General features: G+C 42.2%; 1 long non-coding RNA gene across 3 annotated transcripts; it reads right to left on the bottom strand.

Moving 5' to 3' along the window:
- Nucleotides 1–34317: 34317 nt before the first annotated feature.
- LOC140478564 (uncharacterized) lies at nucleotides 34318–66888 on the bottom strand. 3 transcript variants are annotated; one of them, XR_011960823.1, is made up of 7 exons: nucleotides 66836–66888; nucleotides 64919–65025; nucleotides 58326–58414; nucleotides 55790–55889; nucleotides 55345–55524; nucleotides 39080–39197; nucleotides 34318–35095 (listed from the first exon to the last, which is right to left on the bottom strand). It is a non-coding gene; the product is annotated as an uncharacterized lncRNA (long non-coding RNA). The 3 variants fall into 3 exon arrangements; XR_011960824.1 differs by lacking the exon at nucleotides 55345–55524; XR_011960825.1 differs by lacking the exon at nucleotides 64919–65025 and having other exon boundaries at nucleotides 66836–66881.
- Between the last annotated feature and the right edge of the window lie 5201 nt (nucleotides 66889–72089).

Raw genomic sequence — 72089 nt, 5'->3', positions numbered from 1 at the left:
GAGAGGGCATATGTTTAAGATGAAAAGAGATTTTTTTTAAAAAAAAGACGTGCGGCATTTTTATAGGGAAGGTGTTTTACGTGTGTAATTAACTTGCTGAGGAAGTGATGGATGAGCGTACGTTTGCAACATTTAATGGGCAATTGATTCCAAACATGAATGGGAAAGTGGGATTTTTAAAATAAATGTATTCATGCCTAGTACGTCAGTTATTTCCCAGAGGACACTTAAGAGTCAACCACGGTATTATCCATCTGGAGTCTCCTGTGAGACAGAGCAGATGAATATGACAGTTTGCTTCCCGAACTGGCATGAGTGGATCAGATGGGATTTTCCACACAACTGATTCAGGTCATCACGAGACTCTTCAATTCCAGGTGCGTATTGAATTCAAACTCCACCATCTGTCATGCCAGGACTTGAATTCTTTGTGCCCAAAATATTACCTGTTTTTTTGGATTAACAACACAGTAATAAAACTACAAGGGCATTATAACCACTTAACGGGTACAGGAGGAGGCAGATGTGACAAGTTTAGTTTGGCAGTATGTACAGCATGGATTGTTTGGACTGACGGGCCTGTTTTCATGCTGTATGACTCTATGATTGACGCTATGGAGCAAATAGCTGGTTGGGATTAACAGCAGCATTGATAGCATAATCGAACACCTGATAGGATATGTAGTCCTGCTGGCGTCTCGGATTTTGTTTTGCTCAGTGATCCCTTCCCACACACGGGACTGGTGAACGGTCTCTCCCCAGTGTTACTGATTAAATGAGTTTCCATTTCTGTGGTTAATTGAATCCCTTCCAGAAGTTCCCACATTGCCCTGCTTTCTCTGTGGTATCATCGTCTTTTTTTTTCTACCCAGGGTGAACTATCCTTTCAAATTGTGTCCACACAGATACAAATCCCCTTTTCCATGTTGTTAAGGTGTTTTCATTGTTTCTCATTAACCCACAGGGTGTGAGTATCACTGGTCAGGACAACATTTATTCTTCGCCCCTCGTTCGTTGCTGTCTGGCTGCACCACAAACCCGGGTGCGATACCAGCCTCGGGTGTCTGTCTGTGAGCAGTCTGCACATTCTCTGTGTGTTTGTGTTTTTATTTCTCCCTCTGACTTAAGATGTGCCAGTTACAGGGATCAACAATGGAAAATGCAGGCTTATGGGATAGGGAATACCGTGGGGTCTGGTGTGATGTGCTTCGGATGGATGTGTGGACTGGAAGGGCCGACAAGTCTGCTTCCCTCACAGTGGGGATTCTGGGATTAAGGGTCAGCTAATGTTTTTTTTTCTGGTCCTGGAGTCTCTCGTAGGCAGGACTGGGTGAAGATGGTAGAATCCCCTGCATAAGGGACATGGATGAATGAGATTGCAGCAAATTAAAGTCATGATCTCTGTTCCTGAGGTCAGGCTTGCATTTCAGGTTTTATTCGTCGAACTTAAACATCACCCTTTCCGTGTTCCAACCCCCAAGGATGACGAGTTTAAAATATTACCCCAACACCACCTTCTCCAGGTTGAAATCTTGACTGTGTGGAAGAAACTGATACTGAGCTAATGCAAGCAAATGTAGCTGCCCCACCAGTGTTGGAAACACAGATCCAAATAGCAAAATCATCTTTTAAACCCACCACTGCAAAGTTCAGGGCTGAACACGCTCCACTTCTGCCAAACAGCTCTCTTAGCAAGATGCACTGGAAATCGCTATGAGACTATAAACGGGAACAACCGTTCCCTTGAGCAGGACCACACTCAACCAAGGAATTTCTTGCGCCTCTATACCATCGTAGAAGGACAGCACGCTCACCTATTGCATCACTGGAGCCAGAGAGTAACTCTGCTCACTCTTTCCCATCCCCATTTCTGGTTGGATATGAGCGGCTGTGCCGATGTTAAGCTAAAATGCTATTGAACCATACATTTCAACAATACCCTGTACGGCCCCTCGAGTCTTGGATGTTTTGTCGAAATCGATCAATCTCAGTTTTCAACATTCTCATTCAAGGGATCTCCACAGCCTCTGAGGACATCCAACTGAAAGATTCAGCTCATTCTCAGTTCCCACATGTCTGTCACTGTTCGCTGAGTACTGATATTGTACATTTGCTGTTCTTCCGAACATTTCCTCTGCTAGTGTACTTATTTCTGCTTGCAAGCATCCTGTTCTGTGGTTACTGTGATCGTGGTTGTCGGTATTTTGCATTGTGACCACAGCAACCTCGATTTGAAACCAAATCACGGCACTAAGTGTTCTCTCCGTTGTCCTTTTTGTGATACACGTTAATAAATTAATTGTTTTACCTTCAAGTTCCGCTCTCTCGCATCTCTGCGTTTCATGTATCAGGATTCAATGACACCCGTTGTCAGAGATTCCGGTCCTACCCACGATCATTAAACCTCCTGACCGTCCCTCCCCCCATTTCTCTGAGGCAATGCACAATCTATCACTCTCTTTCACATTCATACTGTTCTCTCTGTGCTGCTACTGTGGTTACTGTTGTTGGGTGAACGTGCCCCAATCCCACCATCGGGAGCTTCAAACAAGTCGATCCATTTGGATACCGGGGTTGTGAAGTCAATCTCCATGTAGCAGCTTTTACTGACATAGACCAGATACAATTGTAGCGTCAGGCTCATGGAAAATACCCAGGCCAGTTTTGGTGAAAAGACATTTTATTGTTAAAAATCAGTTTTTACGGCTTTTGCGTTGGTCTTGTGATAATTTCATAGGATTGATAATCCAGAGACCGAGTTAATAGTCTGGGTACTCGGGCTTGAATCCCACCATGCCATGATTGTCAAATTTGGATTTTAAAAAATCTGCAATGAAGAATCGAATGACTACTATATATCCATTGACAATTGTTGAAAAAAAAGACATCTGGTTCACGGATGTCATTTCAGGATGGAATCTGCTGTCGTTACTTGGTCTGGGCTGCATGTGACTTCAGACTCATAGCAAGATGGTTGAGTCTCAACTGCCCTCGAGGCAATTCGGAATGGGTAATAAATTCTGCTTAGCCAGAATCGCCCTCACACTAATCCAGAAATTTTAAAACAAATGCTCATTAAGCTCAAGCAGGAGTGTTGTGTGCAGTTTTGCAAGTCACATTATAGCAGGGATTTGATCACACTGAGAAAATTGCAGGAGATATTTACCGGGATACTGTTTGGGCTGAAGAGTTTCAGTTGTGAAGAAAGACAGGACAGAGGGGAGTGTTTGTCGCAGTGTAAAGGAGATGTAGACAAGACATGATTGAGTTATAGTATGGACAGGGTTGACTGAACGAGTTTCCCATTGATGGAGGGATCGATCAGCAGGGGCCAGAGACTTAAGTAGAAAGACAGAAAGCTTTGAGAAGATGTGCGGAAAAGCTTTATCAGCCAGTGGGTGGTTGGAATTTGGAATACACTGTCTGCATATTTCAGAGTGGCAGAAACCCTTATAACCTGAATAAATATTCAGATATGAACTTTTGAAGCCAAGACATTTAAGGCAGTGGGGTAAGCATTGTGAAATGGGATTCAGTTAATTAGGCAGTTGTTTTTGACAAGTGTGGCCACATTTGAAGGGCCTCTTTTGACACTCTTGTCCTCAGTAGTATAATGGTTAGCTGCCCCGCCTGTCACAGGGCTCAATTTTCTGCTGGGGACAGTGTAAACGTTTTAAAACTGTCGCTCCATTCCCAAGTGCGGGTACTGATACTTGTCCTTCCATTCTCGATGGGGCATGTTACAGGAAGGACAGTGCTGCCTGAATAACGGTGGGAAAGGACTGCAGCTCTCAGGGAGGCATAGTGTCAGTGAACAGCCAAACACGTGACTTCTGCAAACTTCACCTTGTGACTGCGTTGGAATGAAGAACGTTTGACAGACTTGTTCCGGATTGAAGTGTTTACTAGAAGCAGGAAGCCGAGGAAGAAACAACATAAACGCATTCAAATATGAGTGCAGAAACATTTCCCGCAGCACGAATGAAATTGTAAAGGACAGATTAGCGTTTCAATACATTGAATTTGGGTTCATTTGTTTTGATGAGGCTGTAACCAGGGTATAAAGCCATTAAAAATGATACAGCATTTGCTCAGTATAATGGAACATTGTCTCAGTAATTCGCACTGCTATTCAGTGTGACGGTTAGGTTGATTGGCAAAGTTAAATTGCCCTCTCGTGTTCAGGAATGAATTAAGTCAGTTAGGTGAATTAGCCATGGGGAAGGTGGGGATAAGGTCAGAAGTCACAGGACGTCAGGTTCTCCTCCAACAGGTTTATTTGAAATCATTAGGGGGAGGGATTCCCCTTCTTCAGGTGAAATATAAGGAAATAGGGAGGGGAGCTGGATCTGGGTGAGATGCTCTTCAGAGAGTCGACACTGGCTCGATTGACTGAAATGCTCTTTCTGCACTGTCATATTCCGTGATTTTATGAATTGATAATGACGCTATTTACGAGGGTTAGCCATTAGAGAAGATGCTGATGGAGCTGTACTGAGGATGAGATTTTATTCACTTGTCTTCTTGAAAAATTGAGAACCATTATCCCTGAACCAAGGAAGACTTAATTGGATTTATTCAGCTTATGAAATGTTTGGACAGAGTAAATAGGTGGAAAATTCCCTCTTTCAAGTCAGTAAACATCGAGATGTCAGGCATTCAAAGCCTTTGATAAAAACCTTTGAAGGACAAAGAAATGATGAGAAATGAATCGCTGTCACTCCGAGAATCTGTTTTTCAAAATATTTGGAAAGGCACATTTGGTGACATACAAGGAATAAATTTCACAAGGAGAGAGACAGCGTGTGGCTAGGTAAAGGTGTAGGGTTGGGGTGTAGTCGGTCTGAAGTTGCAGGGAAACAATGTCTAAGTTGGTTGTCTTTAAATGTAAAGAAATTTCTTTAATGTGTGCAACTGAATAAGATTCGGTTCCAAAACTCTGCATTTTGAAAGATTTGGCATAATATTCCACCTAAAGCATTGTAAATGGAACTGAGTGGATTTTTATTTATTGTGAACGGAACATAATGCATAGGAAGTGACCAGTTGCTTGGAGATCGACTTACTGCTTTCATCACATGCGTTAAGGATGTGAGAACAAACACCATGATGTTTGGTCCATTTAAAACTCAGTGAAATCTGCCAAAGCAACGAGCAACAAAACTGGTGGGTTTTCTTTTGCACTTTAACCCTTTGTTTTTCTAAGCAGTATTTTCCTTAAGCTGAAATAAAGTCAGAGCAAATTTGAATACAACATTAATCGTTCCAATGAGAAATATCTAATTAACTTCTGATTATTACAACGAACATTGTGAGGATTCAGCAAAATTAAAATGAAATGAACAAATCAGCATTTCTTGCGATTTAATCCAATTCAGGTTCAGCCATATCAGAAAGGCCATTAAGCGACAACATCACCTTTACTTCACTCACCATGGCTGCTTCTTCCCGTGAGAGAGAAAGTGACTGAAGAAATTATGAGTCAAATGTAGGTGTAAATATGACGGAAAATTCTTGTCCTGTTTCATTCTGACACAGTTCTAACTCAATGTATTAATGACAGCTATTCATTCTGATCAGCATGGCTATTTATTGGAATTTGCTGTTATTATAATTCTAGTGAAAGCAGAAACACAATGGTGTGGATTCGATTCCGCTCTGGAACTTTCTCATCCATGACTTTCACCACATGTAACCTGATGAGGTCACATGTCACCCCACTACAAAATGTGCAGAGGAGACCGAGAGATTACGGTGGTGGGTTATTATACCGCTGTGCTGCACATTCACGGGTTCGAGTCACACTCTGGTTGCTAACTTTACGCACCGCGGTTTTCCTTTGCACCTCACACGTCTGGTATACACTGAATCGAGAATCTTGTTCTTGCCCTTCACTGCAAGGGAGATTCACAAATAATCGACACCACATGAAAGTCGAAATGAAGAGTGGGAGCAGTCATTCTATTCAATTGTAGATGAAATTGGTGTAATGAGAAGGAAAGCATTTTTCTTTCCGCCCGACATTCCATCGTGTCTTTCTATGAATTTACATCGAAACAAAGAGAAAAAAATAACAAGAGATCGGGAGCACAAGTTTATCCAGTGGGGTTGTTCATGAGTATTTTAACCTAACACTTCACACAAAAATCTGATCAGTATTTCAAACAGTCATTCGGAATTGGAACCGCAGAAAATTTCTCCAATGAAACGAACCTTTCATTCTTTCACAAATTTCTGCTGTGTGTGAATCATACAATGATCCATCATCCAGCGTGATCACTGACTTTGCCAACTATATAAGATCGAGCAACTTCCTTCAGCAATCACAGCTTCTGTACACAGCCACCTGTGCTGTGCCCAGTATCATTTGTTGCCCCCAGGTCGCAGCACATTTTTTCTTCCTGAGTTTATGAGCTTTGTTCCTGATCTGTCTGATCTGTTTAATAAACCTTTTCTGTCACTTCATCCCATCCCCTCACACTTCTGAACTTATGAATAAAATAAGGCGTTAGACGAAAAGTTAAACCAAATGGAAGTATGCTATTCAGCCCAAGGAGTCTGCCCCACCATTCAACGAACTCATGGATGATCTGATTTGGAGATGCCGGTACTGGACTGGGGTGTTCAAAGTTAAAAATCACACAACACCAGGTTATAGTCCAACAGGTTTAATTGGAAGCACTAGCTTTCTGAGCGATGCTCCTTCATCAGGTGATAGTCACCTGACTATCACCTGATGAAGGAGCGTCGCTCGGAAAGCTCGTGTGCTTCCAATTAAACCTGTTGGACTATAACCTGGTGTTGTGTGATTTTTAACATATTGCTCTGATAGTCTTGAATCCCTTTCTGCTCACTTAGCTCGACAAAGTTTCATCATCTTTCTGATTAACTATCTGGCACAGTTTGAAAATACCCAACCACACAGTCTCAACAGCGGTTATTGGAAAATGCCACAGATTCTTTGACCCCTGAACAAAGGAATTACTCCTCAGTTCTGAATTGAATGGGCAATATCTAATTCTGAGATTATGACCTCTGGTGCTCTCCTCAGAGCACGGAGCAAGCCACCTGCCCGATTCTACCCTGTCAAGGTCCCATTTATAATTGTTATTATGTGAATATAGATTTCCCCTCCTCCTCCTTTGTTTAAGGAGAATAATCCCAGCCTAACCAATCATTTCACGAAGTTCTACTGTATACAGAGTTAGCAACCTGTTAGTAAGTCTGTGCTGTCCCTTACATATTATTAAGACAGGTGGAGAAATTTCGGCGAGGAAACGGGTTGATATTTCAGGCGCCGACGGGAATTGGGACTTGAAATCAGAAAGTGATTAGAATCGGATTGACCCATAGAAGGACCAAATACAGCGAAGATAACTCTGACAAATGAGAATCTAATCATATTCGATTGACATTCAATGGCTTCAATGTAACTGAATTCCTCCGTGTTATCGTCCTGGAAGCTAGTCTTTAGGAGAAATGGAACCTGACCGCCCATATAAAGAAGTTGAAGACAGAAACCTGTCCGTGGGTCGACTTTGTTTGATTATTAACTCAACTCTTGTCTCCGTGAAGCCTACATCGTCTGCAACACACAAATTAGATGTTGAACAGAACTCTCTCCATTTGCCGAGGGGCGTGTAGCTTCAATACCACTGAAGGAACTGGGCACCCTCCACGACAATGCAGTCACTTAACTGTATATTGTTCAACACCTGAATATTTTCTCCATTAACTGCTAAGGCACAATTGTAGCAGAGTGCACCACATAGAAGATTCACTGGAGTAAGTCATCTAGGCTTTATTGACAGAACCTTCAAAGCTCAAATGTACTGACGATAAGGACAAGGTTGAAGATGCACTGAACCTTCACCATTTGCAAATTACCCTCTAAGGTACATACCAGCATGACCTGGAGAGGAATCAGTGGTAAATTCATTGAGTGGTGCAGTAGTTTGATGGGCAAAGATTGATACTTCAGCCCTCTATCTGTCATTTTTCAATGTTTAAAATTGTAGATTATTGCATGGACCAGACTTGTGCTCGTTCCTTTAGTTGTTTCCTAAACTGGCGGTTGCTAAAGATCGAATATCATCCACAGTCTGTGGTCAACAGCAGAAAATATCCAAAAAACATCCCTAACAACTTATCTCACTGTCTAACATTCTTCAGGGATCTGTGAATGTCCATTCCAAGATCTCGTTGTTCCTGTACACCACTCAGAATCCTCACTGTTATTGTTACAACTCCCCAAATTCACTACCACCCATTGGTCTGGATTCAATTCCATTCACTATTTTTCCTTTCCACCTGATGGATACATCCCTGCGGCCCCTGACATTACCCATCATAGTCAACTACACGACTATGTATCATCAGTAAACGTCTAAATCATTACTCCCAAAAAACAGTTTGAATGATTGATCTACATCAGGAAACAGTGGTACTTCACTGGGAACAAGCATCCAAACATGGTTCCTTGCTGCATGGGATGAACAACTGCCATGTTCCAATCTCCAAGGGTTGCTAGCCCAGTATCTCACGACTACATTTGCAGATGACACAAAGATTGGTGGAGTAGCCAGAAAACATAGGGGACTGTTAAAGAATGAAGGGGAATATAGATAAACAGAAGAGTTGAGCGGAGAAGTGGCAAATGGAGTTCCATCCAAGCAAATGTGAGGTGATGATTTTGGGAAGTCAAATTCCAGAGCCAGGTATACGATAAACGGAAGAGCCTTGGGTAAACTTGATGATAAGAAAGATCTGGGAGTTCAGTTCCTTTGTTCCCTGAAGGTGACTGCACAGGTGGATAGAGTGGTCAAGAAGGCATATGGCATGCTTGCCTTCACCGGATAGGGCATTGAGTATAAGAGGAGGCAAGTCCTGCTAAAATTGTACAAGAGTTTGGTTCGGCCGCGTTTAGAATACTCTGTACCGTTCTGGTCACCAAATTACCAAAATTATTTGGACATTTAGGAGAGAATGCGGAGAACGTTTACGCAGATGTCGCCAGGTATGGAAGATGCAAGCTCTGAAGAGAGGTTGAGTAGGTTATTTCTGCTTTCATTAGAAAAAACGAGATTGAGGGGACCTGATTGAGGTCTACAATATCATGAAGGGTGAGAGAGATAAGCACAGACAGGATGGATAGAGATAAGCTTTTTCCCAAGATGAGGGATTCAATAATGAGGGGTCAAGCATTCAATGAGAGAGTTGAAACGTTTAAGGGAGATAGACATGAAAATTATTTTACACAGAGGGTGGTAGGTGCTGGAATGCATTGCCAGCAGAGGTAGTAGAGGCAGACATGGTCGATTCATTTCAGGTGCGCCTGGGCAGATGCACAAGTAAGTGAGGAGCAGAGGGATATGGATGCTTAGAAATTGGACGACATGTTTAGATAGTTTATTTGGACTGGCTCAGGCTTGGCCGTCCAAAGGGCCTATTGCTGGGCTGCACATTTTCTGTATTCTTTGTTATTCTTTGTTCACTACACAACCAACTGTGCGTTACAGGTGAAGTATTGTTACTTCTGCAATCATAATTACTTATGCAAGGTAAATGAATTCACAGCAGTGCACAATTGTTTCAATCAAGAGCTGAGTCCACAAGAATGAAACCTATGTGAAGGAAATATATAATTGTTTTCATATTAGCTAAAATGTGCATACAAGAATGAAAGGTGCCTGCAAACAATGGTAGATGGTACAGACAAATAGATAAGGTGCTGTGAGGATATAGGTTAAGCCAGATATGCTTGTACAAGCAGTAGTTACAAGCATTTGTTTTCCATTTCTGCAAAAACAGAAAACAAACCCCAATTAAAAAGTCGTAAGATTCAATATGTTTGGGGAAAGGGAGGAAATGTCACAAGTGGGTGAAGTAGATCGCAGTGAATGAGGATATACCTAACAGTTGACCACAGCCAGGATGTGGTGAAAAGGCCAAGTAAAACCTGTACTTTGTTATGCACAAGGCCGGATAAGGCAAGAGAGAAGCAATAGTAATGGGCACCGGGTTTGGAGTAGTGACTCCTATGTACTTGCTGAACTCTGCGTGTCTATTTCAGGCACCACGATTGCAATCGTATAATAAACATACTGATTGCTTCAGATCTTGTCTCGCACTGAGATTATTGAAGTTTCTCACAACTGGAGGATTGTCCGGGATATTCTTCCATCCCCGGGAGGAGTGGCTGGCCCTGGACACTGGGAAGATGCCCACCATTCACAATTGAGGAGCAGTTTCTTGTCCCGGTTTTGTCCGCTACCTTGGGCGACTGGTACGAATCCCACAAGAGAGACATCTGAATCAGACAGTGAAAGGAGGTCGATAAAAAAACTTGGGAAAAAAGGGGCCAGGCAACTCTGTGCACAGACAACGTCAGAAAACTGACTTTTAAGTATTGCCTTGGTGGCCGGGAAAAGGGGTATTTAATTGCTGAGGGACTGGTGAGGGCCCCGAGAAATGGGGGGTAGACAGAGTAAGTCGAACTGTCACTGAGTAAAGGAAGAAAAAGTCCCTGGTAACATTCCTCCTGAATGTCCGTTGGGGAGGATGTTGAGGGAATGGACAAGTAAGAGTTGTACAAGGGAAAAAGATAAAAAGAAAATGATTAAATATTTTTGTTTAGTATGGACCAAAGAACCAATTCTTCATCCGGCTGTCTTCTGGCCAAAGTATGTTCGGATGAGGATTGTGTATGTCAGAATTTAGATTTGCATGCGAATAAAAAACAAACTTTTAGTCAAGAGGAGGCGGACTATGTGTCCTGTTGGAAGGGCAGTTTGGGAATGATGGTAGTAAAGACAAAGGATTCCCCCTCTGCCCCACCCAGTCCCTGGGATCCATTTGCCTGCTTGCACTCACCCCCTCCCCGCCCCCCCCCCCCCCTCAACGTACCATAAAATCAGATGAGGTGAAAATGGGGGAGGAGGAGAGACAGACCGACAGGGACAGGTAATGGATGACCCTCAAGAGGAGGACGAAGGGGCGGTGGACGGGGATGTTGTTTTTCCCGACCCTCAATCCTCAGCAAAAAAAGGGAAGATAAAGTAGACGTAGAGAAGGCCTCTGGAGTATCTGAACCAAAGCCTAAGGGGGAAAAACAAAAGCAAAAAAAAGGGGAAGAATGGGAGGTACCAATAGGGTACAAAGAGGTTGGGTTTGTAAGTGCCCCCTTCACCAGTGGGGAGGCCGGAACATTTAAAAAGGAGATGAAGGTCCTGGTTGAGGATCCGGTCAGGTTGCCTGAAAAAATTGATCAATTCTTGGGGCCCTGTCTGTATACGTGGACTGAGTTATTGTCTATTTTGAATATACTATTTACTGGGGAAGAAAAGGGACTTTGCCAGGAGCAGCCATTAAAATATGGGACAGGGAACTTCCCATTGGGGATGGGGATACTGGACAGGGAGAGACGGAGTTTCCCCTCAGAGACACCCAGTGGGAAAATAAAAACCCAGAGCACAGGGAAGAAACGAGGGAATTGAAAGACCTGATGCTAAAAGGTATAAGAGTGTCAGTTCCGAAGTCACAGAATTTGAATAAAGCCTTTGAAGTTACAGAGGAGAAAGATGAGACTCCCTTAGCTTTCTTACAAAGATTAAGAGACTCAATGCGGAAATACTCTGGAATGAATCCTGAGGACCCAGTGGGTCTTTTCAAAGTACATTTTGTGACAAAGGTATGGCCAGACACAGAGAAAGACACTGAAGATCGAAGGGAGGAGCGAAACACCATTAGATGAATTGTTAAGAGAGGCACAGAAAGTGTTTGTAAAGAGAGAGGATGGGAGACAAAAACAGAAGGCAAAAATCATGGTAGCTACGATTGATGAGGTAGTAAAGAAAAGATTGGAACCAATCGTGAGCAACTGGAGCAGTGGGTGGCAGCAAGTAGGATAGAGAGGGAGAGGGAGAGGAAAAGGGGGTGCATTTGATAGAGAGTTCGGGCGACAGGGGCAGAGATGGAGGTCTCCACAGGCAGGATGCGATTATTGCAGAAAGATCGGGCATTTTAAGCGGGAGTGTCCTGATCTACAAAGGGAAGAAAGGGCAATTCTGCTTATGAATTTTGATGAAGAATAGGGGTGTCAGGGGTTCCTGCCCCTGGAGAGCCACCAGGAACTCTTGATAAACTTGAAGGTGGGACCCTGTGGGGAAGAGGTAGTCTTCCTCGTAGATATGGGGGCAGCACGGTCATCGCTGAATTTTAAACCAAAGAAAGTAGGAATGTCATCACAGTCAATTACTGTTTCCAGGGTAAAAGGGGAAGGATTTACTGTTCCAGTATTTGAACCTATGATGATAGAAGGTCCGAAGGATGCAGTCACAGGGGAACTGTTGTATACCCCTGATATAGGAAGTAACTTACTAGGGAGAGATTTAATTATCCTCTTAGGACTGGAGATTTGAATTCAGGAAAAAAAAATTAATTGTACAAATGGCAATGTTGACAGAAGATGTGGAGAGAGAGGTAGACCCTATTATATGGGCTAGAGAAGGGAATCGTAGAAAAATACAGATCAGTCCCATAGAAATAAGTTTAAAAAAGAAAGGGGACGTTGTTTATGACTGACCATATCCCATTTCCATAGAAGGTAAACGAAGACTGCAGCCAGTAATTGAGGGGCTAGAGATGGACTGTTGGACCCATATATGTCTCCTTATAATATCCTAATTCTACCAGTGCGGAAATCCGATGGAACTTATCGATTGGTGCAGGATTTGAGAACATTGAATCGTACGTTATTAAGTAAGATCCCTCATGACCACAAATGGTTTAGTGTGACAGATTTAAAGGATGCCTTTTGGGAGGAAAGTAGGAATTTTTTGCCTTTGAATGGGAAGATCCCAAGAAAGGATGGAAACAGCAATACCGGTGGACCGTGCTCCCCCGGGGTTTATGCAATCCCCGAATTGATTTGGACAGATGTTAGAACAAATATTGGAGAAATTTAGCAGCCCCAAGGGAACTACCCTGTTGCAGTATGTAGACGACCTCTTAGTAACAGGAAAGAGAAGAGAAAGAGTAGTAGAGGCCACGAAAAAATATTGAATTTCCTGGGTCAGCAGGGACCGCGAGTATCTAAAAACAAATTACAATATGTGGAGCGAGAATTGAAATACTTGGGACATTTAGTTGATGAAGGAAAGTGAAAGGCAAGCCCAGAACGGTTAAAGGGAATAGTGGGAATTCCGCAGCCCAGGAAAAACGGGAATATCATAATTTTTGGGGTTTAACGGGATATTGCAGATTGTGGATTGATTCTTATGCTCAAAGACGAATAAATTATATCTCAAACTATCAGAGGAGGAACCAAAGTGTCTGAGTTGGGAAGAAGAGCAAAAAGGAACTATTTAAGAATTCAAAAGAGATCCGATCGATGCCCCCATGTTAGCCTTACCTTGTCTAGATAAACCTTTCCAAATCTTTGCTACCGTAGATAAGGGAGCGGCTTTGGGAGTATTAACCCAGAGGTGGGAAGTAATCAAACAGCCAGTAGCATATCTTTCGAAGCTATTGGATCCAGTATTCAGGGGAAGGCCTGAATGTGTGCAGGTCGTGACTGCCACTGCATTGTTGGTGGGCGAAAGCAGGAAGCTTACATTTGGGGGACCCCTAATAGTAAACACCCCACACCAAGTGAGAACAATCCTAGAGCACATAATTCCCCGATATGGTCTAGTGAACCATATAGATTCCGACCAAGGAACTCATTTTACCTCTAAAGTGTTACAGGAGATAATGAAAGGTTTGGGAAGTTGCTGGGAGTTCCATGCTCCATGGCACCCACCATCATCAGGAAGGTTTGAGAGAATGAACCAAACACTCAAACGAAAGCTCTCTAAATTGATAATAGAAACCAGACTCCCTTGGACTAAATGTTTACCTATAGCTCTCTTGCGAGTACGAACAGCTCCAAGGAAAGATTTGGGACTATCCCCTATTAAATCATGTTTGGATTACCTTACCTGGGAATGAACGGAGAAATGACAAGTCCCGAAACTAAAGACTTGTTCTAAAGAAATATATACTGGGCTTGTCCGCCTCTTTGTCTCTCCTCAGGAAACTGAGTTTATTGGCACAGACTCCACCCCTTGAATTCACCTTTCATCCCATCCGGCCGGGAGATTGGGTCTTAGTAAAATCATGGATAGAGACTAAATTGCAGCCGAACTGGGAAGGGCCGTATCAGGATCCTTTGACTACCGAAACGGCAATAAGGACAGCGGAGAAAGGCGAGTCTTACTACGCTTGGATCAAAGGGCCAGTGAAATCTCCAGTTGAGGAAGAAGTCTAGACAGCCAAATCAACGCAAGACCCGCTGAAACTCAGGCTGAAGAGACTTAGAGTAACGGAATATACAGTGGCGACGCGAGTGCGGGATTATTTCTGTAGGATTGTGTATTAAGTTTTTTTTGTGCTTCAGCACAATTTTTAGAATGCTGGGGATGGTTAGAGTTATGATGCTAGCTCTCTTAGTATTGGGATTTTGTCAAATATAATTTACATATGTGTTATTAACGGTCCCTGAGTCTGATAATCCACAAGTAATACACCTGATGCATGTCGCTGAGTAAATTGTGGGGCTGTAGATAATCAGAGACAGTACCGCAGCTCAGAGAGAAATCTTAAGTCCTTTGGGGATGGTACTTGGTATAATGGTCTTGTCACAATACACTGGCCACTTTCCAATCACCTCTTGATTGTCCCGATAAAGAGCGTAACCCAATATACCTAATGATAAAGAAAACCATATGGCACAAAGCAATTCTAGGGGTGGGGGGCGGGGCACCTATGAGATACAATTAGATGAAACGTTTGGGATAGAAATGTAAACAAACGGGAAGTATTTCTCGGGCTGTTGTTTTCAAATTAGCGTAGGACAGGGAAAACGGGCAGAACTATTGGATAATAAGGTACAACCTTTCACCCCTCCCGATGATCCTAAAGTAGTAAAAATTATAGAGATAAAGGACTTGAAACAGACCATCGAAATACAAAATGGATATGGGGATGCAAATGCCTGGGTTCAATGGGTAAAGTATACTGTAAAAAGTCTGAACAAAAGCAATTGCTATGCATGTGCCTCCGGTAGGCCAGTGGCCCAAGTGGTTTCCTTTCCGCTCGGGTGGAAGCGAGACAGGAAGGGCATGAAATTTACGATAGCCTTGTATCAGGATAAGACTGCATGGAATGATAGGAATTGTACCTCCCTATCTCTGATGTTCGCTCCCTTGGAGAAGAAAGATTCAAAAGCCCCCCCCCCCCCCCCCCCCACCACACGTTTTCAACCGCAGTCGGAAATCACACTACGTGTGTGCATAGACAAAGTACAAATCGGTCTAGAGATTTGGGGGAGCTGAAAGTAAGTACAGAGATTTAGAATGTCACTGAAACGGACAAGGGAGGGAATTATTCAGCACCAACGGCTCCCCGAGCGGATCTGTGGTGGTACTGTGGAGGCAAAATATTGAGACCCACCCTACCACCGGATTGGAGATGGATATGTGCAATTGTACAATTGGCAATTCCATTTTCCCTGACATTTGAAAAGGAAAAGATAGTGGGAAAAAAGGGAAGGAGTAAGGGATCACTGTTAGACACTTCTTTCGATGGCAGGATTTGTCTCGATTCTGTAGGAGTCCCTAGGATGGTACCTGATGAGTTCAAGGCTCGTAATCAGATTGCAGCAGGTTTTGAGTCAGCTCTCTTTTGGTGGGTAACAATTAATTAAAATGTAGATTGGATAAATTACATTTTCTATAATCAACAGAAATTTATAAATTATACAAGTGATGCAGTTGAAGGAATATCAGAACAGCTTGATGTGACAGGTAGGATGGCATGGGAAAACAGAATGGCCCTTGATATGATTTTAGCAGAAAAAGTCTGTGTGTGTGTGATGTCAGGAGGAAGCTGTTGCAACTTTATTCCTAATAACACTACACCTGCTGGTTAAATTACTCGGGCATTAAGGGGATTGACTGCCTTAGCAGAGTAACTGGCTGAGAGTTCAGGAGTAGACACATCTCTCACGGGATGGATTGAATCATGGTTTGGAAAATGGAAGGGGGTGGTGGTTTCCATCCTTACTTCCCTGATAGCAATAGTCGGGGTATTGGTAGCCATTGGCTGTTGTATCATGCCCTGTATACGAGGACTCACCCAAAGACTGATTGAGACAGCTTTAATAAAACAAATGCCCCGAAAAGGCAATCAGGCAGAGGGACTTTGTCGATTAAATAATGAGGGATGAGTGAGACCAAGATGGATGAAATCTCCAGAATGATGCTTGTGAATTTTGGGGGCAATGCTTAAAAGAAAAGTGCAGAAGATAACAAATGGTAATTAAAGAAAAAGGGGGAAATTGTGGGATCTAGGTAAAGCAGTGTTACTTCTGCAATCATAATTATTTATGCAAGGTAAATGCACTCACACCAGTGTATAATTGTTTCAACCAAGAGCTGAATCAACAAGAATGAAAATTATGTGGAGGAAATATATAATTGTTTTTGTATTCGCTAAAATGTGCATACAAGAATGAAACGTGCCTGCAAACAATGGTAGATATTACAGACAACGAGATAAGGTGCTGGTGGGATGTAGGTTAAGCCAAATATGCTTGTACAAGCAGTAGTTATAAGCATCCGTTGCCCACTTTTGCAAAAACACAAAAGCAAACCCCAATTAAATGGTCATAAGGATCAATATGGTTGGGAAAAGGGAGGAAATGTCACAAGTGGGGGATTTAGATAGAGGTGATGGAGGATATACCTAACAGTGGGCCGCAGCAGGATCCGGTGAAATGGCGAAATAAAACTTGTACATTGTTATGCACAAGGCCGGATAAGGCAAGCGAGAAACAATAGTAATGGGCACCCGATTTGGAGTAGTGAATCCTATACAAGATATGTATTTGCTAAACACTGTGTGCCTTATTCCAGGCACCACGCTTGCAAGCGTCCAATAAACATACTGATTGCTTCAGATCTGGTCTTGGACTGAAATTATTGAAGTGAGTGAGCTGTGTTTCTCACACTCTGTAATTTAACTTTACTGTGCTTTCTATTCACTCAAGTTCTCATATTAAATGCTCCTCGTTTTCTTCTTAACTTTGAGACAAATCTGAAAATTCCAGGCACAATAAAAGCGATATGAATTATAAATTATTATCTGGGCAAGAGAACCAATAAACAGCTATATTGACCTCTTGAACATCCGAGATATTTGAATGAAAAAGCAATGCCTTTCAAAAAAATCTTTGGATGTCTGTATCCTTTTTCAATTCAATAATCCTGCAAATAGCTTATAATTGTCAGTTGATCTCTCTTAATGAGTATCTAATCAATGTCATTGCAAACCACTGAAAAAAATGAAACTTTTATTTGTTAAAATGAAAAGATTCATTCTCAATTCGTTATTAAAACAATAAGTGAACCATATTTTACCTGTCCACTAAGGTCAAGTGACCTGTCGCCCATAATTGAACATTCTAAATATTCCTACAGCTGGAGAAATCGGAGCTAAAAAGGCCAAACTAAATCAAACATTAGACAAAATAATCAGGTCTAGAAAACTGTGGAAAGCCCAGTCAAAGAGGTCACAAAGGTTCGAGAGATCCAATCACAACCAGCCCGAGAGTTGTGCTTTGGAGAGTTTGAAGCAGATTTCCTGGCACCTTGACTTGCATCCAATGTCTGAGCGTTATACACCTCGCTTGAAAATTATGACAAGTGAAGGGTGTTTTGTACGAAACCCATTGAATGCTTAGAATCCAGAATTTTGGTAAAATGTTGTGAAACATTTCCCTGATCATGGAAATCAGCTCAACATTATTGAAGTCAAAGTACTCCTAATGGTCTTCAAGACCACCTAATTACTGTTCGGTGAAAAACACTTTGTACGTGTCTAATTGTTCTCAGGTTTAATTATCACAGCAAACATCACAGTCTCACCAGATCCAAAGATATGTAAGAGAAACCTTATTATAATTTAAACACTAGATCTTTTCCAGACCCATGATGACACCTTATTTCTTCTGACTGAGGATACTACGAGTAACATTTATCGAGATGAAGCTAGTCCTGAATATAGGATTTTTTTTCTGATAGATTTCCAATCCAAAACTTATGATAACAATGTAATTGTGGCTCATTCATTGTCAACAGATTCCCATTAAACGTATTTATCTGTTTATTCAGAGACACTATTGAAACAAATACGTTGATAAATGCTGTTTACTGTATGTTTCTGTGAAAATAAACCTTCCTTATTGACTTATTTTCTTTATAATTCTGACTCAAATGTCTAAATATTGATGATATGAAAAATTGCATGAATTAAATACAATGCAGAATTTGTTCTTGTTATATATTATATTTCTCCAGAAGAAAAGTAGAGAAACCAAGTATAGAAATCTTGAAGATCTGAGAATTTTGAATGACAAACCATTTCTGATCAACATCCACTGAATGTCTAATGTCTTTCCATATCATCATGCCAGAAGTTGCAGTCTCAGCTGACAGATTAAGAAATATCTAGTCAACATCAAAGCAAATCCATTTAGTAATATTGAATCATTTACTTTGCCAAAGTTCTAAAATTAATTATCAATTCATTGTCATTCCAAAAATCACACAGCAATTCAGTTTAGGTTTTGTAACAAACATCGTCAAATTCACATTTTAATTTATTCCAGTATTTCTTAGTGTCAATATTAAAAAAAAGGATAGTAGTTCCCTTATTCCAGGATAACACAAACACAACCAAATTAATGATTCCCTATCCAACACTCAAAGATAATATCTGGTCCCTTCTCATTTGAATGTTCACAGAAATTATTGGATTAATATTCGTCCTTACATATTAAGAGACGTCTGATTATTTTACACTCCAACAAATGCTGTTCATTTTTACACATGACGGGCAGCTATATGAGATTTCTAATCATTTTTAAGTTTGCTATGAAATGTTTCTAAGATTAATTGTTGTTTATATCTAATATTTAAGAATTGATCAATTCCAGTATATCCAGCTTTAAGTGTGAAATTAAGGCTCAGTAGCGTAAACGTATTGCATTGTACAGAAACCAATGATAGCGAATGGTGATTTTTATTTCAATACTTGAATCTTAGTTGATTTGCTGTCCTGGGCATGGCTTGCCCCAACCTGGAATAGAATGGTCCATATTGGCTCATACAAAATGCCTGACAATCAAAAACAGGCAGCCTACCTTAGAACTAAAATACAAGGTGTCAGGGGATGATAAACTAGACTAACATTCTGTTCCAGCCTTAAATTAAAAGAAAGCACACTACCAATTGACCTACTCCAACGCCAGGACTACAGCATTCCAGACATTTCTTAAAAAGAGCATGCCGACATGCAGACAAATGACCAATCCTGATCTTCATAAATGAAAGGATTATTGTCCCAGGAAATGAATAAACAGCAGCTGCAGGGTGCAGCCCAGTTACCTCACTAAGCAGCTATCATGACAACAGAAGAGTTCATTTGTCAGATATAGTTATTATTTTACAGTTACTCAGAATATTAAACAAAGGTTCTAATTTCAGATTCTTGAGTATAATAGGGGAAATTTGCAACATAAGTTTGATACATGTAACCAATGCCTACTAAAAACATTATAGAAAAGCATTTAGACTGAGATTTGAAGTTCGCTAGTTTTAGGAATTAACTTCACGGTATGATGTTGACTGCCCATTAATTATAAAGTCCTGACAGAAAGAGTAGCTGTATAATTTTGCACAATATAACGAACTTTATAGCATAAGTCATATTACTAATCTTATGGCAAGTAAGCTAAAATTAACTGTCTTTTCTATTTGTTTGTACATATATAATTAAGACAGTGAACAATATGAGGAGTAATTGGCTTTCATAAAATAAAATATGATGAATAGCAGAATTCAAAATGTCCCAACTGATAAGGTATCCTGAGAGGCGCGAGGGAGTTCAGGAATAACTTTGGAATCTAAGTTAATAAGATGCATGGAAAGATCCCATAGGAATCTGGGGATGTCCATTAGAATGCCCATCTGCGATTATGTATTTCAATTGGGTGGCTGGATGAGGAGAGAAGGGTTGTAACCACATTGCATGTGGCCTTTGTGATGCAGAAAGTGCATAAAAATGCTGCTTTTTTACTGTGCATGTTACAGTGTGTTATGGATCTCCCTTCCGAGATTGGCCTCGGGGGATGATCCCTTCATTAACTAGTTGCTGCATGAGTAAACATCTTCCACATGCCTGAGCTCAGCCTGCCTCCTGAGTCCTCATTCTCTGTCAGGGAAAGCACTTCTACACTATGATGACATTTCAATTCAATACAAACTTTTATTGTGTGTGAAATGATTACATTCAGAGTGATTTAATTTTCATGATAAAATTGCTTTACATTTACTTTGTTTGGTGTACAAGAAAACGTTTTGATTATATCCATTTGTTCTTTTGTTCAACCAACATTAAGTTTTAAATTATTGTAAAGACTACAATGGGGGAAACGGGAACGAGTCTTCAGCTCAAATGTCATATGAAATGACTGTTTCCTTTTTTCAAACAATGTGCCCTCCAAAATGATTTTTATTTTCATTATAAGAAAAAATTGCTTGGAAATGTTGACAATTTTCCTTTTCCTCCCATATTAGGTGTCAGTGAACAATAATCACAAAATTATGAGAATTCCTTTCTGTATCAAATGTCAGTGACTCTATGTTTTGTTCACAATAATAGTCACTTTTATGGCCTAATTCTTTTCCTCCGAATTCTGAAATAAATATCGAAGCATTTATTGTGGTAAAAATTACATCAACAAAATTGGCATGACTCTTCAAGAAAACCATTGGAACCATATAAATCTTGCATTGCCTGCATTTTTAAATAAAATCATTTTTTTTCAATTGTTGCTGAATGATTTTTTACATCATACAGCTAAGTGTTATGCTTTAATTTTCAGTTTCTTAATCTTAATGAATATCCAATCAACATCAAATCAAAGTGTTTTTAAAAATATTAAGTCAATTTATCTGTCAGGATTCTAAAAGCAATTTATCAATTACAATAACTGCACAGAAATTTAACATAGACTTTGTAAAAATGCAGTTTTTTGTTAAATTTCATTCATTATTTTTTATTAATACCAATATGTTCAGGCCCATGTACATACCAAAGTACCAATAATATCCCTTGCAAAATTCTTTGTAAATGTCTGATTTTTGCTCAGGTGAAATATAACAATTATCTCAGCTTTTGAAATTCAGAGAGCTCCAATTGCTTTTCCCTGCAATATTACTCTTCATTTCTACATATTACTCAGTCTAATATCAAGATGGGATATCTCATTATTCTCAAATTCACGAATATGATTTTTAAAATCCGTTTGTTGCTAATATATCTTATATCTAATAATTGTGCAATCCAGTAAGGGCTACAAATGTGGAATTATGCTTCAGTACAATAAATACTTCAAGGTCATTACAAAGTACAATCTCTCAATCATTGTGAAAATTGTATTTATTTTAAACTTGCAAACAATTTTTAAATGATTTGATTATAATTTAATTCGATACTGACACTTACTGTATATACAATCACAATATCAGTAGATTATTTGGAGGTATCATCGTCCATTCCAATAATCACAGAAACTGCTATATACTTTCTTCTGGTCACTCATAGCAAAATGTATCTAATTCCACTCAATCAATATGCCTCAGAAAATATTTGAGAATGTTGTGGTCATAAAGCTGAAATATACAAAGTCACGATAGTCATTAATTTTCTCTTGTTCTGTAGATCTTAGTTAAAACAACACAGAATTTTATGTTCCAGTGCTATAAATATGAGAAAAGATCACTTACATATCAGTAAAGTAAACAAATGTCACTTGCTATTATTTATCAATTAATAATTATTGGTCAGTTTATGAATTGTGTGAGATTTAATTTTAGCTTTCCAGTCATCTATTTACATTGAATGTGATATTGAAATGGTGAGAAAATATCAGGGTTTGTTCATTTGAAAGTTCAATTTGCATATCTCTCACTTATCCCGTTGATTGCATGATGGTTTAAGAACGTTTCACTCAGCAATCCTCGAAAAAATCAAAAACTGTCTGATTTTAAATCAGATCATTTGCACCCAATTATCACTTTTGTTCTTAATTCATACAAATACCTCAATTTTATCGAACCCAATGTTAACACTATACAATACACACAAAGCAACACAAAGACTTCCATCACCATCTGATTATTGTTCAGTAGAATAACCTGAGTAAGTACCTTATTGCTCCTGAAACCAATGACAACAGTAAACATTTATTTACTATTCCATGCAACAAGTGCAATTGATATCTTCTATTTCAGTTCAGTAGTTAAAGATGATTTATGTTGCTTAAAACAATGCTTCTACTTTATTACGGATATTGACTGTAATACAATCATGCAAACAACAAACGTTTGTCATTCTAAAAATCTTTAAGTTTACTTATTTTAAATTTGTTTGCAAGAGATATTTCAAATTACAACCATTGTTGTTGCATAATTCAGCAATCCTAAATTTGAATTTGGGAAAGTCTTCATTTTTGCAAAACGGAAGTAGTTTTCAGTTTATATAACACATTAAATAACAGTTTTTTTTTCCAAATCACGCGCTCTGCAACATGATTATTGGTTTCATTTAATTTGAAGAAAATAACTGTTTTGAACATGTCGATTCTTTTTGTCTTTTCTATACCAACACTATTCATCACTGTACAATAATGAACAATTATGATAATTCCTTTATATACCAAATGCCATTGACTGCATCATTTGTTCACTTTCATGCTCACTTTCATTATCTATTAACTTGCTTCCAAATTCTAACACAAATGTCTGAACTCTGATCATAACATTAATCATCTCAATTAAAATAATATGTCTGTATGATGAAACCATTTGATAGAAATTCATATTTCTTGTGTTACCTTCATTTTTTAGCAATGAAAGAAAAAAAGTTTCCATAATCACTGAATGGCTCATTTTTTCTTCAATTCATAAAGGGAGTTACTATATTTAATTCCACAATTTACCAATTTTAATAAATATCCAATCAACATAACAGCAAAGTGTTTTTGATATAATGAATCATTTTAATCGCTCATATAACAACATTATCAAGTCATTGTCATAATAATAATTGCACAATTGTTTGAGAAAATCTTTTGAACAAGTAAAGTGAGATTCACATTTTAATTTGACCAATTGTTTCTAAGTACCAACACTGCAATATGAAACTTTATTTTCAGATCAAGTTTCCCACAATGGATCCAATGACTTCTCATCCAACATTAATTGTGAATGCCTAATGTTTGCTTATTTGAATGATCTCCGTAACCACAGACTTTAAATTCACAAACCTGCAATTACTTTTCATTGCAATAATTCCTGTTTGTTTGCACATATTCCTCAGTCACATAGCAAAACGAGATTTCTCATTGTTTCTAAATTCATTTGTCGAATTTTATAATTCAGTTGTTGCTCAAACCTAAAAATTATTCAATCTAGTACATGCTATGAATCTGGAATTATGGTTCTTTACATGAATAACTATTGTAAGGTGCAATCTCTCAATTATTGTTAATATTAATTCTTATTTTACCTGCGGAAACATAGCTGAATTTATTTAAATATATTTCACTTTGATGCGAACATTTACTATATTTCTAACCATAATAAGATTTAAGTACTTTTCATGACACAATATCATGTAAAATTCCTGCGTTTTGTTAAGTCAAATGAAAAAGAATTAACATTTCTATTTTGTTTCATTAGCAATGACAATGCATTTTGCATTTTTCGAAGTTGAGCATTTTTGCAAAGAAGGGATATTGCCTTCAGCTGAATAATAACATTGAATGACTAATTCACCGAATCTGCTGTTTATTCTCTTCGAGTTCCAAAGCAACCAAATTAATTAATTCTGCTGGTTCTAAATTCCTGGAAAGTATTTGATATTGTTGCAGTCTTAAAGCTGAAGAAGTCAATCTAATTTTATTGATTTTTTTTAATTGGAAAGAGCTAATTCAAACATTTCAGGCACATCAATTGCTATTCTGCAGTGTTACAAAGATGAAAAGCAAGTAAATTTCTTCATCAGTGAAATAAACAAATGTCAATTTCCATTATTCTAAGTTAGCTAATTCCCAAATTTTTAATTAAACAATGCAATTCACGTAAATATTGTTGTGCCCGTTGATCACATTAATTTTCTCATTATTGTACATTAATGCTTTGTCAGGGGTTTTTATTTTTTGTTTTCCATTCACCTATTCATATTGAATGCAAGATTGATATGCTTTGGAAACATCAGAGAGTGTTCATTTTAAATTTGACTTTGCACGTCTCTCACTTAACTCGCTTCTTGCATGGGGTTGGGCATTGAGAACAGAGGATCAGTTAGTACGCCTGTCTTACAGTGTTATGCACTTGGGTTTGATTCCATCCTCGGCCACATGTATGCGTGGAGTTTGCACGTTCTGGTTTTCTCCCACAATCCAAAGATATGCAGGTTAGGTACATTGGCCATGCTAAGCTGCACGTTCTGTTCAGGGATGTGTAGGTTAGGTACATTAGTCAGGGGTAAATGTCCAGTAATCTGAGAGCAGAATTAGATTAGATGATTAGATTAGATTACTTACAGTGTGGAAACAGGCCCTTCGGCCCAACAAGTCCACACCGCCCCGCCGAAGCGCAACCCACCCATACCCCTACATTTACCACTTACCTAACACTACGGGCAATTTAGCATGGCCAATTCACCTGACCTGCACATCTTTGGACTGTGGGAGGAAACCGGAGCACCCGGAGGAAACCCACGCAGACACAGGGAGAACGTGCAAACTCCACACAGTTAGTCACCTGAGGCGGGAATTGAACCCGGATCTCTGGTGCTGTGAGGCAGTAGTGCTAACCACTGTGCCACCGTGCCGCCCCACCACTGTGCCACCGTGCTGAGTGGATTATTCTTTGGAACGTCAGTGTAGACTTGTTGGGCCAAATGGCCTGTTTCCACACAGTAGGGATTCCATATAATTAGAATTGTGTTTTGCTAAACAAACCTGACAATTTTTTGAAATGTTGCATTTAAAACTTATCTTTAACTGTCACTTGTCAATCTTGTAAAATATCTCAATGTTACTGAAATCAATGTTCAAACAAAACACTGCACATAAAGCCACACAAAGATCTTCACGACCATCTAATTACTGTTCAGTGGAATAATCACAGTAAAATTTTATTGTTACTGAGATCAATCCCCACTATCACAGTAAGGATCTGGTTATCATTCCCTTCAATAAATGTAATAGTTGTCCTCTGGTATTTCAGTTCAGTCGTTAAACACCATACTGGTTGTTCAAAGCATGGTTATTCTTTATTATGAATGGCCAAGGGTTCTAACGGCAAGAGATGTTGTTCGATCTGATTTGTTGCATGTTATCAACCAAGTTTTCACGATAAATATTGTAAAAAAAAATTGCATTTATTTGGTCTTGTTCAACTGCTGATGCTAACATTTTCAGTTCATGTTCATTAAGCATATTTGGAGAAAGTGAGGAAAGCTGTGGTGTTGGAAAAGTGCAGGCACATTCAAAGAGCAGGAGTATCGAAAAGATTCCTGATGAAGGACTTATGCCCAAAACGTCGATTCTGCTTCTCCTTGAATGCTGCCTGACCTGCTGTGCTTTACCGGCACAATGCTCGTGCCATTAGAAATATTTGACTGAATATTCAGAGACAATACTAAAAGTTACCTCTGTCAATTTAATTTACTGTGCTTTCTATTCACTGAAGTTTTCATGTTAATTGCTCCTCTTTTTCTTCTTAAATCTGATACAAATTTCAAAATACAGAACACATTAAAATTCACATGAATTATAAATTTACATTCTCGACAACAAAACCAATGGAAGGCGTTATAGAATTCTTGAATAGCCTACATATTTGAATGAAAAAGCAATTCCTTCTAAAAAATGTTTCCACGTCTGTATCTTTTTCTCAATTCAATAATCCTGCAAGTAGTTTATAATTGTCAGTTGATCTCTCTGAATGAGTACCTAATCAATGTCAATGTAACAGTTGAAACATTAACAACAGATAGATAACAGGATGTTAAAGACCGTATTTGAAGCCAACAAATGTTTGGTCTTTACTAGAATTCCACCAGAAAACATTCTTGAATCATAATAAAAGAAGTGAGATATGTGAGAGATGTACAAACCTTATTTTTAAATGAACAAACTCCAATATTTTCAAAGCATTTCAATCTTACAGTCAAAATGAACAGGTGAATGGAAAAATAAAAACAAGTTTCTGACAATTCATAAACTGAACAACAGTTACAAATTCACTTTCATCAAAGGACAGAGTAATATTTAGATGAATCACAACATTTAGTTCCAAAGTAGATAATCAGCTGACTGACAAGTGATAGGTGGTAGCATTCGTTAGTTTACTGAAGAAGATATCAACTTTATTTCAAATTTATAGCACAAGAGAATAATGTTTAAAGTGTTTCAATTGTTTGGACTTGCCCCTTTGCAACAAAAAAAGATCAATCTCATTACTTAGACATTGTAATCTTTAATTCTGCAGCATTTTCAAATACTCTCCAGGAACTTATAAGCAACAGAATTAGATACAGGTATCCCCACTATCCGAAAGTCGAGCGTTATTATGAAACCTTACATAAACTGAAAAGGGGTAAATCGAAGAAGCATTAATTTATATGGGAAACACCTCCCTTTTTTCGTAAAAGTGAAAATCCTCTTCAGATTTATTTCAGTTAGAGAAAACAGGGACAGATGTATGTCTTTTGTAAAAGCAAAGTGGCTAAAACGAATTTTCCAACACATATTTCTTGGTAACCTGACTCAAATAAGTATCAGATTTTGTGATTATTGATATAATAGATAAAAGCAGGTCTAATGTTGGATTGAAAAGCAGTTCAATCTGTGCTTAGTTACTCTCTAACCAACATTCAGATAGCTCTTGATATATTTGTGTTGAAGGTGTGATTTGAAACCTTCCCTCGGGTCTAGTAATAGAGACACTGCCACAGCTCCACAGGCTCCTTTCATAATGTTCCCACTCAGGACGGTCAGAACTGCAATATTATGTTTAATGTGGTTACACAAATGAAAACTAATCAGCTGTTTATTGTAGTAATTCGAATAGGAATTAATTCGTTGGTTTCTGTGTGTAATGGACTGGAAATTAAACAATATTTTACAATAACAATAGAATAAATGAATGATAGTCTTAAATAAAGAGGAATCTCATGACAATTCTTTGAAAGACAAATTGACAAAACTGCATGATCATTGTACTTTAATTTTAAATATACATCAGTCATTCAATGTGAATATTCAGCTGACGACAAGTTCCCTTCCTTTCAACAATGTACAACTTCCACAATTTCAAAATGAACAGTCATTGATAAAGGAAGGAACAAGGAGATGTTAATTCTATTTTCTTCACATAAACGTGTGATTAATTTAAGTAAGTTTCATATATGTAAAAAGGAAACTCTTATTGTTGTCCTAAATGCAATAAATGTTAGCATGAAGTGAAATATAATCAAATGAATTCAACTGTGTTTTCTCAGTTAAAATACCGTTCAATATTCAAAGTAGTCGAGTGATTGTACACTGCAATATCTTTACAGTAATTCAGTGCTGAGACATAATTCCACATTTATACGCATCATAGTGAAGCAAACTTGTGCCAGGAGTCTGAGCAGGTAGGGGAGGTCTTTAATGAGTACTTTGCTTCTGTATTCACGAGTGAGTGGGGCCTTGTTCCTTGTGAGGACAACATGAAACAGGCTGATATGGTCGAACAGGTTGATGTAAAGACAGAGAATGTGCTGAAAACATTTAAAAATAATGGGGATAGATAAGTCCCCTGGGCCATAGTTTGTTATGAGAAGGGAGGCAAGTGATTGCTGTGTTTTGGCAATGATCTTTGCATCCTCACTGTCCACTGGAGTCATAACAGATGGAGGGTGGGAAACGTTATTCCCTTATTCAAGAAAGGCAATTGAGATAATCCTGGGAATGATCGATGAGTCAGTCTTACATCAGTTGTGGGCAAATGTTTGGAGAGAATTCAGAGAGACAGGATTATGATTCTTTGGAAAAGTTTAGATTGATTAGAGATAGTCAGCATGGCTTTGTGAGTGGCAGGTTATGCCTCACAAGGCTCATTTAATTATTTGATGTTGTGGTAAACACATTGGTGAGGACAGAGTAGTGGGTGTGGTGTATAAGGATTTTAGCAAGGTGTTTGATAAGGTTCCCCATGGTAGGCTCATTTAGAAAGTAATGAGGCATGGGATATAGGGAAACCTGCCTGGTTAGATAATAAATTGGCTGACCCATAGAAGACAGGGTGAGATTGCATAGATAGTTTTCAGCTTGGAGCACGGTGACCAATGGTGTTCTGAAGGAATTAGTTCTGGGATCTCTGCTCTTCGTGATTTTTACAAATGACTTGGATGAGGAAGTGGAAGGGTGTGTTCGGAAGTTTGCCAATGACACGAGGGTTGGTGGAGTTGTGGATAGTGTGGAAGGCTTTTGTAGGTTGCTGGAGGACATTGACTATGCAGAACTGGGCTGAGAAGTGGCAAATGGAGTTCAACCTGGGAAAATGTGAAGTTATTCATTTTCGAATTTCAAATTTGAATGCAAATTTTCAGATTATTTGCAGGATTTTTGACAATGTGGAGGAACAGAGGGATCGTGGGGTGCACGTCCATACATCCCTCATAGCTGACATCCAAGGTGATAGGGTTATTATGACGGTGCATAGGGTGTTGGCTTTCATTAGTGGCGAGATTGAGTTTAATAGCCACGAGGTTATGCTGCAGCTCTGTGGATCCCTGATGAGACTACACGTGGAATATTGTGTTCTGTTCTGATCACCTCATAAGACATAGGATGCGGAAGCTTTAGAGAAGGTGCAGATGATATTTATCAAGATGTTGCCTGGACTGGAAGGCATGTCTCATGAATAAAGATTGACAGAGCTGGGGCTTTGGTCATTGCAGTGAAAGAGGATGATAGTTTACTTGATAGCTTTGTGTAAGATGATGAGAGGCATAGATAGAGTGGATAATGAAAGACTTTTCCCCACAAAGTGGCATAATTTTAAGATGAATGGGGGAAGTTGTGGGGAGATGTCAGAGATAGTTTCTTTATAGATAGTGGTGAGTGTGTGGAATGCACGGCCAGTGGTGGTAGTACGTTCAGATTCATCAGGGACATCTAAGCAACTCTTGGATAGGCACATGGATGATAGTAAATGAAGGTCATGTTGGTTAGTTTGATCTTAGAGTAGGATAAAAGGTCTGAACTACATCGTGGCCAAAGGGCTGTGCTGTACTGTTCTATATTCTATGGATTGAAATGAACAATTATTATATATTAGCAACATAGAGATTTTCAAAATTCTACTGGCATACTTAAGAATAATGATAAATTTCATCTTGCTATTTGACTGTGCTGTCTGCAAAAAATGAACAGGTATTGTTGCAGGGAAAAGTAAATAGGATTTTCTAAATTTATAAGGCTGGGATTACACAGATCATTCAAATGAGCAAAAGTCATATTTTTAACAGTGCGCATTGCATCAGAAATAATGGATTCTTTTGTAGGTGTGTTGATTGGAAATAAAATGGAGTTTTATATTACTATATAGGTACTATGGAAGATTGGATTAAATTCAAATATAAACATCACTGTAGTTGTTAGCAAAACTAAACTAAAGCATACTATAATTATTGTCGTACAAATGCCTTAACAATTACTGTTAGAATCCTGAAAAAAGGATATATTGTACCAATTTTCAAACAATCAATAAATTAAATTGTAAACCTCAGTATACTTGTTACCCAGACCAATTATTCTGCAATTGTTGTAATGGTAATGACGTTATAACTAATGCTAAAACCTAAACAGATAAATTGTTTCAATACTTTGTCAGCATGTTGCTCTGAAATTGATTGGATATTTATTCAGATCGGTAAACTGAGGGACAAAATATAATAGCTCACTTGATAGAATTGAAGGAAAAAATGAGACAGTGTTTATTGAACACAATGGATTTTGTTTAAAAATGCAGTTGATGGAAGAATAATATATTTTCCTCCATTGGTTTTCTTGTAGAGACGTTTTTTTTAAAAATTGTCATGATTGTCAGAGTCTGCAAAGGGGAGAGTGAGAGAGAATGAAATTCTAAAAAAGCAAAAAGGAAAGGAATTGGCGAGCAGAGGATCTCCAACTGTACTGTCTCACCCTGCCAACATCTTCTTGGGTGAGCTGGAACGCAGACAAGTCAAGCAACAAGCCGACACAGTCATACGCACAGAATCATAGCTTACAATGTCCTAGACACCATCATCACCATCCCTGTATGTCCTGTCCCACCGGCAGGACATGGATGTCACTGAAATACTGGAACATGCAGGGTAATGGACTAAGATGTGCAGAATGTGATCAATGTGATTTATTTGACATTTCTCCAGAAATTTAAACTCCAGTCCAAATTGAAAAGTTACTAGCGTCATCAGACTTGAACTACAAATGCCAGAAAAAAATTTATCAGAAAATGACAGCACACTTGGCCAATCCTGGGTAAGTGTTGGCTGAAATACAACTCCCCAGGCGTTACAGCTTTTTTACTCACCATTGAGAGCAAAGATTTCAGACTGAACTCTGCCCTCTATGCTTTTATAATCTGTTTTTTAACATACTTTTTTGACAGCTGCACACCTTGTTTCCTGGTTTCTTTCCCAGCTCTAACTCCATTCTCCATGGCCTTGAGGGACGACCATTTCTGCTGTTGAACCTCTCCTGCCTTCCCCCGTGTGACAGACTGTCTTTGTGTCCTTGTCTCACCCCCACCTTGCTCACAACCTCTTACATTTCTGATGGTTCCGAGACCTCTGAAACTTTCACTGCGCCCCCTGGGTCAGTGGCGTGAGTTTTGAATTCTCTTCCTCCTGAGAAAATCAGAACTTTTTCCGGTTGCAGTGTCCCCCAGATTTTATTTTGAAAAGCAGAGCATTTGTGTCAGAGTCTAGTATTTGTGAGCCATCTTCCACAATTCTCAGCATTTGTATGTAATTTGTGACCTTCCCACAGATGTGTAACGTCACTGGATTGGCCATGCTAACATGGTCGCAGTGTGCAATTTAGGTGGGTTGGGCTAGCCATGGTTAATGTGGGGTTATGCGGGTAGGGTGGGTGAGCAGGTCATTGCAGACTCGATGGGCAGAATAAACTCTTTCTGCACCCATGGGATTCTGTGATTCTAACTAGTTGTGATTGTTGTTCGTTCAACTCAGATACATATGATTCCTTTATGATTCTGTGGGTGCTCACTCACTCATTTCCTTCAGTTTTACATCAATTTCACACTGTATGTGAGGGTGGGAATGGATTTGTAAATATAAATACTCCAATCAAAACCTCTCACAGGTCAGGAACTGTTTCTGCTACATTCATCACTCACAAGGAACAGGAAAATAAAGGTTCAGTCACAAATCTCACAGGAACATAGCGGTTATAATCACCAGGAAAGGCTGAACAGCTCGAAACGCTTTTCACAAGAAAAGAGGAGGCTCAGAGACAGCCTGGTACAAACAGAAAGCATTGTGTCTGTGTTTTCAGAGTTTTGAGGTTGAAATCTTTGGGTTGGAAGCATGTTTCATTGCCCCAGATCATCAAAGGTGATATCTAAATGTGCATCTTTCTTTCTCTCTGAGTTAACAATCAGTTGGACAGGTCAATGTCTGAGTGTCTTACCAAATCCCTGATTGAAACTGTCTCCGCCCACAAACTCAGCTGCCTCACCACTCACTAGGTCATGGAGAAACTCTGCTGTTACAATGAGAACTGTCTTTGCTGTCACCGCTCCTCATGCTTCCACCTAATCCCCACTTCCCTTCATTAAATACCAGCTACCTCTAGTCCACCCATGTGGACATGTTGAAGAGCATAACAGGAGATTGGATTGAAACCAAGAGTTCAATAGCCAGAATGAAATAGGAAGAAGTCAATAAAAGGTGATTGTGGATCCTAGGGGATACAGACTCCAGGATTAGTCTTTGTGGGCATTCCTGCAGTAATACACGACAGTATTCCATGATGAGAGTTAAACCCGGGTGGCAGGAGAGGGAGCCACTGAACATTAGCAAGTTTATTTCAAACACAGGAGGTTTGTTCAGTCAGTAACAATGTGTTTGATATGGAGGTGAATTGAGCAGTGATGGGAAATGTTACCACAAGCTGACGATGGAAAACTTTCCTTGGAACAGGAGGAGGCCATTCAGCCCCTCGACTTTGCTCTGCCATTCATGATGATCATAGCTGATGTGTGACCTAACGTACAATTTTCAAAACCCTCTAATTTCATCAATAAGCTCCTCTGCAACAGACAAGATGAGAATTGGAAAACTAAACATCTGCAAATGCTGGGAAAAACTGAAAAAAATAAAAGAAATTGCTGGAAAAATTCAGCAGATCTGGCAGCATTTGTGGAGAGTGAACCTTTGAGGACCAGTGACAAGTCAGGTGACTAGCCGCAGCTGACCATTCTGCCTGTTCTGGAACACTCTCTGGAACAAGTTCTGGTGTGAGATTGTCAATGATAACTGAGAGAAACAGGAGGACGGGCTCAATCAGAATAAGGAATTCACTTCACCCTAACAGTGGGACACTCACCGACACAGTCACACTGCAGAGAGGCAGTTCACCTGCCCCACGTATGAGAAGGGATTTACTCGACCTCACAATCTGCTGAGGCAGATCTCATTCAGATGCTCAGTGAAGAGAAGGGATTCAGTTATTCATCCCACCCCCTGAGACCCCAGCACGTTCACACTGGGTAGGAGCTGTTCACCCCACTGCATGACAAGGGATTTGCTGCATCTTCAACATGATTGAGAGCCCAGTGAGTGCTCACAGGGAAGTGGTCATCCCCCTGCTCCGTGTGGACTCCAGGACTCTGATTCTGATGTTACTGTCCATCAGAGTCAGGAGTGGACCTTGTACACGATGATACTGTTGGAGTATTGATGTTGTTGTTGCTAACCACATTAACTGGGCTGGAGGTGACTGAACTTACATTGCCACTTTCTGAACCTCAGGATGTCTTTCTGGGCAGTAAGTCTCCACAAACAGCAATGTGACAATGAGCAGGGTTCATCTGTTTTGATTTAAATTGTGATTGTAGCACGGCTGCTTCACAGCATGAGGTACAAGGTTGGAGTCCAGCCTTGTCCAACGGCCTGTGTGGAGTTCCCACATTCTCTCCATGATAGTGTGGGTCCCCTCCAGGTGTTCTGGTTTCCTCCCATAGTCCAAAGATGTGCAGGTTAGGTGGATCAGTAGTGCTAAATTGTCTACAGTATCCAGGATTGTACAGACTAGGTGGATCAGCCATGGGAAATGCAGTGTTACAGTGATGGAGTGCTCTGGGCGTGATGTTCTTTTGATGGTCAGTGGGGTTTGATGGGCCAATGCTCTCCTTCCACACTGTAGGGATTCTATTCTATGATTGAGGATAAATGCTACACAGAAGGGTGTCCTTGGAAAAGGAGCATGTGGTGTGTATCAAAACTCTCGATGCCTTTAGATAGAGGTGGGCACCGTAGGGGATATAGTGCTTTATCTCCATCGCTGCCCCCTCTGCACAACTCTACTTTGATTTAGTCCCTTCTCATTCTGTCACTTGTAATGGTTTGCTTGGCCCGAAATGGGCTTTGTTTGGAAATATTCTATTGGTTACACAAATGGTTGACTGCTGGTGATTATATGTCTAGATTAGAGTGGTGCTGGAAAAGCACAGCTGGTTAGGCAGGATCTGAGGAGCCGGAAAATCAACGTTTCAGCAAAAGTCCTTTTCCAGCATCCCTCTAATCTAGGCTCTTGTTTCCAGCATCTGCAGTCCTCATTTTTGCACTGCTGGTGATTATATGTTAACCAAAAGCAAAATGGCGTACTGATGATTTTGATGGTGGGTAGATTGCTGTGCTCACATTTCTGGGTCAGAGAAATGGGGAAAAAGAACGCTTCACAGCTAACAGAACGAGAACTGAAAAGCAGTTAAATCAAACCAAAGGTTCAGACAGGGAGGGAATATTTCCCTGGAGTTTGAGTAGCTGGAAAGTGATTGTGTCCAGGAATAGACAGGATTTTGTTTTACAAGGGTTGAAAGTTTTAAAACTGTTATATTCAGACAGTTTACGTTATTTTCTTTAATTTTATTTGCTGTGCAAAATAACTTTTACAACATTTTAAAACCAAAATTTACAAACCTTTTGTTAAAGATAAATGTTAAATAAAATCCATCAAACCATCCCTCACTGAAAACTGTTGTGGAAGTGCAATCTCCTGGAGAATCCCTGCGAACTCCTTCCTACCCGGGCTCCATGACGATATACAGACCTGGGGGATAGCAGCAGGAGGAGACCATTCAGCCTTTCAATCCTGCTCCACCATTCAATGGGAAACAGCTGACCATCCAGCTCAGTCTCCTCTTCCTGCTGTGTTCCAATCCCTTTTCATGACTTTACCTTGAAGAATTATATCTAAGTCCTCCTTTGGTTTCACTGCCTTTTGTTCCAGTGATGTTGCTGTGTTACTGTGTGGGTGTAGGCAGGGGTAATGTGATGGTGCTGCCTCCTGGAGGATGCACTCAGCGTCCCTCATCATCCTGCAGTAACATCAACTGGGGTTCAGCAAGTAGAGATAGAAACCGTTTCCAGGATATGGGCATCACTGGCTCAGCCAGCATTTATTCCCCATCTCTAGTTACCCTTGAGAAGATGGTAGGGAGCTGCTGTCTTGTACAATTCACAGTCCATTTGGTGCAGAGAGATCGAAAATGCTGCGATGAGAGTGTTGCAGGATTTTGGCTGAGTGATTCTCTGTCTTTGCTTCTTCAAATGCTGGTTAACTTAATCATGATCTGCACATGACTTTGAGATTTCAGTCTGCAAATCTTCACCATCTAGCACCCTGTATAAAGGAATATGTACATGTTAGAAATTCAGAGCAGACAATTCTACATTCTCTGGAATATCTTTTTCCCTTTCTTCCCTCAAAGCTGTAACGCTCCAGCCCACTTACTCTCTCCCACCATTCTAACTCTGCAACCCCCTAAGGTACACCCTCCACATTCTCATGGAGTAACTGATAAACAGATCCATGCCACGACTTTCCGTCCCTGGTTAGACTCTGCACCCTTTCTGAGTTCACTTCCTTTCCCTTCAGTTGCTGCAAGTCAATAATGTAACAGCAGAATGAAACAAAAGGAAACAGAAAGGGAGGTGGCAGATCCTGGACAGAAGAGGACCCTTCAATCTGGGAGAATGGGTCAGATCCTTCTTCGTTCCCCATTAGTTGATTCCGACCATTACAATGAATTGGGGATGGAGAGTGTTCCTACATGGGTGTAGTGATACTTTGACCCCCTCCCCCAACAGATCAATACTATGAGTAAATACGTTCCTCCTCCAGCCAATCACAGTGTGAAAAACTTTCCGCAAAGCATATTTACCCAAAGCACATGCTCCAAAACCCGCACACATTCTGTACATGTACAGTGCCGTGTTTCCCCACACACGTGTGGTCCCTGCCTCAGGGATTGTGGGAGTTGTAGTCCCCATGACGCCATTGGAGCCCTGTCTCTGGATAGTCAACGAAAAGTGTAGACTGGAGGGTGTTGTGTATCTGATCCCCATTCAGACACACATAACATTTGGATTGTCACTGGGTTTTATTGAAACATCTACTTCCACAACCTGATTTTCTGATGTAAGGAATATAGATTCAGCCAACTGGGGTGTGGCGAGGATAATAGGAGCAGGAGATTTTAAGCAGAGGTGACTCAATGGTTAGCATTGCTGACTCACAGCGTCAGAGACCTGGATTTGGTTCCAGCCTTAGGCTGTGTGGAGTTTACACGTTCTCCCTGCGTCACTGCGGGTTTCCTCTGGGTGCTCCAGTTTCATCCCACAGTCCAAAGATGTGCAGGTGAAGTGGATTGGCTATGCGAAATTCCCAGTGTCCATGCTTGTGCAGGTTAAGCCATTAACCATGGGAAATACAGGGAATGGGTGAGTCTGAATGGGATGCTCATGATAGGGTTGGTGTGGACTCCATGGACGATTACCCTGTTTCTGCACAGTAGGGATCCTATTCCATTCTCATGAAGAAGAATGTACCTGTCTCAATGTGCTGTGTATCTGTGGAATTCCCTATTCAAAATGCGGTAGATGCTAGGACAATGAGCAAATTTACTGAAGAAATACAGATGTTGAATTTGCAATGAATTGAAGGGTAAGAGAGAGCAGGCAGGAAAATCCAGTTGAGACCGAGGTGAGCTCAATCAGCATGGTATTAAATGGTGGAGCTGCATTCCCTCTCCTGTGCCCAGTGATTATCTTCTTGCGGTACTAACTGAAAAGCTGAATCCAAAACTCACCACCTTCACCAAAGGAGATTTTTGGACAAAGCAGGATAGTCAGGTGGATTAGCGTTTCAAACTTCGAAAGTAAGGAAGCATGTGGGAGAAAATGATTTTTCAATTTTAAACTGAGGTGAGTTAGACAGGTTATAGTCCAACTGATTTAATTGGATCATGATGAAGGAGCAACGCTCCGAAATCCAGTGTGCTTCCAATTAAACCTGAGGGACTATAACCTGGTGTTGTGTGATTTTTAACTTTGTACATCCCAGTCCAACACTGGCATCTCCAGATCATGTAAACTGAGGGGAGACAGTGATTTATGGTTTTAGACTGTGTAGTACATTCACACCGTCCAGAATACTCTGTTTTGAATATCTATCCTGTACTTTATTACAAAGCCAAGGTCTCTGACAATGAAAACCAAAACACCCAGGTAACATGGCCTCACCTCGTAATCTGATAAAAGACTTGTCATTAATCTGGTTGAATTTAGAATACAGTTGGAAAGCGGGAAGATTAAATCCAATCCCAAGATCCTGTGTTTAAACAAAGGAGACTACAATAGGATGAGGCAGGAGTTGGCTAATGTAGACTGGAAGCAAAGACTTTAGGGTGGGACAGTTGACAGACAGTGGAGGAATATCAAAGAATCTTTCAAACTGCTCAGCAAAAGTATATATCAGTGAAAAGGAAGGACTATAGGAAATGGAATAATCTGCCGTGGGTGGCTCAGGAAATAAGGGAGTCTATCAAACTGAAATAGAAAGCATTCAAATTGGCAAAGACCAAGAAGAAACTAGGAGATTTGAAAAACTTTAAAGATCAACAGAAAGCTGGATGGGATTTGGGGAGAAAAGTGATGAGTAACTATCCCCAGGGCTGGAATAGCAGTTTACACTGTTAGAGGGGAACCTATTATTTGGGGAACATATGGCCTCTGTAATTGTTGAAGCACTTAATTGTTACCATAGAGATAATCCTGATCAAGTTAAAAATCACAGCACACTCCAAAAGCTTGTACTTCCAAATAAACCTGTTGGACTATAACTTGGTGATGTGTGGTTTTTAACTTTGCCCACCCCACTCCAACACCAGTTCTTCCAAATCAGAATCCTGATAGACAGCCCCACGGAAACTGAAGTGCCTGTCAGATACCTGACTGAGCCACAGGGCCGTGAGGGAGGGGTATGTGGTTTAGCCACAAAGTGCTGAGCTGAACTCGACTTTTTTAACTGCCATTGCCATGGAGATAATATTGAGAGACAGCGTCCATTCAAAACACAAACCACAAAGGGAGAAGAATGGGAGCGGCACATTGGACAGGCGGGGAGTTACCTGATGATGCCTGGAGGTGTTCTGCATGAACACTATCCAGGTAACTGCCATGTCTCATCAATAAACACTCAAAGAAGACCTCTCAGAGTTCTGTGCCCAGTTATTCCTATCCAGCAGAGTTCAGGAATATGAGTACACAGCAGTCAGTCTTCACAGTGGAGGATACGAAGAACATGCAAGTAATTGATAAGGAGACTGAGGAAGGTGAAGACCAAGGAACAACCATTATCACGAAAGTGTTAGAGCTGGGTAAGCTAATGGAGCTAAAGGTAGACAAGTCTCTTTGCCCTGATGGAATACATCCCAGGGTACTACCAGAGGTGGCGGGAGAAATAGTAAATATATTTGGAGTCAGAGTCCTACAGCAGAGACAGGCCCTTTGGCCCAAACTGGCCCATGCCGGCCAATATGTCCATCCACGCGAACCCATTTCCCTGCACTTGGCCCATCTGCATCTGACCCTTTGCTATCCATGTATTTGTCCAAATGCCTTTTACATGTTGTTAATGTACCCACCTCAACCACTTCCACTGGCAGCTCAGTCCATATACATACCACCTTCTATGTAAAACGGTTGCCCCTCAGGTTCCCTTTCATAATTTCACCTCTCACCTTAAACTGATGCCCTCTACTCCTTGATTTCCTGGGAAAAAGACTGAGTGCATTCACCTTACCCAAGCCTGTCACGATATTATACACTGACAGAAATAGATCTCCCCTCTGTTTCCTCTGCTCTAAACAAAAAAAAATCCTCGCTTGTCCAACCTCTCCCTCTAACTCAGACCCCTGAGCCCATTTCTTCTGCACCTTTTCCAGTTTAATAACTGAAACCTACACTGCAATCATCACATTTCCAGTGTCTCCCCACGGCGCTGGAACAGACGTGATATCGCCAACGGATTACAAGCCATGATCGATAATTAACCCCTTTACAACAATCCCGTTTTCATTGTATTTTCCATGGTGCTGGTATCCTTCTGTCTTTCTGGTTGCATGATGAATTAAAAACTTGTCCTCATACAAAACAAATCTGTAACTTAATTATTCCTGGGAAATGTGACATGTATCTTCAGACTTTTAAAAACAAATGAAATCTCTCTCCACATTCACCACGCTGACATGGACTTGGCTGTGTCTCAGTAATTTTTCCAGTCACATTGACACTTGAAATATTCGCCCACGGACAGAATACACACCTTTCTTTCCACATGAAAAGGCCAATGATATTCAGATCGGCACGGATTAAGTAACTGTCAAAACTGAACATGAAGTTCAATCTGAATTTCTCATTCACAAATCTGCCCTTTCAGTACCCTACAACAGAGAAAACAAGTCACCACCATTAACACAGGATGGAAATTCATAAGACAATTATAGTATTAAATTGTAGTTTCTTTGTTCCCCCAAAGCTTTAATTCTCAGTCTCACAATTTCTCCCTTCTGTGAACTGAAATCCAAACCAATCTCCTCACTCCTTTCCTCCACACCCAGTTCTAATGCTCTCTCCTCTTGTTGAATTCAGCTTCTTAGCTCCTGCCTGCAGACTAAGGACCAAAACAAAGGTGTGGCACGATGGCACTGCTGCCCCACAGCGTCCGTGTGGAATTTGCATGTTCTCTCTGTGTCTGCGTGGGTTTTCTCCGGGTGCGCCGGTTTTCTCCCACAATCCAAAGATGCATCGGTCAGGTGAATCGGCTAGGCTAAATTGCCCATAGTGTTATGTGCATTAGTTAGAGGGAAATGGGTCTGGGTGGGCTACACTTCCAAGGGTCGGTGTGGACTGGCTGGGCCGAAGGGCATGTTTCCACACTGCAGGAAATCAAATCTAATCAAATCAATGAATCTGACTCGGAGTCTCCTGGGTGTTGGTGAATCCTCCCCCCACCTCCCAAGGTTTCCTAGTCAGACCAACATTGATTTTTTTTCCAATCTGGAACCTCTTATTTATTTCCTCCACACCAACCCTCTGATAAGAACCATCCTGCACACACTGGACAAATCACATCTGGTTGAACTAAAATGAACCAAATTAGAACTTTAATTGCAGGCCTACCTTTGTTCCTTTCCATAACATTCCTGAATCTTCACCTGAGTTCTGATAACTTTCTGCAAAATGCTCCCCCGCTGATATGCCGACCACTTGTCACAATACCAGGGCAGGGACCAGTACCCTGGGTCCTGTTCTCAGAGGGAGGAAGGGAGGGAGCAGCCAATGACAGATTAATCCCACACATCCACAGCCTCCCTCGCTGGCACTGACCCATACTGCACATACGCCAACAATTGGCCAGCACTGCGCCCGTGCACAGGTCTCCCCTCCTACAGAGCATGCTCGAGATCACACAGGTGCCTGGGTGATTGACAGCAGCTGTGCCCAATAGAGTGGAGGGGGCGGGGCTGCAGGACTGGGACAATGGGATTGTAAACAACGAATGAATGTGGAGGACACTGGGGGATGGACAGGTCAGTGAGGGACAGGAGCAGTGCAGCAGCAGGAGGGAATACTGGACAAACTGAGCAATGGGAGAGTCTGACAGGAGAGAAACGACAGGATGGTTCTGTTTGGAGACTCAGGCAGGGACAGCTGGGAGACAGTATGGCCTGGTGGCTTGGGCATGTTTTCCAATCAGCCTCTTCAAAGCCGCTGTTACCAAACTCTGAACCCGATTCTCTTGGTCCAGAGGTAAGGACACTACCACCATTTCTTGGTGGGCTAGTGGAAAGAAGGGAAGATTTTCTCAATCTCACTCACATGGAAACTCCATGAGCTCCTCCCACTTACTGTCTACGGTGGGAATGGAGGAGACAGAGCAGGTGGGAGGGGGTAGGGATATCGGGACTGCCTTTCAAAAGGAACTCACCTGTGTTGGTGTTATTAACAAGACTCAGTACACAGTCACCAACACAAAGCTGGTGTATGTGAAATTTATCCAGAATATTAACACCCATAACTGGGTGACGCAGACCCCAATGTACAGAGTTAAGTCCGGGATATTAATAACGGCTTTGTGTGTGAGAAATCACGTCTCATGAACTTGATTCAATTTTTTTGAAGTAACAACAAAGAGGATTGATGACGGCAAAGTGGTAGAAATGATCTACATGGACTTCAGTAAGGCATTCAACAAGGTTCCCCATGGGAGACTGGTTAGCAAAGTTAGATCTCATGGAATACAGAGACAACTAGCCATTTGGATACAAAACTTGTTCAAAGGGAGAAGACAGAGGGTGGTGGTGGAAGGTTGCTTTTCAGATTGGAGACCTGTGACCAGTGGGATGTCACAATGTATCGGTGCTGGATCCAGAAATGTTCATAATTTATATAAATGATTTGGATGTGAATATAGGAAGTAATGTTCGTAAGATGATACCAAAATTGGAGGTGTAGTGGACAGTGAAGAGGATTACCTCAGATTATAACGGGATCTTGATCAGATGGTTGAATGTGCTGAGGACTGGCAGATGGAGTTTAATTTAGATAAATGTGCGGTGCTGCATTTTGGAAAAGCAAATATTAGCAGGGTGAATACACTTAACGATAAGGTCCTCGGGAGTGCTGCTGAGAAAGAGACTTTGGAGTGCAGGTTCATAGCTCCTTGAAATGCAGAATCACAGGTAGATAGGATAGTTAAGAAGGTGTTTAGTATATTTTCCTTTATTGGTCAGGGCACTGAGTATAGGAGGTGGGAAGTCATATTGCGGCTGTACAGGGCCTTGGTTAGGTCATGCTTGGAATATTGCATGCAATTCTGATCTCTTTCCTATCAAAACAATATTGTGAAACTTGAAAGGGGTCAGCAAAGTATTACAAGCATGTTGCTAGTGTTGGAGGATTTGAACCAAAGGGAGCGGATGAATACACTGTTTTCCCTGGAGCGTCAGATGCTGATGGGTGAACTTATAGAGGTTTATCAAATCAGTAGGGGCATGGATAGGGAAAATACACAAGATCTTTTCCCTGCGGTGGGGAGGAGGCATGATGGGGGATGGGAGACAGAGGGGAGACACCGAGAGGGGGAGGGTGACCGTTATTTTGTAGATTACAACACAACCCTGTTCCTGTTCTCTCCCTATCCCCTTCAATCCCTCTGAAGGGCTCAGAACAAGTGTACAGTCCCTGGAAAGTAGAGCTTCAGGGTGATCAAGTGCTGAAGGTCAGCTACCTGACCTGCTGTGCTTTTCCAGCGCCACACTTTAACACAAGCTGGAAGAACAACACCTCATTTTCTACTTGGACATCCTACACACCTCTATCAAATTCAATAATTTTAGGCCCTGAACTCTCCAATGTCCTAGCGCCCTAGCCTCTTAACCCACACACCAGTCCTTGTTATCATAGAGCATGCCATTACACACTACCTATGGTTAGCCACTAACAGTCCTCATAAACAGCTTATTTACCCACCCCCAGCCAGTTCGTTATCCACTCCGTTGTCCAACTGCTCCCATCTCTTTCTTAGGACTCTATCCCCACCTATCATGTACTCCTTAACCCCTACCTTCTGCATAAAAAACGACATTTCTTTTCAGTCACATCGGCTCTGAGGAAGGCTCAGCGAATCCAAAATGTTAATTCTGATTTCTCTTCACAGATGCTGCCAGACCTGCTGAGCTTTTCCAGTACCTTTTGGTTATTGTGAGATTTACAGCATCCGCAGCTCTTTTGGTTCTAATTTACCAGGAATTTCTAATTCAGGTCTAGCCGCCTAAAACCGTGTGTTTATCAACACTCCCAGTCCATACAAACTCAATTTCTCTCCCAATCTCTGCTGTCTCTCTCATTCCCTTCACACTCACGGAGTACACCCGCACCATAGTGACAGTGCACCTGCACAGTTTATGGTCACATGTTGGCCCACTGGACCCACCCCTCATTCACTCCCATTGTCTGGAGGATCACATCAACTCTCCTATTGGTCTGAAGCTGCCATCAATCACACGGGCCCCATTGTGACACGAGTTGTGCGCTCCTCCCAGGAGTATTGGAGGTTGAAGGGTGACCTTATAGAGGTTTATCAAATCATGAGGGGCATGGATAGGATAAATAGACAAGGTCCTTGCCCTGGGGTGGGGGTGTCCAGAACTAGAGGGCATAGGTTCAATGTGCGAGGGGAAATATATAAAAGGGATCAGAGGGTCAACTTTTTTCACAGCAGGTGGTGCGTGTATGGAATCTTCTGTCAGGGGAAGTGGTGGAAGTTGGTAAAACTAGACCATTTGGCATCTGGATGGGTGTATGTATTGGAAGGGTGGAGTGGGATGTGTGCCAAGTGTTGGCAAATGGGACGAGATTAAGTTAGGATATCTGGTCAGCATGGACTAGTTTGACCAAAAGGGCTGTTTTCATGCTGTATATCTCTATGGCTCTGCACTGGCATGAGCTTCAACATTCAGTGAAAGGGGCAGTATCACAGAGTAGAGGGACTGGGGGCTGTTCAGCCCATTGGGGCTGTACACTCTCTCTCTGGAGATGGTGCCAGTCTGTCCCAACTCACCTCCCATTTGCCTGTAAGAAATCTGCTCCTAGTTGAAATCACTGCTTAACTTTCTGAGTTCCAAGGAGAATTATCCGACCTTCTGCTAACTCTCCACATAGAGAAACGTATCTTATTTTAATGTTTCAGTGTTATCGAGATGTACAGCACAGAAACCAACCGTTTGGTCCAACTTGTCCATGCCGATCAGATATTCTAACTTAATCTCGTCCCATTTGACAACACTTGGCCCATAACCTTCTAAACCTTTCCTAATCACTTACCCAATCAGATGCCTTTTAAATGTTGCAATTGTTCCAGCCACCACACTTTCTCTGGCAGCTCATTCCATACACATAGCACGTTCAGCTTGAAAACAATGCCCCTCAGATCCCTTATAAATTGTTTCCCTCACTCCTTAAGCCTGTGCCCCATAGATTTGGACACACCTAACCTGTGAATAAGATCCTGGTTGTTCACCCTATCCATGTCCCTCACAATTGTATCAACCACTGAGGTCATCTGTCAGCATCCGATGCTCCAGGGAAAACAGCCCCAGCCTATTCAGCCCATCCCTATATAGCTGAAACCCTCAACCCTAGCAACATCTTTGCACATCTTTTCTGAACCCTTTCAAGTTTCACAATATCATTCCGATAGCGGGGAAACCAGGACTGAAAGCAAAATTTCAGAAGTGGCTGAATCAATGTGCTGAACAGCCACAAAATGCCGTCACAACTCGTGTACTCAATCCACTAACCAGTCAAGGCAAGGATACTAAACGCCTTCTTCACTACCCTGCCTATCTATGACTCCACTTTCAAGGACCTATGAACCTGCACTCCAAGATCTTTGTTCAGCAACGCTCCTCAGGACCTTTCCATTAAGTGTATTAGTCCTGCCCTGATTTAATTTTCCAAAATGGAGCACCTCACATTTTTCTGAATTAAACTCCATCTGCCACTCCTTAGCCCATTTGTTTGAAGTCCTATTGTAATCTGAGGTAACCTTCTTCCCTGTCCACTGCACCTCCAATTTTGGTATCTATGTAAAGTCACTGACCATACCTCCTATATTCACATAGAAAACATTTACATAAATGAAGAAAAGCAGTGGACCCAGAAACGATCCTTACAGCATATTGCTCATAGAACATAGAACATTAAAACACAGTACAGGCTCTTCGGCCCTCAATGTCGCGCCGACCTGTCATACCAATCTGAAGCCCATTTAACCAACACTATTCCATGTACGTCCATTTGCTTGTCCAATAACGACTTAAATGTACTTAAAGTTGGTGAATCTACTACCGTTGCAGGCAAAGCATTCCATACACGGACTACTCTCTGAGTAAAGAAATTACCTCTGACATCTGTCCTATATCTATCACCCCTCAATTTAAAGCTATCCCTCCTCGTGCTCACCGTCACCATTCTTGGAAAAAGGCTCTCCCTGCCCACCCTATCTAACCATCTGATTATCTTGTATGTCTCTATTAAGTAACGTATCAACCTTCTTCTCTAACAAAAACAGCCTCAAGTCCCTCAGCCTTTCCTTGTAAGACCTTCCCACCATACCAGGCAACATCGTAGTAAATCTCCTCTGCACCCTTTCAAAGCTTCCACATCCTCCTTATAATGTGGGGAACAGAACTGTACACAATACTCTAAGTGCAGCCTCACTAGAGTTTTGTACAGCTGTAGCATAACATCATGGTTCCGGATTTCGATCCCCCTGTTAATAAAAGCTAAAACCCTGTATGCGTTCGAAACAACCCCGTCAACCTGGTGGCAACTTTCAAGGAAATGTGTACCTGGACACTGAGATCTCTCTGCTCATCTACACTACCAAGAAGCATACCATTAGCCCACTACTTTGCATTCCAGTTACTCTGACCAAAGTGAATTACCTCACACTTGTCCGCATTAAACTCCATTTGCCACCTCTCAGCCCAGTTCTGCAGCTTATCTAAGTCTCTCTGTAACGTACAACATCCTTCGTCACTATCCACAACTCCACCAACCTTCGTGTTGTCTGCAAATTTACTAATCCACCCTTCTACGCCCTCATCCAGGTAGTTTATGAAAATGACGAACAACAGTGGACCCAACGCCGACCCTTGCGGTACACTACTGGTAACTGGACTCCAGGATGAATGTTTCCCATCAATCACCACTGTCTGCTTTCAGCAAGCCAATTACTGATCCAAACTGCTTTATCTCCCACAATCCCATCCTTCCGCATTTTGTACAATAGTCTACTGTGGGGAACCTTATCGAACGCGTTGCTGGAATCCATATACACCACATCAACCGGTTTACTCTCATCTATCTGTTTGGTCACCTTCTCAAAGAACTCAAAAAGGTTTGTGAGGCACGACCTACCCTTCACAAAACCGTGCTGACTATCCCTAATCAAATTATTCTTTTCTGGATCATATCTCTTATAACCTTTTCCAACACTTTACCAACAACTGAAGTAAGGCTCACTGGTCTATAATTACCAGGGTTGTCTCTACTCCCCTTCTTGAACAGGGGAACCACATGTGCTATCCTCCAGTCTTCTGGCACTATTCCTGTAGACAATGATGATTTAAAGATCAATGCCAAGGCTCGGCAATCTCTTCCTTGGCTTCCCAGAGGATCCTGGGATAAGTTCACTGGGCCAAATGGGTTTTATCTATTTTCACACTCTGCAAGATTTCTAATACCTCTTCCTCATGAGCCTTAATCCCACCTAGTCGAGTAGCCTGTATCTCAGTAATCTCAACAACATTGTCATTTTCTAAAGGGAATACTGTTGAAAAATATTCATTTAGTGCTTCCCCTATCTCCTCTGACTCTACACACAACTCCCCACTACTATCCTTGATTGGCCCTAATCTTATTCGTCATTCTTTTATTCCTTAAATACCTATAGAAAGCCTTAGGGTTTACCCTGTTTCTATCCGCCAACAATTTCTCATGTCTCCTCCTGGCACTTCTGAGCTCTTTCTTTAGGACTTTGCTGGCTATTTTGTCACCCTCAAGCGCCCTAACAGACGCTTCACATCTCATCCTAACATAAGCCGCCTTCTTCCTTTTGAAGAGAGATTCCATTTCCTTTGTAAACCACAGCTCCTGCACTCTACAGCTTCCGCCCTGCCTGACAGGTATATACTTATCTCGGACAAATAGGAGCTTTTCCTTGATCTTTGAGGGTCCCTATTCTCTGCCTGGTTACTTGTTTATCCTTAGTGTATTTCTGGAATCTCTGGATTCTCTGGGAACCTATTCCCAAAGCTCTCTCATGTCCCGTTTTTGCTCTCCTGGTTTCCCTCGAGGAGACCCCGACTGCCCCTATACTCCTCCAGGAATTCACACAAACCCAGCTGTCTGCACCTACCGTATCCCTCCTTCATTTTCTTGACGAGACTCTCAATTTCTCTCGACAGGCAGCATTCCCTACACTACCTATTAAGGCCTTAACAGGAACATACTGTCTGTGTACTCTCGTTGTTGCAGGCCTATGGACGCAATGGCAGATGAGGACAAAGAAGCAATCATTCTCAGTAAAGAGGTTGTGTTGGGAAAAATAACAGCCTAAAGGTAGATGGGTCTCCTGGCCGTGGTGGAATGCATCCCAGGGGACGTTAACAGATGGCAGATGGCAGTGGGTAAATAGCAAATGCACTCGTGATAATTCGCTAAATTTTGCTGGACTCTGGGACAGATCTGACAGATTGGCAAGCTACAAATGTGATGCGAATATTTTAAAACGGACCTGTTAGCATAACTTCTTTGGTGGGGAAAATGCCCGATCTCTTAAGGAAGAAATAGTGAGCTATGTGGATAGAAATTATCTCATTGAGCAGACACAGCATCGATTCATGAAAGGTAGACTTCACTAAGATGACTGGTGGAGCAATGTGTGCCGAGGCCACTGTAAGTCTGCACAGGGATACAGAAAGGCTATGTGAGTGGGTAAGGATCTGGCACATGAAGGACAAGATTGGGAAACGTGAAGTCATCCATTTTGGTCAGACTAACAGCAAACTGATGATGAAATGGTGAAAACTTGCAGCAGGCTGCTGTGCAGAGGGAGCTGGGTGTCCTTATGCACGAATCACAGCAAGTTGGTTTGCAGGTACAGCAGGTAATTAAGACAGTGAAGGGAATATTGTCCTTCATTGCTAGAGGGATGGTTATGCTGCAGCTGTACAGGGTGCTGGGGAGGCTACACCTGGAGTACTGTGTACAGGTTTGGTCCCCTTACATTAGCAAGGATGTACTGACAAAGGAGGGAGTGTAGAGGATGGTCACTAGTTTCAGTCAGGATTTCAGAGGGTTGGCGTACGCAGAGAGATTGAGGAAACTGGTAGTATGCTCATTGGAATTTCGAAATATGGGAGGTTGGATGGGAAAAAAAATAAAATTATGAACGGAGTAGATAAGATAGAAGCAGGGAGGTGATTTCCGCTAGGGGTCGCTTAAACTAGGGAGCAGAGCATCAAAATAAGGGGGTATCAGATTTAGGACTGAGTTCAGGATGGACTTCTTCAGCTAAATCTGTGAATCTGTGGAATTTGCTGCTGAGTGCAGCAGTTTAGGTTATCGACTTGACTATCGTTAGGTCAAAAGGTAGATTTGTGAACAGGAAAGGAATTAAGGGTTATGGTGAGAGAACAGGAAAGTGTAGCAGAGGCCATGAAAAGATCAGCCCTGATCTTATTAAATGGAAGAGCAGGCTTGAGGGGCCATGTAGCCTACTCCTGCTCCTCTTTCTTATGTTCTTATGTTCCCACTTTCCAGCCTGGGAATAGCAAAAGAATACCTTGTACTGTCTTGTACTGTCAAAATTCGCCTTTGTCCAATTTAGAACACCATTTAGATCTGGTCTATTATTTTCTGTAACTATTTTAAAACTAGTAGAATTATCAAAGAACCCTGACAGCGTGGAAGTAGGCCATTCAGCTCATCGCAACCACACGGACCCTCAGAGACTCCTACCTTACCACTGCATTTCCCATGGCTAATCCACCTAGCGTGCACATCCCTGAACAATATGGGCAATTCAGCCTGGAATATCCACACAACCTGCATATCTTTAGATAATGGGAGGAAACCAGAGCAAACAGACGAAACCCACGCAGATAATAACAACAAGGTGATGATCCCTTTCTTATTTCCCAGTTCCACCAAAATAACTTCACTGGACGTACTCCCAGGAATATCCTCCCTCAGCACAACTGTAATGCTACCCTAAACAAAAAGGCCACTCCGCCCCCTCTCATGTCCCCCTTTCTATCCTTCCTCTTGCATCGATACCCTGGAACATTACGCTGCCAGTCCTACCCATCTCTGAGTAACGTTTCGGTAATACTCATGATATCCCAGTGCCACATTCAAAACCATACCCTGAGCCCATCTGCTTTCCCTGTCCAGCCTCTTGCATTGAAGTAAATGTAGTGTAACTTGTCAGTTCTACCTGGTTCTGTGCCTTGCCCTTGCCGGCCTTGACTGTCTGACTTCTGAACTGTACCAGCCTCAGACTTACCTCTTTTCTCACTATCTCTTTGGGTTTACCCTCACTGGATTAATGCCACCTGAGTAACACTAGCAAATCTCCCTGCCTGGATATTAGACACTTTCCAATTCAGGTACAATCCATCCTTCTTATGCAGGTCAACTCTATTCCAGAGGAGCTTACAATGATCAAAAGATGTGAATCCTTCTGCCCTACACCAGCTCCTTAGCCAATCATTCATCTCCTCCATCCTGCTATTCCTACTCTCACTAGCATGTAGCACCTGGAGTAATGCAGATATTATGGTCGAGGACCTACTTTTTTTATATTCCAGGCTAATTTGCTATATTCTCTCATCAGGACTTCATCTTTTCCCCTTCCTATGTCATTGGTACCAATGTACAATGACCTCTCACTGGTCATTCTTCCCTTTGAGAATATTCTGCTACCTGTCCGAAACATCCTTGATCCTGGCACCAGGGAGGTACCACCCCATTCTGATGTCTGTCAGCTGCAGAAACAGCAGTCTGTGCCCAACTACAGAACCCCTTATCATCCTTGAGCGTTTGGAATCTGATATACCTCTCATTATAGTAGAGCCAGTCTCAGTAGCAGTAACTTGGCTGTCAGTGCAAAATTCCCCTGAGAGTCTATGACCACCTACATTATCCATAATAGTATACTTTAGATTACATTACTTACAGTGTGGAAACAGGCCCTTCGGCCCCACAAGTCCACACCGCCCCGCCGAAGCGTAACCCACCCATACCCCTACATCTACATTTACCCCTTACCTAACACTATGGGCAATTTAGCATGGCCAATTCACCTGGCCTGCACATCTTTGGACTGTGGGAGGAATCCGGAGCACCCGGAGGAAACCCACGCAGACACGGGGAGAACGTGCAACCTCCACACAGTCAGTCGCCTGAGGCGGGAATTGAACCCGGGTCTCAGGCGCTGTGAGGCAGCAGTGCTAACCACTGTGCCACCGTGCCGCTCAGATGGGGATAGCCACAGGAGACTCCTGCTCTACCTATCTCCCTCTCCTAACTTTCCGAGAGGTAACCCATCTACCTGACTGTATCGGCAGTTTTTCGGCCTGAAACTGCCACCTATCACACATCCTGCCTCTTGTAAATTCTTCATTACCATTAAGCACCGCTCCATCTGATCCATGTGATCCAAGAGGATTTGCATCACTACCTGCAGGCAATCCTCAGGATCATTCAAACTCCCCCTACTCTCCTCCAGGAAGTGCACATCACTGTACGAATGGCCATCTCTGCACCTTAATCTGTAGACCCAGAAAAAGGCAGAGTCTTACAGCTTTACAAAAGACTACTCTCGAATACATTAGTACCTGTATTTTACATTTAAAACATTCAACCAAAAGATCATAACAGAGGCACTTAAACTAGTAAACACTCACCCTACTGAATGTTGCAGATTTTAAAAAGTAAAACAGAGTAAGATTTACCTTTTAACAGACTGAAACCCACTGAGCTGATCCCCAGCTGTGAGTCACAGACATACAGCACGGAAACAGACCCTTCAGTCAAACTCGTCCATACCGACCAGATATCCGAACCTAATCTCGTCCCATTTGCCAGCACTTGGTCAATATCCCTCTAAACCCTTCCTATTCATATACCCATCGAGATGCCTAATAAATGTTGCAATTGTACCAGCCTTCACAACTCCCTCTGGCAGCTCATTCCATAAACACAACACCGTCGCATGAAAAAGTTGCCCCTTAGGTCCCTTTTATATCTTTTCCCTCATGCTAAGTCTATACCCTCTAGTTCTAGACTCCCTCACTCCAGTGAAAATACCTTGTCTATCTATCTGATCCATGCTCATGGTTTTATAAACCTCTGAGATCACTCCTCAGCCTCTTACACTCCAGGGAAAACAGCCCCAGCCTGTACAGCCTCTCCCTATATCTCAAATTCTCTAACCCTAGCAACATCCTTATAAATCTTTTGTGAACCTTTCAAGTTACACAACATCTTTGTGATAGGTGGAGAACAGAATTGCGCACAATATTGCAAGAGTGGCCAAACCAATGTCCTGAATAGCCGCAACATGACCTCCCAACTCTCTTACTCAATACTCTGACCAATAAAGGAAATCATACCAAACACCTTCACTATCCTATCTACCTGCGCCTCTACTTTCAAGGAGCTATGAACCTGCACAACAAGGTCTCTTTGTTCAGCAACACTCCCCAGGACCTGACCATGATGTGTATCAGTCCTGCTAAGCTTTGCTTTTCCAAAATGCAGCACCTTGCACTTATCTGAATTGAACTCCATCTGCCACTCCTCAGCCCATTTGCCTATTTGGTCAAAATCCCATTGAAATCTGAGGTAACCTTCTTCACTGTCCACTACACCTCCAATTTTGGTGCCATCTACAAACTTACTAACTATACCTCCCGTGTTCACATCCAAATCATTTATATAAATGATGAGAAGTAGTGGACCCAGCACGATCCTTCTGGCACTCCACTAGTCACAGGCCTCCAGTCTGAAAAATAATCATCCATCATCACCACCCTCTGTTTTCTGCCTTTGAGCCAGTTCTATATCCAAATAGCTACTTCCGTGAGATCTAACCTTGCTAACCAGTCTCCCATGGGGAACCTTGTCGAACACCTTACTGAAGTCCATATAGATCGCATCTACTACTCTTCTCTCATCAATCCTCTTTGTTACTTCTTAAAAACCAGATCGAGTATGTGACACATGATTTCCCATGCAGAAAGTTATGCTGACTATCCCTAATCAGTCTGTGCTTTTCCAAATACACGCAAATCCTTTCGCTCAGGGCTCCCTCCAACACCTAGTCTAGCACAGCATCTGTAGTTCCCGGGCTTGTCCAAACTGCCTTCGTTAAATAGTAGCGCCGTATTAACCAACCCCCAGTCTTCTGGCACCTCAGCTGTGACTATCAATAATACAAAAATCTCAGCAAGAGGCCCAGAAATCACTTCCCTCGCTTCCCACAGAATTTTAGGGTACACCTGATCAAAGCCTGGGGATTGATCCACCTTTATGCGTTTCCAGACATCCCGTACGCTGTAGTATGGACATTTTTCAAGATGTCACCATTAATTTCCCCACATTCTACATCTCCCGTGTCCTTCTCCACAGTAAATACTGATGCTAGATATTGCATCTTGATAAAACAAACGAGGGCAGGACTTACACTAATTAAAAGTAAGGCTTTGAGTAATGATATGGAACAAAGAGACTGAGGGGTACAGGTCTTCTTAGTCTGTGTCACATGTAGACAGGGTGGTTAAGAAGGTGGTTAGCACACTTATCTTCATTGCTCAGACCTCGGAGTACCGGAGTTGGGAATTTAGGTTGAGGCTGTACAGGATGCTGGGGAGGCCTCTTCTAGAATACTGTGTCTAGTTCTGGTTGTGCTGTTATAGGAAGGATATTATTAAATTGGAGCGGATTCGGAAGAGACTAACCGGGATGTTGCCATGAATGGAGGGATTGTGTCACAAGGAGAAGCTGGATAGGCTGGGATGTTTTTTCACTACAGCGTAGGAGGTTGATGGATGACCTTAGAGGTTTATAAAACCATGAAGCGTGTAGACAAGGGGGAGGGGCGGATTCAAGACCTGGGTGCATACAATTTGAAAATAGAGGTTTAAAAAATAAATTGGGGATTTATTTTTACCTTTACATGTGTGAAGTGAACTCCCAGAAAAAGAGGCAGCTGTGAATACAATTACAATGTTTAAAAGACATTTAGACAAGTCCATAAATAGGAAATGTTTGGATGAATGTGGACCAAGCGGAGGGAGGGGCGATTAGATTAGTTGGGAATTATGGTCGACACGGACTGGTTTAACCACAGGGTCTGTCTCTATTCTGTATCATTTTATGACTCAAACTCTCGCTATCTCTGAATTCCTCCATGCTCACAACTCCCCAGATCACTGTCACCTCATCCAGGCTAAACTCTTCCTTATCTCTAGAAATCCTCTCTCGCCTCAGAACCATCACTATCTCTGGAATCACAAACATCCCTGTAACATCCTCCAATTGCCTCCCATCTCATCACCCACCCTCACGATCTCTAATCTTGACAACCCCCACAAATCTGTCCTTCTCCACAGTAAAAACTGATGCCACTCATTTAGTATCCCCCCCAACAACCCCATCTCTGCGTCTTCACGCATAGGCTGCCTTGCTGATCTTTGAGGTGGCCTATTCTCTCTCTAGTGACCCATTTGCTCTTAATGTATTTGTAAAAACCCTTTCCCTATTCGCCAAAGCGGTGTCCTGTCCCCTTTTTTCATTACTGATTTCACTCTTAAGTATACTCCTCTTGCCTCTATACTCGAAGGATGTTTGTGATTTTTGGATTAGAATAAATGCAAAATATTACATCTTGGTAAAACAAACGAAGGCTGGACTTACACTGATTAAAAGTTGGGCCTCGGATAGTGATATGGAACAAAGAGACCGAGGGGTTCAGATCTTTGAACTATGTGTCACATGCAGACAGGGTGGTTCAGAAGGGGTTTAGCACATTTGCCTTCATTGCTCAGATCTTTGAATATAGGCATTGGGGCATTATGTTGAGGTTGTACAGGATGTTGGGGAGGCCTCTTCTGGAATACTGTGCCCAGTTCTGGTTGTGCTGTTATAGGAAGGATATTATTAAATTGGAGCAGGTTCAGAAGAGATTTACCAGGATGGTGATGGGAACGGAGGGATTGAATTATAAGCAGAGTCTGGATAGGTTGGGTCCTTTTTCACTGGAGCACAGGAGGCTGAGGGGTGAACTTATTAGAGGTTTATAAAATCCTGAAGAGTTTTGGTAATGTGAACAGCAGGTGCCCTTTCCAGGAGGGGGCGCGATTCAAGATTGGGGACATCTTTTTCTCAAATTAAAAAGTAAGGCTTTAAAAAGAAGTTCCGATGTTATTTTTTGTTTTTGCACAAGAGTGGTTCACATGTGGAATAAACTTGCAGAGGACGTGGTAGATGTGAATGCAATTACAATTTCAGGGTGGCACAGTGGCTCAACGGTTAGCACTGCTACCTCTCAACACCAGGGACACAGGCTCAATTCCTGTATTGGGTGACTGTCCATGTGGAGTTTGCATATTCTTCCCCATGTCAGCGTGGGTTCATCCAGGAGCTCCCATATCCTCCCACAATCCACAGATGTACAGGGTAGGTGAACTGGCCGTGCTCAATTGCCCATAGTGTTCAGGAATGATTGGGTTGAGTGAATTAGTCGGGGTTAATGTAGAGCAAAAGGGTAGGGGAATGGGATTCTAATAGGAAAAAAACATTTGGACCCGTACATCAATAGGGAATGCTAGGATGGACTTGGACCAAGTGGAGGCAGGTGCGATTAGTTCAGTTCGAATTTATGGTCGACACGGACTGGTTGGACCACAGGGTCTGTGTCGATGCTGTGTAACTTTATGACTCGTTACCTCTGTAAATTCCTCTATGTTTCGAACTCTCCCTATCAGTGCCATCTCATCCAGCCTTAGAAATCTTCCTCATCTCGATAATTCCACTCCAGCCTCAAAATTTAAAAACCTCTATCACAAATCTCTCTATCTCTGTAACATCCTCCATCCACACAATCCTTTCCAACTTGCATCTCCTCCAGCTTCATTATCCTCCCGATCTCTAATCCCCTCCAGTCTCTCAAAGCTCTGCTATATGCGCCTTTCTTTATTTCCAGCTTTCAGGATGCCCAGTGTTTATTTCTCACTTGATGATTGCCCTTTACAATTCCTGCGCTGAGCTTCTGAATTTCCTCTTAAATCTCTGCGTCTCACTTTCCTCCCAAGAAAATCGACCAATCACGTGTCATCTATTCTAGTATCACCTTTTCTGACCTGATGTCCAATGGAGCCTGTCATATTCCTATAATAAACATCTCAGCGGTCTACAGAACAGAAAAACGCTCTGGTGGTCCATCGAATCTGAGAGAAAGAAAACTACCACTGAAAACTACCACCATACTATTATCCTCCTCTATTTTCCAGTACTTGTGGAAAAGTGTCATCTATCATGGCATAGCAAGTGCACACTAAATACATCTCAAATGATTTCGGGATTTGTGTCTCCCATCCTCACAGACAGTGAGGTTTAGTGCAACTGTTGCTCGATGATGACATCACCCACAGGAACACAGAGCAGCTGGGTCTGTGCAAACCAGAGATCGCCCATACATTAGGAAGGATGGCAGGGTCCCTGAGAGGGGGCACAGGAGAGTTACCAGGATGGTTCAAGGAATGGGGGATTTTAGTTGCAGGGACATGGGTGTTGTTAATACTTATCAAGAATATCCATCTACAATAGATGGACTCTTGTTCTCAACCTCTCCCCTTGCCTGGGCTGTGGTAACCTTCAGGTTAAACCACCACCAGACATCTCTCCCTAATGAGAGAGCAGCCCTATGGTCTGGTAGGACAATGCTGACTTTACCTTTTACACAGTGATGCCACTGTGCATTGGGGGTGGAGAGAGGGAATGCTGAAGGTGGTGGATGGGACACCACTCAGGCACAGTGCTTTGTCCTGGAGGATGTTCGCTTTCTTTAATACTGTTGAGGGCTGCACTGATGAAGGCAAGTGGAGAATGTTCCAACACGATCCTGATGTGTACCTTATAGAGAGCAAACAGACACTGGGGAATCGGGGTTTGGGGAAACTGAGGTGTTCTCGTTGTAGCAAAGAAATTGAGGGGAGCTGAGAGACAAGTGCTTACAAAACATATACAACAGGATGTTAAACCTTGCACTCATCAACTCATCATAAAAGGTTTACTGGACACATATTGAAGATTTTGGGGAGATCTATTGACAGGACTGTTTGATTCAAAGGAGAATTTTTATGCAGAAAATGGAATTGAGCTGGAACAAAATACTCACACACAGTGCAAATATCCAGGTCCTGATGAATGGAGTAATTCAATCAGAGTTTGGCATTACAGTTACTGAGATTGCCATCTGAATATCCACCTGTAGTATCCTGTAATACAAGTTTATAAAATCTGTCACTGTCAGTTCAGGTTAGAAACTCACACCATCCCCTCCTCCTGGTCCAGGATGACTGTACATATTACCCCTTGTGGAGGTCAGTAGTCAGTTCAGGGGGAAATCTGTGTGGGTTTCTATGAGTTTCCAACTTGGGATTTCATGTGACTGAACAGGGCAGATCTTTGACACATGGGACAGAATGTTCCAAGAGTCAGTGAGATGTGGAGAGCAGGATTTCCTTCCTTTTCTTTCCTTCCGTTCTGCCGCTGTGCCTCATCAATAAGACATGGGGGGGGGGGGGGGGGGTGAAAGGCTCATGCAGCTTGATGGGCAAGTTGTCTCCATTCTGACCAAAGGGCAGCAAGATCCTCCCAGTCATTCCAAAGAGTCTCTCTGAAAAGACAGCAACTCAGCATGCTTCCCACTGCCTGGTGCTCCCTGGAAAGATTTAGAAGAATGAGGGGGGAGTCTCCTAGAAAATGTAGAACAGTAAACTTCCAAAAGGATTATAAACAGTTTACAGAGATGGATTTGGAGAAGTGGACAAGTTGGTAAATGGAGCATAACTTGGGATAATGTGAAGTTGTTCATTTTGGAGGAGGTAATAAAAGAACAGAGGACTATTTAAATGGTGGAAACTGTAGAAAGCTGCAACACAAAAGGGACCGGGGGTAACTGTGCAGGAAACACAGAAAGCTAGCACACAGTTACAACAGGTCATTAGGAAGGGGAATGGAATATTATTCCTGATTTCAGGGGATTTGCAGTATAAGAGTTTGGAGTATATACCTGAGAGCCACTTTATATAGTGCGAGTGAGACCACATATGGAGTAATGAGAGAAATTTTGGTCCCTTTATTTAAGGAAATACATCACTTCATCGGAAGCATTCAGAGAAGATTTACTGGGATGATCCCTGGTTTGCAGGGACTATCTTTTAAGAAAAGGCTGAAGAAGTTGGGACTTGACTCATTGGATTTGGGGGAGAATGAGGGGCGATCTTATTGAAACATAGGCTTATTAAGGGGTATGTCAGGGTAAATACTGAGAGGATGTGTCCCATCATCAGGGAACCAAGAACCAGATTCTGGGTCAGTTGCAGAATCAAGGGTTCTGTTTTAGATTTGTCAACTTTAATGCAACACAGACATGGGTAAGGGGTTTCAGGAGCAATGGAGCTGGGGTGAGGTGGAGAAAAGCAACATTTTAGAGATTGGAATTTCAGGTGTTTGCAATTGTGTAGATGTCTGATCAGAAGGTTACCTTGGGGTCAGAACATGAGAGCAATATTGTTAAGTTCTGCCTCAGGCATTTCCCTGTAAGAGGGAGGGGCTCAGCAGTAAGGGAAAGGAATTTGTAATAGCAACTGAAGGCAATGGGTTTAACCATTGCAGTGTTTCATTGGAGGAAATTGCAGCCAATCGAGTTGTAGGCGTGTGGTAAGCAGTTTGATGAATGAGTAACAGTGGAGCAATGGAGAGGGATGATAGGGAGAGAGAGCTGGGCATTGTCAGTGTACATGGGAAACCAATACGATGTCACCTCCTGGCAGTGTGTAGGTGAGATACAGGAGGGGACAAAGATAGATCCTGGATGGACACCACATATGAGGAATTCAGAAAGGAAAGGGAGAGTGGAGATGGAGCAGGATTTTCCAACAACGGTGAGGTCAAATATTAGTTCTTAGCAGAATTGGAGAGAAGGACATAACCAGAAAAGACAGACAGAACAAGGAACAATATTTGTGAATTGGGGAGGGGGAGTGATGAGGAGGAGCCCGACTCCAAAACTGCTATTTCTACATCAGTGACATCACCCAACTCCACCCTAGTCTCAGCCCATTTACTGAAATACTCGTCCATCCCGGTGTTATCTCCAGACTTCGTTATCCAAACACAGTCCTGGCCAGCCTCCCACATTCAACTTACATATAAGCTCAAGAGTATCTAAAACCCTACTGCCCAAGTGCTCACTTGTACCAAAACTTGTTGATTCATCAAAAGGCTCCTTCCAAGCAATGATTTAATATTCTCTCCCTTGATGTAATTCCTGGCTGTGAACATCCCTGTCTCCCTGCACCACACAACCTGAGAGACCTCGACAACTCATTTTCTTTCAGACTCCCAAAGATGCATTTATGTATTGCTTCACCAGTCTGGCTGTTTCGACACGGTCAAGCGAACAAAGTCTGGAATTCGCACCCTGACCCTCTCAGACTTGCTTTCCTCCTTTAATGTATTCCTGAAAACCTGCTTATTTGGCAATACTTTTGATCACCTGACCTAATATCCCCATCTGTGGCCTTATGTCAGAAATTCTCAATTTCTGTGAAATTATAAAAATGATAAAAATACAAACCGTTGTTGATTTGCACACACACTGTCAACTCTTCACTGTCACTGAGTGAATAATCTGTAACATCTCTTACCCAAGTCACCACACCAACTGCAGCTGTACAAGGAAGTCAAACATCACCCTCTCCACAGGCAATGGGGCTTTGGCATTAATCACTGGTGTCTGTGGAGAGAGAAACACATAGTTGATATTTCAGGGAGTGCTAAATGCATTACAGGAAGTGAGAATGTTACAGAATTTGATGGTCAGAAATGGAAGGAAAATGCACTCTTTTTTTGAAAAAAAGATTTATTCACTGGCAAAGATACTGTGGAAAATTTAGTCCGTTGAGAGAGCAGCACATTGTCAGGGGTTGGGCAGCAGAGGAAAATTAACTTACAAAAGGTCTGTGAAAGTAACAGTAAAACACTAAACAAGCCAAACAGCCTGTGCCCAAAGACTTTAACTCCCCTTCCCGCTCCACCAAAGATATGCAGGTCCTGGGCCACCTCCACCGCCAAATCCCAGGCATCTGATGCCTGGATGAACAACGCCTCATCATCTGTGTTCAGATCATCCAACCACATGGGATCAATGTGGATTTCACCAGTTTCCTCATTTCCACTCCCCCCACCTTATCCCAGATCCAGCCTTCCAACTCGGCACTGCCCTTTTGACCTGTCCTACGTTTCCATCTTCCTTCCCACCAATCAGCTGCTGCCTGACCTGCTGTGCTTTTCTAGCATCACACTCTTTGACATTGAAAACATCCTGACTCTGACACTGTGTAAATCCTGCCCTATCACTCCCTGCCAAGGAAGGCTGTGCATGCGTCCCCCTACAGCTTGCCCCTCTCAAAGTTGGCAGCCACACACATGTCCCTTCGATCACTGCCCCCAATAAAAATGGCGGCAATCACTCACACCTTTCACCATTTGAAGCATTTTCCCGTTTGCCACAAACACAGGCCTGGGATTTTCAAATTTGTGTTTTCCGATGTGCACTAAATTCTGTAAAACGTCTCAGCCCGTTCCATTAAAATTTCCTTCTCTTCCTGATCAATATGTCTTTCCTTAACCATGCCCTGCACCTTCACACATTTCTAATGCCTTGGTCACAACATCACAGTGCTGCCAGTGAATCTTATCACGTGGTATCACTTTATTCCTGATGAAGGGCTTTTACCCGAAACGTCGATTTTGCTGCTCCTTGGATGCTGCCTGAACTGCTGTGCTCTTGCAGCACCACTAATCGAGAGGCTTATCACGTGGTAGAGTGTAGCCACGCCCCTCATTCACTCAGACCAACCGGCACGACCTTGTCTTCCAGCCCCATCCCCATCCTTTTATTGGTCCTGCACTGAGATCAATCACCAGAGGCCCTTTGTGGGCTGGAGCATGCTCAGTGCTTCCTGCTTTTGCTGCTGTTCATCAGGTATAAGAGAGAGAGTGTTCATTCCAGTTTCTCCTAATGTCAGACATTAACAACAACGACCTGCATTGTATGGAGCCTTTCACACTGACAAATCTCCTAAAGTCCTTCACGAATGCTGGAAATGTTGATTAAAGAGAACAACTTTAAGATACATCTTTGAGGAGTATAGAGGGGGTTGGGAAGGATATTTAAGAGGTTTTTAGATCAGACAAACCGTCTAAAGAGCAACCCATCCAGACCCATTCCCCTACATCTAACACGACGGGCAATTTAGCATGGCCAATTCACCTAACCTGTACATTTTTGGACTGTGGGAGGAAACCGGAGCAAACCCACGCAGACACTGGGAGAATGTGCAAACTCCACACAGACAGTTGCCTGAGGTGGGAATAGAACCCGGGTCTCTGGCGCTGTGAGGCAGCAGTGCTAACCACTATGCCACCGTGCCGCCCATCTGCAAACTCTGTCCTCTGCAGCTCCAATCATGGAGTGATGTCTGTGGAGAACAGCTTATGACGGAGACAGTTAGTGGCTAACCGTAGTTTAGCAACCCCATGTCCTAGCCCCCCTACCCCACACACCAGTCCTTGTTCTCACAGCCTGTCATTACACACTACCTATGGTTAGCCACTAACAGTTTCCACTAACAGCTAGTAGCCCTCCCCCAGCCAGATCGTTATCCACTCCTTTATCCAACCCTTCTTCTCGCTCTATCCCCACCTATCCTTTAATCCTTACATCCTCCCCTAAACCCTTCCTTCTGCATATAAACCAACATTTTTTTCTCTCAGTATCAGTTCTGAGGAAGGGACACCGGATCTGAAATGTTAACTCTGATTTCTCATCACAGATACTGCCAGACCTGCTGAGCTTTTCCAGAACCTCCTGGTTGTTGTTTCTGATTTACATCTTCCACAGTTTTTTGGTTCTAATTTACCGGGAGTTTGTAATTCAGGTCCAACAGCCTCTGTCCCAGACTCTGCTGTCTCTCCCAACCCCACCCAGTGACACGGCACCTGCACAGCTCATGGACCTGTGTCATCTTGCTGGCCACACCCTTCATTCACTCCCATTGGCTGCAGGACCACACAGACTCTCCTCCCATTGGTCTGGAGCTGCCGTCAATCAGCCGGGCCCCATTGTGATGAGAGTGGAGGGCTAATCCCTCTCTCTGCCCTGGGATGAGCTTCATCATTCACAGTGAATGGGGCAGTACCACAGAGCACAGGGCCTGGGGGCTATTCAGCCCATTGGGGCTGTACTCTCTCCCTCTGGAGATGCTGCAAATCTGTCCCAAATCCCCTCCTATTTGCCCACAGCCCCCCAAATCTTTCCTTAAAAATTAAAATTCCAAGTCTCTTTCAGAATACCTGCTGAATCTGTTTCATTCAGACTGTTCCAGATGCTCAGAACTTACTGAGTACAATAATGTTCACATTTTCACTTTGTATTATTTGCCAATTACTTGAAAGTAGTTACTAAAAGTTATGACAGTGTTAACAATTCCTCTCTCTCCTCAAATTCAAGACCTTGGAACCAAATCTGCACCAGGTCAAAAACACTGCTTCACCTTCTCAGCTCCAAGGACAATTAACTGTGCTTCAGCTTACTCTCCACAAAAGAGGAATGCATCTTAGTTTATTAACGTCTTAGACATATACAGCACAGAAACAGAACTTCGGTCCAATTCATCCATGCCAACTAGGAATCCTAAACGACTGGAGTCCCATTTGCCAGCTATTGACCTGTATCCATCAAAACCCTTCCTGTTCACGTACCCAATCGGATGCCTTTTAAATGTTGTGATTTTATCAGCCTCCACTACTTCATCTGGCAGCTCATTCCATACACACAACACACTCAGCTTGAAAACGTTGCCCTTAGATTCCTTTTAAATCGTTGCCCTCTCAACCATGTGCTCTAGTTTTGGACCCATCTAACCTCAGGAAAAAGAACCCCGGCTGCTCACCTTATCCATGCCCCTCGTGATTTTATAAATCCCCATGAAGTCACCTCTCAGTCTTGGACTCTCCAGGGAAATTAACCCCAACCTATTCAGCCTCTCCCTGTAGCCCAAATCCTCCAAACCTGGCAACGTTTTTATAAATCTTGTCCGAACCTTTTCACGCTTCACAACATCCTTCCCTGAACAGGGAAATTCAAACTGAAAACAGAATACGAGAAGTGGCTTCATCAATGTCTTTTAAATGTTGTAATTGTACTAGCCTCCACCCCTTCCCTTGGCAGCTCACTCCAAACATGCACTGCCCTCAAACTGTCCAACTCTGGCAAAGTCCTTGCAAACATTTTCTGAAATGCTTCAAGTTTCACAATATCATTCCTGGAACAGGGAGATTGGAACTGAAAACAGAATTCCAGAAGAGCCTTAATCAATGTCCTGTACAGCCACAACATGACGGAGAGCATAACAAACGCTGCATACACTCCCTTACCTACCTGTGACTCTACTTTCAAGGAACTATGAACCCTCACTCCAAGGTCTCTTTGCTCAGCAACACTCCCCAGGACCTTACCAGTAAGGTGTATAAGTCCTGCCCTGATTTGCCTTTCCAAAAGCCAACAGCTAACATTTATCTAAATTGAATTCTATCTGCCATTCCTTGCTCCACTGGCCCATCTGATCAAGATCCTGTTCTATTCTGAACTAACCTTCTTCACTGTCCACTATACCTCCAATTTTGGTGTCTTGTGTAAATCTACTAACCATACCTCATATTCACATCCAAGTCATTTATTTAAGGACCCAATAATCGATCCTTGTAGCACACTGCTGCTCACAGTCCTCCAGTCCACAAAGCAAACCTCCATCATCACCCTCTGTCTCCTACCATCAAGCCAGTTTTGTACCCAAATGGCTTGTTCTCCTTTCATTCCATGTTATGTAACCTTGCTAACCAGTCTGCTTTGTAGAACTTTGTTGAATGTCCATATAAAGAACGTTCATAGCCTGGTTTAATCAATTTTCTTTGTCACTTCAAAACATTCAGTCAAGTTAGTGAGACACGATTGTGCACGTACAAAGCCACATTGACAACAGGAGAAAGTGAGGACTGCAGATGCTGGAGATCAGAGCTGAAGATGTGTTGTTGGAAAAGCGCAGGTCAGGCAGCATCCAAGGAACAGGAGAATCGACGTTTTGAGAACGGCTGATGCCCGAAACGTTGATTCTCCTGTTCTTTGGATGCTGCCTGACCTGCTGCGCTTTTCCAGCAACACATTTTCAGCTCCACATTGACAACAGTCAATGATTATTCCTTACTTTTCCAAATAGATGGATATCCTGTCCCTCAGAATCCCTTCCAACAACTTCCCTGCCACTGACTTCAGGCTCATTGTTCTCTTGTTCCATGGCCTCTCCTTATCACCTTTTTAAAATAATGGCACCTCACCTGTAACTATCAATGATACAAATACCTCAGGAGAGGCCCAACAATCACTTCCCTAGATTTCCAGAAAGTTCCGGGATACATCTGATCAGGTCCCAGGGCTTTATCCACCTTGATGCAATTCAAGACATCCAGTAACACCTCCACTGTAACATGGACACTTTTCAAGTTCTCTCTCTTTATTTCTCTAAACTCTCGAGCTTCCATATCTTTCTCCAATAAAAAGGACATGAAATATTCGCATATCTTTCCCACCCCCGGTGGTTCCATAGACAGCCTCGTTAATCTTTAAGGTGTCCTATTCTCTGGTCCAGTTCATCTTTTGTCTGTGATATATTTGTTTAATCTCTTTGGATTCTACTTAAACCATTTCCTGAAGGTATTTCATGTCAAACAGCATCAGCAGCAAGCAACAGAGCTAAGTGATCCTACATCCAATGGAATAGATCGGAGCTCTGCAGTTCTGCCACACCCAGTTGTGAACAGTGATGAACAATTAAACAACTCACTGGAGGAAACATCACAGATATCCCCACCGTTACTGATGGAGGGGCCTCACACACCCATGCACCAGATAAGATGACAGCATTTGCTGCAATATTCAGCCAGAAGTGCAAAGTGGGATGATCCATCTTAACCAGTAGTTTCTAACATCACAGATGTGAGTTTTAAGCCAGTGTGATTCAGTTTGAATAACATCAAGAAATGGTTAAGTAGTGCAAAGGCTATGGGCCCTACCAATATTCTGGCAATAATACTGATGGTTTGTGCTCCAGAACTTGCCACCCACCAAACCAAGTACCACTCCAGCACTGGCATCTACCGACAATGTGGAACATTGCCCAGGGATGTTCAACACAAAAACACAGGGCAATCCAACCCAGGCAAGTTCCATCTATCAGTCCACACTCGATCAGCAGTAAAGTGATGGAAGATGTCATCAACAGGGCTACCAAGCCGCAGCTGCTCAGCAACAGCCAGCTGAGTGACACTCATTTTAGGCTCCACCAGGCCCACTCAGCTCCCGATTCACAATCTGGCAACTAACTGAATCGCAGAGGTGAGGTGAGGGTGACAGACTAGTCCCACTCCAAGATCACTATTTCTAGCTGATTCTACCCTTGTCTCAGCTCATATACTCTTATCCACCTTGTGTTATCTCCAGACTTCAGTATCCAAACAAACTCCTGGCCAGCTTCCCACATTCAATCTCCCTGTAATCTTAAGAAAAACTAAATCTCTGCTGCCCAAGTACTCCCTCGTACCAAAACTTGTTGATCCATCAAAAGGCTCCTATTCATAATCAACAACATAGAGCCACAGAGATGTACAGCATGGAAACAGACCCTTCAATCCAACCCATCCATGCCGACCAGATATTCCAACCCAATCTCATCTCACCTGCCAGCATCCGGCCCACATCCTTCAATTTAAAATTCTCACTCTTGATTTAATTCCTGGTTGTGATCATTCCTAGCTCGCTGCATCACACATCCTTGAAGACCTCGACAACCCATTCTGTTCAAGACTCCCAATGATCTGTTAATTCATTACTTCACCTGTATGGCTGCTTTTACAGTTGCCAAAGCAACGTTTTTTGAAATTCGCAGCCAAAACCTCACAGGTCTGCTTTCCCCCTTTAAGACAGTCCTCAAAGCCTGCTTATTTGGCAATGGTTTTGGTCACCTGACCTAATAGCATCAGTCTCTGACCTTATCTCTAAAGTTCCCAAAAATATTTTTGTGAAATTATAAGCATGATGATAAAACTATAAACTGTTCTTGATTTGGACATTACCTTCAAATCATCACTGTTGCTGTAAAGAATACTCTGTAATGTCTCTTACCCAACCACATTGTGGGAGCACCTTCACCACAGAAACTGCAGCTGTACAAGAAAGTCAAACATCACCCTCTCCACAGGCAACAGGGCTTTGACATTAATCACTGGTATCTGTGGAAGGAGAAACACAGTTGGTGTTTCAGGGAGTGCAAAATGGATTACAGGGAATGAAAATGATGCAGAATTTGATAGTCAGAAATGGAAGGAAAATACACTTGCTTATTGGAAAAAAGAATTCTTGACTGTCAAAGATTTTCCAGAAAAAATAATTAATAAGTAGCACATGGTCAGGGGCTGGGCAGCAGAGAAAAATTAACTTACAAAAATGTCTGTAAAAGTAATCGTAAAATACTAAACAGACCAAAAATACACCCATTGTTCTATACTGAGCAAGCTAGATATTGACAAAGTGCTCATAAGGGAGCCCAGAGATGAAGCACAGCTGTATAAGCTGTTATGATCCCACAGTCATAGAGACGTATAGCACCGACACAGACCCCTCGGTTTAACTCATCCATGCCAACCAGGTATCCGAACCTAATCTATTCCCATTTGCCAGTACTTGGCCCATATCCCTACAAACACTTCCTTATCGTATGATGTGTCTAGTTAGATGCCTTCAACAAGTTTTAATTGTATTAGCCTCCACCACTTCCTCTGGCAGCTCATTCCACCCACTGCATGAAAGAGTTGCCCGTTAGGCCCCTTTGAATTTTTGCTCCGTTCACCCTAAAGCAATGTCCTTTACTTTTGGACACTACTCGAGGGAAAACATCTTGTTCATTTACTCTGTTCATGCTCCTCATGATTGTATAAACCTCCATAACATCACTGCTCAACCTATGGCACTCCAGGGAAAACAGCCCCAGCCTTTTATGCCTCATCCTGCAGCTCAAATCCTCCAAACCTAACAACATCCTTGTAAGTCTTTTATGAAATCTTTCAAATTTCACAGCACCCTTCTGATAGGAGGCAGGCCAGAATTGCACACAATATTCCAAATGTGGCCTAACGAATGTCCTGTACAGCAACATGACCTCCCATATCCTATGCTCAATGCTCTAACCAAAAAAGGAAAATACACTGAACACCTTCTTCATCATCCTATCTACCTGCAACTTGACTCACAAGGACTGTGATCTTGCAGTCCAAGGTCTCTTTGTTCCGCAAGCGTCTCCAGGGCCTTGCCATTCAGTGTATAAGTCCTGGGCTGAAAAAGGTGTTGCTGGAAAAGCACAGCAGGTCAGGCAGCATCCAAAGATCAGGAGAATCGACGTTTCGGACATGAGCCCTTGATGCTGCTTGACCTGCTGTGATTTTCCAGCAACACATTTTTCAGCTCTGATCTCCAGCATCTGCAGTCTTCACTTTCCCCTAGTGTATAAGTCCTGCCCTGACTTGCTTTTCCAAAATGCAGCATCTCACATTTATCGAAATTAATCCGTATCTGATCGATATGTCACTGTAACCGGAGGTAACCTTCTTCACTGTGCACAATACCTCCATTTTGAATGACCTGCAAATTCAGTTACGACAGCAAGTCATTTAAATGAATGACGAAACAAATCCAGAAATAAACATCCATTTCTCTGAGTTTGAATGTTCTCTGTGTAAATCCTGCCCAATGACTCTGAACCAGAGAAAGGCTGCACATGCGCCTGGCTGCACCTTGCCCCCTACAAAGTTGGTGGCTCCGCACGTGTCCAGTGAATTCTTGCCCCAAATAAAGATGGCGGCGCACACTCATGCCTGCAGCCACACTGAGGCAATTCCTTGTTTACTGAAAACACGAGACTGGGACATTCAAATTTGTGTTTTCCGATGTGCATATTTTGTTTGTAAAACCTCTCCACTCATACAGAATCTCTCTCACCTCCTGCGGTTCCACAGACAGCCTTGATTTATTTATTTCTTTCCTTACCGTATCCTTTCGCTCCATAACCTCCTGGGGATCCATTACAGCGACTCTACACCACGCGCCAGGGTGATCACGTGGTTTAGTCTCATTCTGCCTCTCGTTCACTTTGATTGGTTGGAGGACCAACCTTCCGCCGGGTCCTCCAGATCCGCCCACAGTCCTTTCATTGGTCCGGAGCTGACATCAATCACCCGGGGTCCCTTTGTTTGTTAGAGCATGCGCAGTGCGTCCTGCTTTTGCTGATATGTTGGGTAATGTGATGGGAGAGTTTACAGAGGGGAAGGATCCCTTTGTGTGAGCTCTGCAGTAGATTTCCTTTATTCAAAGAGGGAATTGCCTTCCTACTCATGACTGTATAGCTGTGATTGATGAATCAATGCCATCTGAGCCAGTACATAAACACACCATTTTCACAACATCTGAGATCTTCAGCTCATTGTATCACAATTGGAGCAGGAGTAGGGCATTCATTCCCTTCAGCTTGTTCCCCCATTCTATCAGATCATGGCTGATCATCAACCCAGACCTCAACACCTCTTTTATGCTTGATCCGCATAGCCCTCAACTGCTCAATATTTCAAAAATCTACCTGCCCTCTTTTAGAATAATTTGAGATAGAATCATAAATTTCCTACTGCGTGGAAACAGGCCCTTCGGCCCAACAAGCCACACTGACCTTCTGAAGAGTAATCCAACCAGATCCATTCCCCTACCACATTTAACTTTCACAATTGTTTGGGCTAGAAAATTCTAGCCATTCACTGAGAGAAAAAAATTCTTTACATTTTTTACAAAATGAATGTTCCCTTATGTAATGTTTGGTTTGAGACTTCATTGGTGCAAGAAGATCTAGTCAACATCTACCCTGTCAAGCTCCTCAGAATCTTGTTTCCATAAGATCACCCCTTATATTATGTGGGTGGCACAGTGGTTAGCACTGATGTCTCACAGTGCCAGAGTTTAATTCCTGCCTCAGGTGACTCTCTGTGTGGAGTTTGCACGTTGTCTGCGTGGGTTTCCTCCAGGTGTTCTGGTATCCTCCCACAATCCAAAAAAAAGTGCAGGTTAAGTGAATTGGCAATGCTAAATTGCCTGTAGTGTTAGGTGAAGGGGTAAATGTAGGGGAATGGGTCTGGGTGGGTTGTGCATTGGCGGATCGGTGTGGACTTGTTGGGCCACAGGGCCTGTTTACACACTGTAAGTAATCTGTTTGTCGAGATTCTATTGAATAATGACCTAACCTGTATAGATATTCTTGATAGGTCAACCTTTTCATTCTCAAAGCAGCTAGCTGAATCTTTTTTTGAATGGTCTCCAATACTGGTTTATCTCTTATTAAATATGGGAGCTAACATTGTATACAGTACTCCAAGTGAGGTCTCGGCAACAGCCAGTGTGGTTAACCAATCCTCACTCCATGCAAATACCTTACCCCTGACACAGTGAGCTCCTGTATTATGCAATTAACTTTTATGTAGCACCTTATCAGTTGCATTTCTAAAATCTAAATACAGAACATCATTGGATTGCCCTTTCTCAGCCCTGCTTGTTATCTCCTCAATGAACTGTCGCAAATTTGTCATAGTGTCTCTTTCACAAAACCCAGTCTACCATGTTAAATGATAAGCTTTTCTAAATGTCCTGCTATTTATTACTTTAATATTCGACTCTGCCGTATTACAAAAGCAGATATTAAACTAACTAGTCTATAGTTTCCTGATTTCTGTCTCCCTTCCCTTCTTGAACAGATACATCAATCCACTGGATGTTTCCTGTATCCCCTGATTCTGGAATATTCCAATCGATGCCTTGAATATCTCTGCAGTCAGTTGCCCTAAAAGTGTTTGATCCAGGCCATTAGGTCCTGTCTGCCATTAGTCCTATTAGTTGGTCAATACTTTGTCCCTTGTGACAAAGACTGTAATAACATTTTTGTACTTATGATTAACTTGCTTATTTGCTACCTTTAGGATGATAACGGTATCCTCCTTCATGAAGATCAATGTAAAATATAGTTTTAAATTATCTGCTGTTTCCTTGTACCCATTATAAATTCCACAGTCAGAACCTCCAAGGGTTCGATCCTGACTTTAGATACTCAATTTTTATATACCTATACAACTCTTGCTGTTCATTTTTGTTTCTTGTCAATTTAATTACATGATCAGTTTTCTCCCTTTTTAGTCATCCGTGGCTATGTCATTCTTTTCCTTGTGGATACTGCTCTTGACTGCCTTTGTTACCCACGGGCGGTTCACCTTTCTCTTTGTGTTCTCCTTTTTGCTTCAAATTAACTTTTGCTAAGAATTATGTAAAACAAAACTCATCATATTACAGTGACTGAGCATGTGATTTTTTTAAACATTGGATGCCTTAATGTTCTCATTGGGTTTTGCTGTTTCAAAGAAGATCTGAGATCATCTGCAAAGGAGGTGGCAGCTGATTCACTGTTAATTTCCAAAATTAATTTGAATACTTGAAAAAAGAAATTATTTGCATTTCTGTGAGAGCAGGGATCTAGCCAAAAAGCTATTTTAAAAAGGTGGCACAGTTGTGATGGGTTGAATTCAAAAGCACAATGTGATCCAAGTTGTCTTCTAATCTGTGCTGTACTAATTCTTTCTGATTGAGATGACTGGGTTGGCATGTGTGCAGGTTGTAGCAGGATCTCTGACTGCCACAAACCGATCTGGGGGAACAGCTCCTGTGTCAGTGACAGTGCTGTTGGACTAATAGAGGCAACAACGTTCAGACTTCATGAAGCAACTGCGAACCAGGGTTGCAAACCCACAATCCGAAGAACTGCAGGTTCAGTGAATTGGTCATGCTAAATTGCCATACTGTCCAGCGATGCACAGTTTCGGTGCATTAATCAGGGGTAAACATTGAGGAATAGGTTTGGTTGGGATACTCTTTGGAGGGTTGATGTGGATTTGTTGGGCTGAAGGGCCTGTTTCCACAACGTAGGGATTCCATGCTCTGAGTAATTTTGGGGATCTAACAGAATCCTGGTATTCAGAGGGTGCTCTGTTAGTTAAAATAGTATTGTACACTCAGCTTACTTTACCTTCTGAAGCAGTTTGAGGTAGACTGCTCTGTGCAATTTCACAGAACAGATGCTCTGGAACCAATCATGGAACAGCTATTTTAGACCTGATAATATGATTGATTAATGAGCTCAATGTAAAAGACCCTTTTGGTAAGATACAATGCAGCATGATAGAATTTAGCTTTAGGGTGAGGAATTTGGTTCTTCAACTAGTATCTAAACTTAAAGGCAGTGACAAGGGGATAAGGTCGTAGTTCGGTAAACTGGAATGGGACTCTAGTTAGAATGTTAAAGCAGAAGAATATATTCAGTTATTTTATAATTCTCAACAATATCTATTAACTTTCTAACGCAGTATGTAGATTGTCCAACCAGAGGGGAGGCCATATTAGATTTGGTACTCGGTAATGAACCGGGACAAGTGGTGGGCTTGTTAGTGGGTGAACATTTTGGTGATGGTGACCACAATTCTGTGACTTTCACCTTGGTTATGGAGAGAGATAGGTGCGCACAACAAGGAAGTTTTTACAATTGGGGGAAGGGAAATTACGATGCTGTAAGACAGGATTTGAGGAGCATACGTTGGGAGCATAGGCTGTCAGGGAAGGATGTGGTGGAAATGTGGAACATTTTCAAGGAGCAGATACGACGTGTCCTTGATATGTATGTACCGATCAGGCAGGAAAGAAATGGTCGTGTGCGGGAGCCTTGGTTGACGAGGGAGGTTGAATGTCTAGTAAACAGGAAGAAGGAGGCTTACATAAGGTTGAGGAAACAGGGTTCAGACAGAGCAGTGGAGGGATACAGGATAGCCAAAAGGGACCTGAAGAAAGGGATTAGGAGAGCTAAGAGAGGGCATGAAAAATCCTTGGCGGATAGGATCAAGGATAACCCCAAGGCATTCTATGCCTATGTGAGAAACCTGAAAATGACGAGAACGAGGGTAGGTCCGATCAAGGACAGTGGTGGGAGACTGTGTATTGAGTCGGAAGAGATAGGAGAGGTCTTGAACAAGTACTTCTCTTCAGTATTTACGAACGAGAGGGACCATATTGTTGAAGAGGAGAGTGTGAAACGGACTGATAAGCTAGAAGAGATACCTGTTAGGAAGGAAGATGTGTTGGACATTTTGAACAACTTGAGGATAGACAAGTCCCCCGGGCCTGACGGGATATATCCTAGGATTATGTGGGAAGCAAGAGAGGAAATTGCAGTACCGTTGGCAATGATCTTCTCGTCTTCACTGGCAACGGGGGTGGTACCAGGGGACTGGAGAGTAGCGAATGTTGTGCCCATGTTCAAAAAAGGGAATAGGGATAACCCCGGGAATTACAGGCCAGTCAGTCTTACTTCTGTGGTAGGCAAAGTAATGGAAAGGGTACTGAGGGATAGGATTTACGAGTATCTGGAAAGACACTGCTTGATTAGGGACAGTCAGCACGGATTTGTGAAGGGTAGGTCTTGCCTTACATGTCTTATTGAATTCTTCGAGGAGGTGACCAAGCATGTGGATGAGGGTAGAGCAGTGGATGTAGTGTACATGGATTTTAGTAAGGCATTTGATAAGGTTCCCCATGGTAGGCTTATGCGGAAAGTCAGGAGGCATGGGATGGAGGGAAATTTGGCCAATTGGATAGAAAACTGGCTAACCGGTCGAAGTCAGAGAGTGGTGGTAGATGGTAAATATTCAGCATGGAGCCCAGTTACAAGTGGAGTTTCGCAGGGATCAGTTCTGGGTCCTCTGCTGTTTGTAATTTTTATTAATGACTTAGATGAGGGAGTCGAAGGGTGGGTCAGTAAATTTGCAGATGATACAAAGATAGGTGGAGTTGTGGACAGTGAGGAGGGCTGTTGTCGGCTGCAGAGGGACTTAGATATGATGCAGAGCTGGGCTGAGGAGTGCCAGATGGAGTTCAACCCTGCCAAGTGTGAGGTTGTCCATTTTGGAAGAACAAATAAGAATGCGGAATACAGGGTTAATGGTATGGTTCTTGGTCAGGTGGAGGAACAGAGGGATCTTGGGGTCTATGTACATAGATCTTTGAAGGTTGCCACTCAGGTGGATAGAGTTTGTAAGAAGGCCCTTGGAGTATTATCGTTCATTAGCAGAGGGATTGAATTCAAGAGTCGTGAAGTGATGTTGCAGCTGTACAGGACTTTGGTTAGGCCACAGTTGGAGTACTGTGTGCAGTTCTGGTCGCCTCACTT

Source organism: Chiloscyllium punctatum, chromosome 6 (assembly GCF_047496795.1).
Source record: "Chiloscyllium punctatum isolate Juve2018m chromosome 6, sChiPun1.3, whole genome shotgun sequence".
NCBI classification, from domain to species: Eukaryota; Metazoa; Chordata; class Chondrichthyes; order Orectolobiformes; family Hemiscylliidae; genus Chiloscyllium; species Chiloscyllium punctatum.
The sequence above is the reverse complement of the archived record's forward strand: the minus strand, read 5'-3'. Positions and strand labels throughout refer to the sequence as shown.